Source organism: Rhododendron vialii, chromosome 10a (assembly GCF_030253575.1).
Source record: "Rhododendron vialii isolate Sample 1 chromosome 10a, ASM3025357v1".
NCBI classification, from domain to species: domain Eukaryota; kingdom Viridiplantae; phylum Streptophyta; class Magnoliopsida; order Ericales; family Ericaceae; genus Rhododendron; species Rhododendron vialii.
Window position 1 is genome coordinate 22,158,957 of NC_080566.1, and position 72,089 is coordinate 22,231,045.

The following is a 72,089-nucleotide window of genomic DNA, read 5'->3' on the forward strand; positions in this document are numbered from 1 at the left end:
CAATTCCTTACGAGTCCTTCGTTACGGTACCAAACCACACCAAAACGGTGCATTACCGTACGAGTACATCCATTCGGTACGAAACCACACCAAAACGGTACAATACCTTACGAGTCCATCGTTACGGTACCAAACCACACCAAAACGGTGCAATACCGTACGAGTACATCCATACGGTACAAAACCACACCAAAACGGTGCAATACCGTACGAGTACATCCATACGGTACAAAACCACACCAAAACGGTACAATACCTTACGAGTCAATCGTTACGGTACCAAACCACACCAAAACGGTGCAATACGGTACGAGTACATCCATATGGTACAAAACCACACCAAAACGGTTCAATACCGTACGAGTACATCCATACGGTACCAAACAACACCAAAATGGTACAATTCCTTACGAGTCCTTCGTTACGGTACCAAACCACACCAAAATGGTGCAATACCGTACGAGTACATCCATACGGTACAAAACCACACCAAAACGGTGCAATACCGTACGAGTACATCCATACGGTACCAAACCACACCAAAACGGTACAATACCTTACGAGTCCATCGTTACGGTACCAAACCACACCAAAACGGTGCAATACCGTACGAGTACATCCATACGGAACAAAACCACACCAAAACGGTGCGATACCGTACGAGTACATCCATACGGTACGAAACCACACAAAAACGGTACAATGCCTTACGAGTCCTTCGTTACGGTACCAAACCACACCAAAACGGTACAATACCTTACGTCTCCTTCGTTACGGTACCACACCATAACAAAATGGTGCAATACCGTTCTTGTACATCCATACAGTACCAAACCACACCAAAACGGTACAATTCCTTACGAGTCCTTCGTTACGGTACCAAACCACACCAAAACGGTGCAATACCGTACGAGTACATCCATTCGGTACGAAACCACACCAAAACGGTACAATACCTTACGAGTCCATCGTTACGGTACCAAACGACACCAAAACGGTGCAATACCGTACGAGTACATCCATACGGTACAAAACCACTCCAAAACGGTACAATACCTTACGAGTCCATCGTTACGGTACCTAACCACACCAAAACGGTGCAATACCGTACGAGTACATCCATACGGTACAAAACCACACCAAAACCACACCAAAACGGTGCAATACCGTATGTGTACATCCATACGGTACCAAACAACACCAAAACGGTACAATTCCTTACGAGTCCTTCGTTACGGTACCAAACCACACCAAAACGGTGCAATACCGTACGAGTACATCCATTCGGTACGAAACCACACCAAAACGGTACAATACCTTACGAGTCCATCGTTACGGTACCAAACCACACCAAAACGGTGCAATACGGTACGAGTACATCCATATGGTACAAAACCACACCAAAACGGTGCAATACCGTACGAGTACATCCATACGGTACCAAACCACACCAAAATGTTACAATTCCTTACGAGTCCTTCGTTACGGTACCAAACCACACCAAAATGGTGCAATACCGTACGAGTACATCCATACGGTACAAAACCACACCAAAATGGTGCAATACCGTACGACTACATCCATACGGTACCAAACCACACCAAAACGGTACAATACCTTACGAGTCCATCGTTACGGTACCAAACCACACCAAAACGGTGCAATACCGTACGAGTACATCCATACGAAACAAAACCACACCAAAACGGTGCGATACCGTACGAGTACATCCATATGGTACAAAACCACACCAAAACGGTGCAATACCGTACGAGTACATCCATACGGTACAAAACCACACCAAAACGGTGCAATACCGTACGAGTTCATCCATACGGTACCAAACCACACCAAAATGGTACAATTCCTTACAAGTCCTTCGTTACGGTGCCAAACCACACCAAAACGGTGCAATACCGTACGAGTACATCCATACGGTACCAAACCACACCAAAATGGTACAATACCTTACGAGTCCATCGTTACGGTACCAAACCACACCAAAACAGTGCAATACCGTACGAGTACATCCATACGGTACAAAACCACACCAAAACGGTACAATACCTTACGAGTCCATCGCTACGGTACCAAACCACACCAAAACGGTGCAATACCGTACGAGTACATCCATACGGTACAAAACCACACCAAAACCACACCAAAACGGTGCAATACCGTACGTGTACATCCATACGGTACCAAACCACACCAAAACGGTACAATACCTTACGTCTCCTTCGTTACAGTAGCACACCACAACAAAACGGTGCAACACCGTACGTGTACATCCATACGGTACCAAACCACACCAAAACGGTACAATTCCTTACGAGTCCTTCGTTACGGTACCAAACCACACCAAAACGGTGCAATACCGTACGTGTACATCCATACAGTACCAAACCACACCAAAATGGTACAATACCTTACGTCTCCTTCGTTACGGTACCACACCACAACAAAACGGTGCAATACCGTACGAGTACATCCATACGGTACAAAACCACACAAAAACGGTGCAATACCGTACGAGTACATCCATACGGTATGAAACCACACCAAAACGATCCAATACCATACAAGTCCATCCGTACGATACCAAACCACACCAAGACGGTACAATACCGCACGAGTTCATCCATACGGTACCAAACCACACAAAAATAGTACAATACCATACGAGTACATCCATACGGTACAAAACCACACCAAAACGGTACGATATCGTACGAGTACTTTGTTACGGTACCAAACCATACCAAAACGGTCCAATACCATACAAGTACATCCATACGGTACCAAACCACACCAAAACGGTTCAATACCGTACGAGTACATCCATACGGTACCAAACCACACCAAAACGGTCCAATACTGTACGAGTACATTCATACGGTACCAAACCACAGCAAAACGGTGCAATACCGTACGAGTACATCCATACGGTACCAAACCACACCAAAACGGTTCAATACTGTACGAGTACATCCATACGGTACCAAACCACAGCAAAACGGTGCAATACCGTACGAGTACATCCATACGGTACCAAACAAAATAAAAACGGTGCAATACCGTTCGATTACATCCATACGGTAGCAAACGAAACAAAAACAGTGCAATACTGTACGAGTACATCCAAACGACACCAAAACGATGCAATACCGTACGAGTACATCCATACGGTACCAAACCACACCAAAATGGTAGAATACCGTACGAGTACATCCATACGGTACCTAACCACACCAAAACGGTACAATATCATAAGAGTACTTCGTTACGGTTCCAAACCAAAAAAAAATGGTACAATACCGTACGAGCACATCCATACGGTACCAAACCACTCCAAAACGGTACAATACCGCACGAGTACATCCATACGGTACCAAACCACACAAAAACGGTCAAATAACGTACCAGTACATCCATACGGTACCAAACCACACCAAAATGGTCCAATACTGTACGAGAACACCCTTACGGTTCCAAACCATACCAAAACGGTGCAATACCGTACGAGTACATCCATACGGTATGAAACCACACCAAAACGATCCAATACCATACAAGTCCATCCGTACGATACCAAACCACACCAAGACGGTACAATACCGCACGAGTTCATCCATACGGTACCAAACCACACAAAAATAGTACAATACCATACGAGTACATCCATACGGTACAAAACCACACCAAAACGGTACGATATCGTACGAGTACTTTGTTACGGTACCAAACCATACCAAAACGGTCCAATACCATACAAGTACATCCATACGGTACCAAACCACACCAAAACGGTTCAATACCGTACGAGTACATCCATACGGTACCAAACCACACCAAAACGGTCCAATACTGTACGAGTACATTCATACGGTACCAAACCACAGCAAAACGGTGCAATACCGTACGAGTACATCCATACGGTACCAAACCACACCAAAACGGTTCAATACTGTACGAGTACATCCATACGGTACCAAACCACAGCAAAACGGTGCAATACCGTACGAGTACATCCATACGGTACCAAACAAAATAAAAACGGTGCAATACCGTTCGATTACATCCATACGGTACCAAACGAAACAAAAACAGTGCAATACTGTACGAGTACATCCAAACGACACCAAAACGATGCAATACCGTACGAGTACATCCATACGGTACCAAACCACACCAAAATGGTAGAATACCGTACGAGTACATCCATACGGTACCTAACCACACCAAAACGGTACAATATCATAAGAGTACTTCGTTACGGTTCCAAACCAAAAAAAAATGGTACAATACCGTACGAGCACATCCATACGGTACCAAACCACTCCAAAACGGTACAATACCGCACGAGTACATCCATACGGTACCAAACCACACAAAAACGGTCCAATAACGTACCAGTACATCCATACGGTACCAAACCACACCAAAATGGTCCAATACTGTACGAGTACACCCTTACGGTTCCAAACCATACCAAAACGGTGCAATACCGTACGAGTACATCCATACGGTATGAAACCACACCAAAACGATCCAATACCATACAAGTCCATCCGTACGATACCAAACCACACCAAGACGGTACAATACCGTACGAGTACATTCATACGGTACCAAACCACACCAAAATGGTCCAATACTGTACGAGTACACCCTTACGGTTCCAAACCATACCAAAACGGTGCAATACCGTACGAGTACATCCATACGGTACCAACCAACACCAAAACGGTGCAATACCGTACATGCACATCCATACGGTACCAAATCACACCAAAACGGTCCAATACCGTACGAGTACATTCATACGGTACCAAACCACACCAAAACGGTGCAATACCGTACGAGTACATCCATACGGTACCAAACCACACCAAAACGGTACAAAACCGCACGAGTACATCCATACGGTTCCAAACCACACCTAAACAGTACAATACCGTACGAGTACATCCATACGGTACCAAACCACACCAAAACGGTACAATATCGTACGAGTACTTTGTTACGGTACCAACCCGTACCAAAACGGTACAATACCGTACGACTACATCCATACGGTACTAAACTACACCAAAACGGTCCAATACCGTATGAGTACATTCATACGGTAACAAACCACACCAAAACGGTGCAATACCGTACGAGTACATCCATACGGTACTAAACCACACCGAAACGGTCCAATACCGTACGAGTACATTCATACGGTACCAAACCACACCAAAACGGTGCAATACCGTACGAGTACATCCATACGGTACCAAACAACAACAAAACGGTGCAATACCGTACTAGTACATCCATACGGTACCAAACCAAACAAAAATGTTCCAATACCGTAGAAGTACATCCATATGGTACCAAACCACACCAAAACGGTGCAATACCATATGAGTACATCCATACGGAACTTAACCACACCAAAACGGTACAATATCATAAGAGTACTTCATTAAGGTACCAAACCAAACCAAAACGGTACAATACCGTACGAGTATATCCATACGGTACCAAACCACACCAAAATGGTAGAATACCGTACGAGTAGATCCATACGGTACCAAACCACACCAAAACGGTACAATATCGTTCGAGTACTTCGTTACGGTACCAAACCACACCAAAATGGTGCAATACTGTACGAGTACATCCATACGGTACTAAACCACACCAAAACGGTCCAATACGGTACGAGTACAATCATACGGTACCAAACCACACCAAAACGGTGCAATACCGTACGAGTACATCCATACGGTACCAAACCACACCAAAATGGTGCAACATCGTAAGAGTACTTCGTTACGGTACCAAACAAAACCAAAACGGTACAATACCGTACGAGTACATCCGTCTGGTACCAAACCACAACAAAATGGTACAATACCGCAAAAGTACATCCACACAGTACCAAACAACACAAAAACGGTACAATACCGTACGAGTACATCCATACGGTACAAAACCACACCAAAATGGTACAATATCGTACGAGTACTTCGTTACGGTACCAAACCATACCAAAACGGTCCAATACCGTACGAGTACAATCATACGGTACCAAACCACACCAAAACGGTGCAATACCCTACGAGTACATCCATACGGTACCAAATCACACCAAAATGGTGCAACATCGTAAGAGTACTTCGTTACGGTACCAAACCAAACCAAAACGGTACAATACCGTACGAGTACAATCCATACGGTACCAAACCACACAAAAACGGTGCAATATCGTACGAGTAAAACCATACGGTACAAACCACACCAAAACGGTACAATACCGTACGAGTACTTTGTTACGGTACCAAACCACACCAAAACGGTCCAAAACCGTACGAGTACCTCCATACGATACCAAACGACACCAAAACGATGCAATACCGTACGAGTACATCCATACGGTATCAAACCACATTAAAACGTTAGAATACCGTACTAGTACATCCATACGGTACCAAACCACACCAAAACGGTACAATATTGTTCGAGTACTTCGTTACGGTACCAAACCAAACCAAAACGGTACAATACCGTACGAGTACATCCATCCGGTACCAAACCACACCAAAATGGTACGATACCGCAAGAGTACATCCATACGGTACCAAACCACACCAAAACGGTCCAATTCCGTACGAGTACATTCATAAGGTACCAAACCACACAAAACGGTGCAATACCGTACGAGTACATCCATACGGTACCAAACCACACCAAAATGGTACAATATCGTAAGAGTACTTCGTTACGGTACCAAAACAAACCAAAACGGTACAATTCCGTACGGGTACATCCATACGGTACCAAACCACACCAAAATGGAATTATACCGTACGAGTACTTCGTTATGGTACCAAACCACACCAAAACGGTGCAATACCGTACGTGTACATCCATACGGTACCAAACCACACCAAAACGGTAGAATACCATACGAGTACATCCATACGGTACCAAACCATACCAAAACGGTGCAATACCGTACGAGTACATCCATACGGTTCCAAACCACACCAAAACGGTCCAATACCGTACGAGTACATTCATACAGTACCAAACCACACCAAAACGGTGCAATACTGTACGAGTACATCCCTACGGTAGCAAACCACACCAAAACGGTCCAATACCGTACGAGTACAACCATACGGTACCAAACCACGCCAAAACGGTGCAATACCGTACGAGTACATCCATACGGTACCAAACCACACCAAAACGGTGCAACATCGTAAGAGTACTTCGTTACGTTACCAAACAAAACCAAAACGGTACAATACCGTACGAGTACATCCATACGGAACCAAACCACACAAAAACGGTGCAATACCGTAGGAGTACAACCATACGGTACCAAACCACACCAAAACGGTACAATACCGTACGAGTATTTTGTTATGGTACCAAACCACACCAAAACGGTCCAAAACCGTACGAGTACCTCCATATGATACCAAACGTCACCAAAACGTCGCAATACCGTACGAGTACATCCATACGGCACCAAACCCAACCAAAACGGCACAATACTGTACGTGTAAATCCATACGGTACCAAACCACACCAAAACGGTTCAATACTGTACGAGTACATCCATACGGTACCAAACCACACCAAAACGGTAGAATACCGTACGAGTACATCCATACGGTACCAAACCACACCAAAACGGTGCAATACCGTACGAGTACATCCATACCACACCAAACTGGTTCAATACTGTACGAGTACATCCATACGGTACCAAACCACATTAAAACGGTTCAATACCTTACGAGTACTTCCTTACGGTACCAAACCACACGAAAACGGTCCAAAACCATACGAGTACATCCATACGGTACCAAACCACACAAAAACGGTCCAACACCGTGCGAGTACATTCATACGGTACCAAACCACACCAAAACGGTGCAATACCGTACGAGTACATCAATACTGTACCAAACCACACCAAAACGGTGCAATACCATACGAGTACATCCATATGATACCAAACCACATAAAAATGGTCCAATACCGTACGAGTACATCCATACGGAACCAAACCACACAAAAAACGGTGCAATACCGTATGAGTACTTTATTACGGTACCAAACCACACCAAAACGGTGCAATACCTTACGAGTACATCCATACGGTACTAAACTACACACAAACGGTCCAATACCGTACGAGTATATTCATACGGTACCAAACCACACCAAAACGGTGCAATACCGTACGAGTACATCCATACGGTACCAAACCACACCAAAACGGTGCAATACCGTACGAGTACATCCATACCGTACCAAACCAAACTAAAACGTTCCAATACAGTACCAGTACGTCCATACGGTACCAAACCACACCAAAACGGTGTAATACCGTATGAGTACATCCATATGGTACCTAACCACACCAAAACAGTACAATGTCGTAAGAGTACTTCGTTACGGTACCAAACCGAAGCAAAATGATACAATACCGTACGAGTACATCCATACAGTACCAAACAACACCAAAACGGTGCAATACCGTACCAGTACATCCATACGGTACCAAACCACCCCAAAACGGAACAATACTGTACGAGTACTTCTTTAGGGTACCAAACCACACCAAAACGGTCCAAAACCGTACGAGTACCTCCGTACGATACCGAACGACACCAAAACGATGCAATACCGTACGACTACAGCCATACGGTACCAAACCACATTAAAACGTTAGAATACCGTACTAGTACATCCATACGGTACCAAACCACACCAAAACGGTACAATATTGTTCGAGTACTTCGTTACGGTACCAAACCAAACCAAAACGGTACAATACCGTACGAGTACATCCATCCGGTACCAAACCACACCAAAATGGTACAATACCGCAAGAGTACATCCATATGGTACCAAACCACACCAAAACGGTCCAATACCGTACGAGTACATTCATAAGGTACCAAACCACACCAAAACGGTGCAATACCGTACGAGTACATCCATACGGTACCAAACCACACGAAAACGGTTCAATAATATACGAGTACATCCATACGGTACCAAACCACACCAAAACGGTCCAATACCAAACGAGTACTTCGTTACGGAACCAAACCACAGCAAAACGGTCCAAAACCGTACGAGTACCTCAATATGATACCAAACGACACCAAAACGATGCAATACCGTACGAGTACATCCATACGGTACCAAACCACACCAAAATGGTACAATATCGTAAGAGTACTTCGTTACGGTACCAAAACAAACCAAAACGGTACAATTCCGTACGGGTACATCCATACGGTACCAAACCACACCAAAACGGAATAATACCGTACGTGTACTTCGTTACGGTACCAAACCACACCAAAACGGTGCAATACCGTACGTGTACATCCATACGGTACCAAACCACACCAAAACGGTAGAATACCATACGAGTACATCCATACGGTACCAAACCAAACCAAAACGGTGCAATACCGTACGAGTACATCCATACGGTTCCAAACCACACCAAAACGGTCCAATACCGTACGAGTACATTCATACAGTACCAAACCACACCAAAACGGTGCAATACTGTACGAGTACATCCCTACGGTAGCAAACCACACCAAAACGGTCCAATACCGTACAAGTACAACCATACGGTACCAAACCACGCCAAAACGGTGCAATACCGTACGAGTACATCCATACGGTACCAAACCACACCAAAACGGTGCGACATCGTAGGAGTACTTCGTTACGTTACCAAACCAAACCAAAACGGTACAATACCATACGAGTACATCCATACGGAACCAAACCACACAAAAACGGTGCAATACCGTAGGAGTACAACCATACGGTACCAAACCACACCAAAACGGTACAATACCGTACGAGTATTTTGTTATGGTAACAAACCACACCAAAACGGTCCAAAACCGTACGAGTACCTCCATATGATACCAAACGTCACCAAAACGACGCAATACCGTACGAGTACATCCATACGGCACCAAACCCCACCAAAACGGCACAATACTGTACGTGTAAATCCATACGGTACCAAACCACACAAAAACGGTTCAATACTGTACGAGTACATCCATACGGTACCAAACCACACCAAAACGGTAGAATACCGTACGAGTACATCCATACGGTACCAAACCACACCAAAACGGTGCAATACCGTACGAGTACATCCATACCACACCAAACTGGTTCAATACTGTACGAGTACATTCATACGGTACCAAACCACATTAAAACGGTTCAATACCGTACGAGTACTTCCTTACGGTACCAAACCACACGAAAACGGTCCAAAACCATACGAGTACATCCATACGGTACCAAACCACACAAAAACGGTCCAACACCGTACGAGTACATTCATACGGTACAAAACCACACCAAAACGGTGCAATACCGTACGAGTACATCAATACTGTACCAAACCACACCAAAACGGTGCAATACCATACGAGTACATCCATACGATACCAAACCACACAAAAATGGTCCAATACCGTACGAGTACATCCATACGGAACCAAACCACACAAAAAACGGTGCAATACCCTATGAGTACTTTATTACGGTACCACACCACACCAAAACGGTGCAATACCTTACGAGTATATCCATACGGTACTAAACTACACACAAACGGTCCAATACCGTACGATTACATTCATACGGTACCAAACCACACCAAAACGGTGCAATACCGTACGAGTACATCCATACGGTACCAAACCACACCAAAACGGTGCAATACCGTACGAGTACATCCATACCGTACCAAACCAAACTAAAACGTTCCAATACAGTACCAGTACATCCATACGGTACCAAACCACACCAAAACGGTGCAATACCGTATGAGTACATCCATACGGTACCTAACCACACCAAAACAGTACAATGTCGTAAGAGTACTTCGTTACGGTACCAAACCGAACCAAAATGGTACAATACCGTACGAGTACATCTATACAGTACCAAACAACACCAAAACGGTGCAATACCGTACCAGTACATCCATACGGTACCAAACAACCCAAAAACGGAACAATACTGTACGAGTACTTCTTTAGGGTACCAAACCACACCAAAACGGTCCAAAACCATACGATACCAAACGACACCAAAACGATGCAATACCGTACGAGTACAACCATACGGTACCAAGCCACACCAAAAGGGTTGAATACCGTACGTGTACATCCATACGGTGCCAAACCACACCAAAACGGTGTAATACCGTACGAGTACATTCATACGGTACCAAACCACACCAAAACGGTGCAATACCGTACGAGTACATCCATACGGTACCAAACCACACCAAAACGGTGCAATACCGTACGAGTACATCCATACGGTAACTAACAACACCAAAACGGTACAATATCGTAAGAGTACTTCGTTACGGTACCAAACCAAACCAAACCGGTACAATACCGTACGAGTACATCCATACGATACCAAACCACACCAAAACGGTGCAACACCGTACGAGAACATCCATACGGTACCAAACCAAACCAAAACGATACAATACTGTACGAGTACATCCATACGGTACCAAACCACACCAAAATGGTACAATATCATACGAGTACATTGTTACGGTACCACACCATACAAAAATTTTACAATACGGTACGAATACATCCATACAGTACCAAACCACACCCAAACGGTCCAATACCGTACAAGTACATCCATACGGTACCAAACCACACCATAATGGTATAATACCATACGAGTACATTCATACGGTACCAAACCACACCAAAACGGTGCAATACCGTACGAGTACATCAATACGGTACCAAACCACACCAAAACGGTGCAATACCATACGAGTACATCCATACGGTAATACACCACACAAAAATGGTCCAATACCGTACGAGTACATCCATACGGTACCAAACCACACCAAAACGGTGCAATACCATACGAGTACTTTATTACGGCACCAAACCACACCAAAACGGTGCAATACCCTACGAGTACATCCATACGGTACTAAACTACACACAAACGGTCCAATACCGTACGAGTACATTCATACGGTACCAAACCACACCAAAACGGTGCAATACCGTACGAGTACATCCATACGGTACCAAACCACACCAAAACGGTGCAATACCGTACGAGTACATCCATACGGTACCATACCAAACAAAAACATTCCAATACCATACAAGTACATCCATACGGTACCAAACAACACCAAAACGGTGCAATACCGTATGAGTACATCCATACGGTACCTAACCACACCAAAATGGTACAATATCGTTCGAGTACTTCGTTACGGTACCAAACCACACCAAAACGGTGCAATACCGTACGAGTACATCCATACGGTACTAAACCACACCAAACGGTCCAATACCGTACGAGTATAATCATACGGTACCAAACCACACCAAAACGGTGCAATACCGTACGAGTACATCCATACGGTACAAAACCACACCAAAACGGTGCAACATCGTAAGAGTACTTCGTTACAGTACCAAACCAAACCAAAACGGTACAATACCGTACGAGTACATCCATACGGTACCAAACCACACAAAAACAGTGCAATACCGTACGAGTACAACCTTACGGTACCAAACCACACCAAAACGGTACTTTATTACGGTACCAAACCACACCAAAACGGTGCAATACCGTACGTGTACATCCATACGGTACTAAACTTCACCAAAACGGTCCAATACTGTACGAGTACATTCATACGGTAACAAACCACACCAAAACGGTGCAATACCGTACGAGTACTTTATTACGGTACCAAACCACACCAAAACGGTGCAATACCGTACGAGTACATCCATACAGTACTAAACTACACCAAAACGGTTCAATACCGCACGAGTACATTCATACGGTACCAAACCACACCAAAACGGTGCAATACCGTACGAGTACATCCATACGGTACCAAACAACATTAAAATGGTGCAATACCGTACGAGTACATCCATACGGTACCAAACCAAACAAAAACGTTCCAATACCGTACAAGTACATCCATACGGTACCAAACCACACCAAAACAGTGCAATACCATATGAGTACAGCCATACGGTACCTACCCACACCAAAACGGTAAAATATTGTAAGAGTACTTCATCACGGTACCAAACCAAACCAAAACGGTACAATATCGTACGAGTACATCCATACGGTACCAAACCACACCAAAACGGTAGAATACCGTACGAGTACATCCATACGGTACCAAACCACACCAAAACGGTACAATATCGTTCGAGTACTTCGTTACGGTACCAAACCACACCAAAACGGTGCAATACCGTACGAGTACATCCATACGGTACTAAACCACACCAAAACGGTCCAATACTGTACGAGTACAACCATACGGTACCAAACCACACCAAAACGGTGCAATACCGTACGAGTACATCCATACGGTACCAAACCACACCAAAATGGTGCAACATCGTAAGAGTACTTCGTTACGGTACCAAACCAAACCAAAACGGTACAATACCGTACGAGTACAATTCATACGGTACCAAACCACACAAAAATGGTACAATACCGAACGAGTACAACCATACGGTACCAAACCACTCCAAAACGGTACAATACCGTACAAGTACTTTGTTACGGTACCAAACCACACCAAAATGGTCCAAAACCGTACGAGTACCTCCATACGATACCAAACGACACCAAAACGATGCAATACCGTACGAGTACATCCATACGGTACCAAACCACATTAAAACGTTAGAATACCGTACTAGTACATCCATACGGTACCAAAGCACACCAAAATGGTATAATATCGTTCGAGTACTTCGTTACGGTACCAAACCAAACCAAAACGGTATAATACCGTACGAGTACATCCATCCGGTACCAAACCACACCAAAATGGTACAATACCGCAAGAGTACATCCATACGGTACCAAACCACACAAAAACGGTACAATACCTGTAATGCCCCGAATTTTGGGTACGTTAAAAAGACAATTTCATTAAAAACCTCAAAATAGAGTCACAATTTATTGATAACCTCAAAATAGAGTCTGGCTCTTCTTACAACAAATACTCTCACAAGAGTTCAATATTTACACAAATGAAGGGGGTTCTAAGGTTCCTAACTACAGCTCCTCCTTCTTCTCCATCCTAGCCAGCTCCTCAGCTCCAAAAGTCTCCACGGTGATCTTCTTACCCTGATCATCTACGAAATCTGACACATTATACCGGCGTCGCCACCCATATAATATGTCAGGGTCACCAAAAAGGCAACACCGTGAGCTACAAAGCTCAGCAGAGTAATCCCATACCCGCTAACCCATACTTATAAACAAAGGAATAACACATCGATTTCCACATGATACATATATACGCAGTTAACAATGACACATCCACATTCGTTAATCAACTATCGTTGGTGTCCAAGAGTTTCGTGTTTCTCCTACGCGACTCATCGTAGACCGTGTCAACAATTTCATTTACAAAACAATCTTTCAAAAACCATTTGTTTAACACACACACAATTTACAAAATCATTTGCATTGGCTCCGTACCGCGGATAACCAAGCTACACACCCAACCTCGGTTCCGCCGTTCCGGACTCCCGAGTATCCTCACAATGGTTCCGCCGTCCCGGGATCCCATTGGCACACAAAAATATTTGCATTGGCTCCGTACCGCGGATAACCAAGCCATACCTCACCATGGTTCCGCCGCTCCGGGTTCCCATGGGAACACACACAATTCAAAACCCTCGGTTCCGCCGCTTCGGGTTCCCGAGTCTCCCACAATGGTTCCGCCGCTCCGGGTTCCCAATTGGGGGTTTTCGAAATCTAAAAACCTCGGTTCCGCCGCTCCGGGTTCCCGAGTATCCACAATGATTCCGCCGCTCCGGGTTCTCATTGGGTTTTTCAACACACACAAAACCTCGATTCCGCCGCTTCGGGTTCCCGAGTATCCACAATGATTCCGCCGCTTCGGGTTCTCATTGGGTTTTTCAACACACACCACACAATGGGCTACCACGTCCGGCCACATTGCGGTTTTCACAATCCACGAAATGGGCTACCAAGTCTGGCCACATTAAGAGTTTTCATACACACAACGGGCTACCAAGTCCGGCCACGTTGCGGTTTTCACAATCCACACGATGGGCTACCACGTCCGGCCACATCGCGGGTTTCCATACACACAATGGGCTACCAAGTCCGGCCACATTGCGGTTTCAAAACACATCACCCTTTTCAAATGTTTCTTTTACACACGCACACAACTCACATAATGCCACCCAAAAATCGGTCATTATGTACTTTCAAAATATTTTCTTCCTCAAAAAATATTTCCTTGCATTAACCACACCCTAGGTGTCATGTTTCTACTTTCTCGGTTCTCGTGTCTCGTTACATGTATAGACTCCGCGGTAAGCATGAAACATACTAACAAGATCATCCAATTCTATACTACTTATAATGCTAAATCATCACTTATAGCATAACACCACATGTACGGACGCCCTTGGAGTGTATCACTTATGCTTTATTCAAAGCACAACGCCACATGTACGGACGTCTTTGGAGTGAAATCACTTATGCTTTATCACATACCACAAGTAATACAAGCAATTCATATATGCATACTCATAATCATCTTTAAAGATTAAAATACGAATATTTCTAAACAAACGATAAGTACGTAAATAAAGATAACCTACTTTATACTTGGGTTGTAAGACAAAGAGATCCTACTTATACTTAGGGAAGTGAGTAGAGGTATTCTACCTTACTTCTCGGTGGTAGGTCGGCTACGGAAAGTACGTCGGTGGTCGGGCGGAATAACTTCCTACGGTGGTCTCCGGCAGCTTCGAAAGAGAAAGGTTTCTCTCGAAACTTCTACTTGACTATTACTACTACTACTTTTGGATCGAGAGGGTGGTCGAGTGGTGGTCTAGTGGCGGCCTAGGTTGAGTTTCTTGAAGAACTCAAGAACACTCAAGAACAAAGAAGAACAAAAGCAAGAACAAAGAAAGAACACTAATTTTCTAGAGTGAGAAGTTGCTAGGTGAAGGTGTGAGTTAAAGGAGAAGCATGGGGTGCTATTTATAGGCAAAACTTTGGCTCCCTCTCCCTCTCTAATGGCCGGCCCTCTCTCTCTCTAAATCTCCCATGGATTTGCTCCATAACTCAATCTTTCACTTGTCAAACTTTGATTGAAAGCTTGATGGGCTAGGGTATTAGGCTTGCATGGCTAGGATTTGTACCAAGGATGGGATTTAAGGAAGATTTGTTTGGAAAGGAGGAGACAATGGGTACAAGATTTTGTGCTAAACAAATATAGAAGTACAATGGAGGAAGTTTCTTAGCTAGGAAGGAAGATATCACCAAGGATTTGAAAAGATGAGAAAGATCAAGGAAGGTACAAACAAAATCTCTCCCTCTCTCTCTCCTATCTCTCTCTCTCGGCCCATCTCTCTCTCTCTCTCTCTCTCTCTCTCCCTCTCTCTCTTTCGGCCCTCTCTCTCCTCTCTCTCTCTCGGGTCTCTCTCCCTCTCTCTCCCTAGTACTACATATATATATATATATATATACACATAAGTAAGAAAGAATAAGAAAGTACAAGATTTTCCAAATCAAAAATTCTATTAAAGAAATCCTAATAAGGCACATGATAAATAAATAAACTAGGGTACTTTGTAATCTAGGTAGATCACACCTCCCTTTAAACAAATCCAATTGGGTACAAAATCCCAATACAAAATAATAACAAGGTACTTAGGAGAATATTAGGCTTTAAAGGCTACAAGGCTACTAAGTACTTTCAAAATAAAATTTTGGTACTTCATCACATGGGCAATTAGGAAAAATGACTAGTTTAATAAGCCCATGTACTTGGTGAAAGAATAACTCTATTACCCAATGGATAATAAATACCCTAACGGTTATCGTCCAATGGATAATAAGGTACGAGTACTTTAAATCATAATTTAAGTCTTTTAAAAGACTACATGTCCTTTTTGAATTTTACCCATGTGTTTATATATATGTACTTAGCCAAATATAATAAAGGAAAAGCTTTTGTCCAATGGGTAAAGATTACCCTAACAATCATTGTCCAATGGACAATAGTTACTAGGGTACTTTTTATAGTAAAATATTCAAAAAGTACTTTTAAAGTAATTATAAAAGTCTATTCAAGTACTTTTGCTCAAATCTTTTATTAAACCCTTTTAATATAAAGAATTGGGTTTCTATTATCCAATGGATAATAGTTCCCCTAACTTTTATTGTCCAAAGGACAAAGAATAAAACCAATTTAATAAAAGGAAATAAATAAGTGATTTCTAGGGGTGAAAAGATTGACTAGTCAAATCAACTTTATTGGAAGATTCCCTACTCACATCGGTACTTTATTTGGTCAAAAGACTTTATTACCCAATGGTTACTAACTTTCCTAGCGGTTATTACCCAATGGATAATAATTTCCCTTGCGGTTAATAACCATTGGACAAAAGAGTACAAGTACCATTTATTTTAAAATAAGATTTTGAATGACTACATGTACTTTTATAATAAAAAGTTTATTATCCAATGGACAAAAATTACCCTAACCATTATGGACCAATGGGTAAAGACAAAGGTTCAAAAGGTCCAAAAGGTTCATCTAGTAACTAGGTAAGTCGGTTGCTCGGTTCCTCCAAGTAGTCGGTTGGAAACTAACTAAATTGGTCACGTAGGTTTCTAGTCGAGACCAAAATCTAACTACGACGAATATTAACAAGAAATCATATAACACTCAAGAGAAAATAAGTAATTTAAATAAAATTCGAATATTTAACGAAATTTTTACTGACCAAAATTCGGGGTCGTTACAATAACGTACGAGTACATCCATATGGTACAAAACCACACCAAACCGGTACAATATCGTACGAGTACTTCGTTACGGTACCAAACCATACCAAAATGGTACAATACTGTATGAGTACATCCATACGGTACCAAACCACACCAAAATGGTGCAATACCGTTCGAGTACATCCATACGGTACCAAACCACACCAAAACGGTCCAATACCGTACGAGTACATTCATAAGGTACCAAACCACACCAAAACGGTGCAATACCGTACGAGTACATCCATACGGTACCAAACCACACCAAAACGGTTCAATACTATACGAGTACATCCATACGGTACCAAACCACACCAAAACGGTCCAATACCAGACGAGTATTTCGTTACGGAACCAAACCATACCAAAACGGTCAAAAACCGTACGAGTACCTCCATATGATACCAAACGACACCAAAACGATGCAATACCGTACGAGTACATCCATACGGTACCAAACCACACCAACATGGTACAATATCGTAAGAGTACTTCGTTACGGTACCAAAACAAACCAAAACGGTACAATACCGTACGAGTACATCCATACGGTACCAAACCACACCAAAACGAAACAATACTGTACGAGTACTTCGTTATGGTACCAAACCACACAAAAACAGTACAATATCGTACGAGTACTTTGTTACGGTACCAAACCATACCAAAACTGTACAATACCCTACGAGTACATACATACGGTACCAAACCACACCAAAACGGTACAATACCGTACGAGTACTTTATTACGGTACCAAACCACACCAAAACGGTGCAATACTGCACGAGTACTTCCATACGGTTTAAACTACGCCAAAACGGTCCAATACAGTACGAGTACATTCATACGGTACCAAACCACACCAAAACAGTGCAATACCGTACGAGTACATCCATACGGTACCAAACCACACCAAAACGGTGCAATACTGCACGAGTACATCCATACGGTACCTAACCACTCCAAAATGGTACAATATCGTAAGAGTACTTCGTTATGGTACCAAACCAAAAAAAAATGGTATAATACCGTACGAGTACATCAATACGGTACCAAACCACATCGAAACGGTGCAATACCGTTCGAGTACATCCATACGGTACCAAACCACACCAAAACGGTACAATACTGTACGAGTACATCCATACGGTACCAAACCACACCAAAACGGTACAATATCGTATGAGTACTTCGTTACAGTACCAAAACACACCAAAACGGTACAATACCGTACGAGTACATCCATATGGTACCTAAACACACCAAAACGGTACAATACTACACGAGCACATCCATACGGTACCAAACCACACCCAAACGGTCCAATGCCGTACAAGTACATCCATACGGTACCAAACAACACCAAAATGGTGCAATACCGTACGAGTACATCCATACGGTACCAAACCAAACAAAAATGTTCCAATACCATACAAGTATATCCATACGGTACCAAACCACACCAAAACGGTGCAATACCGTATCAGTACATCCATACGGTACCTAACCACACCAAAACGGTACAATATCGTTCGAGTACTTCGTTACGGTACCAAACCACACCAAAACGGTGCAATACCGTACGAGTACATCCATACGGTACTAAACCAAACAAAAACAGTGCAATACCGTACGAGTACATCCATACGGTACAAAATCATACAAAAACGGTGCAACATCGTAAGAGTACTTCGTTACGGTACCAAACCAAACCAAAACGGTACAATACCGTACGAGTACATCCATACGGTACCAAACCACACAAAAAAGGTGCAATACCCTACGAGTACATCCATACGGTACTAAACTACACACAAACGGTCCAATACCGTACGAGTACATTCATACGGTAACAAACCACACCAAAACGGTGCAATACCCTACGAGTACTTTATTACGGTACCAAACCAAACCAAAACGGTGCAATACCATACTAGTACATCCATACGGTACTAAACTACACCAAAACGGTCCAATACCGTACGAGTACATTCATACGGTACCAAACCACACCAAAACGTTGCAATACCGTACGAGTACATCCATACGGTACCAAACAACACCAAAATGGTGCAATACCGTACGAGTACATCCATACGGTACCAAACCGAACAAAAACGTTCCAATACCATACAAGTACGTCCATACGGTACCAAACCACACCAAAACGGTGCAATACCATATGAGTACATCCATACGGTACCTAAGCACACCAAAACGGTACAATATTGTAAGAGTACTTCATTACGGTACCAAACCAAACCAAAACGGTACAATACCGTACGAGTACATCCATACCTTACCAAACCACACCAAAATGGTAGAATACCGTACGAGTACATCCATACGGTACCAAACCACACCAAAACGGTACAATATCGTTCGAGTACTTCGTTACGGTACCAAACCACACCAAAACGGTGCAATACCGTACGAGTGCATCCATACGGTACAAAACCACACCAAAACGGTCCAATACTGTACGAGTACAATCATACGGTACCAAACCACACCAAAACGGTGCAATACCGTACGAGTACATCCATACGGTACCAAACCACACCAAAATGGTGCAACATCGTTAGAGTACTTCGTTATGGTACCAAACCAAACCAAAACGGTACAATACCGTACGAGTACAATCCACACGGTACCAAACCACACAAAAACTGTACAATACCGTACGAGTACTTTGTTACGGTACCAAACCACACCAAAACGGTCCAAAACCGTACGAGTACCTCCATACGATTCCAAACGACACCAAAACGATGCAATACCGTACGAGTACATCCATACGGTACCAAACCACATTAAAACGTTAGAATACCGTACTAGTACATCCATACGGTACCAAACCACACAAAAACAGTACAATATCGTTCGAGTACTTCGTTACGGTACTAAACCAAACCAAAACGATACAATACCGTACGAGTACATCCATCCGGTACCAAACCACACCAAAATGGTACAATACCGCAAGTGTACATCCATACGGTTCCAAACCACACAAAAACGGTGCAATACCGTTTGAGTACATCCATACGGTACCAAACCACATTAAAACGTTAGAATACCGTACGAGTACATTCATAAGGTACCAAACCACACCAAAACGGTGCAATACCATACGAGTACATCCATACGGTACCAAACCACACCAAAATGATTCAATACTATAAGAGTACATCCATACGGTACCAAACCACACCAAAATGGTCCAATACCAGACGAGTACTTCGTTACGGAACTAAACCACACCAAAACGGTCCAAAACCGTACGAGTACCTCCATATGATACCAAACGACACCAAAACGATGCAATACCGTACGAGTACATCCATACGGTACCAAACCACACCAAAATGGTACAATATCGTAAGAGTACTTCGTTACGGTGCCAAAACAAACCAAAACGGTACAATACCGTACGTGTACATCCATACGGTACAAAACCTCACCAAAACAGAACAATACCGTACGAGTACCTCCATACAATACCAAACGACTCCAAAACGATGCAATACCGTACGAGTACAGCCATACGGTACCAAACCACACCAAAACGGTAGAATACCATACGAGTACATCCATACGGTACCAAACATACAAAACCGGTGCAATACCGTACGAGTACATGCATACGGTACCAAACGACACCAAAACGGTCCAATACCATACGAGTACATTCATACAGTACCAAACCACACCAAAACGGTGCAATACCGTACGAGTACATCCATACGGTACCAAACCACACCAAAACGGTCAAATACCGTACGAGTACATCCATACAGTACCAAACCACACCAAAACGGTGCAATACTGTACGAGTACATCCATACGGTAGCAAACCACACCAAAACGGTCCAATACCATACGAGTACAACCATACGGTACCAAACCACACCAAAACGGTGCAATACCATACGAGTACATCTATACGGTACCAAACCACACCAAAACAGTGCAACATCGTAAGAGTATTTCGTTACGGTACCAAACCAAACCAAAACGGTACAATACCGTACGAGTACATCCATACGGTACCAAACCACACAAAAACGGTGCAATACCGTACGAGTACAACCATACGGTACCAAACCACACCAAAACGGTGCAATACCGTACGAGTACATCCATACGGTACCAAACCACACCAAAACAGTGCAACATCGTACGAGTACTTCGTTACGGTACCAAACCAAACCAAAACGGTACAATACCGTACGAGTACATCCATACGGTACCAAACCACACAAAAACGGTGCAATACCGTACGAGTACATCCATACGGTACCAAACCACACCAAAACGGCACAATACCGTACGAGTACTTTGTTATGGTACGAAACCACATCAAAACGGTCCAAAACCGTACGAGTACCTCCATATGATACCAAACGTCACCAAAACGATGCAATACCGTACGAGTTCATCCATACGGTACCAAACCCCACCAAAACGGTGCAATACCGTACGTGTACATCCATACGGTACCAAACCACACCAAAATGCCGCAATACTGTTCGAGTACATCCATACGGTACCAAACCACACCAAAACGGTAGAATACCGTACGAGTACATCCATACGGTACCAAACCACACCAAAACGGTGCAATACTGTACGAGTACATCCATACAGCACCAAACCACACCAAAATGGTGCAATGCCGTACGAGTACATCTATACGGTACCAAACCACACCAAAACGGTTCAATACCTTACGAGTACATCCATACAGCACCAAACCACACCAAAACGGTGCAATGCCGTACGAGTACATCCATATGGTACCAAACCACACCAATACGGTGCAATACCGTACGAGTACATCCATACGGTAAGAAACCACTCCAAAATGGTACAATACCGCACGAGTACATCCATACGGTACCAAACAACACCAAAACGGTACAATATCGTACAAGTACAACCATACAGTACCAAACCACAGACAAACGGTAGAATACCGTACGAGTACTTCGTTACGGTACCATACCACACCAAAAAGGTCCAAAACCGTACGAGTACCTCCATACGATACCAAATGACACCAAAACGATGCAATACCGTACGAGTACATCCATACGGTACCAAACCACTCCAAAATGGTAGAATACCATACGAGTATATACGTATGGTACCAAACCACACTACAACGGTACAATATCAAACGAGTACTTCGTTACGGTACCAAACCATACCAAAATAGTACAATACCGTACGAGTAGTTCGTTACGGTACCAAACCACACCAAAACGGTCAAACACCGTACGAGTACATCCATACGTTACGACACCACACCAAAATGGTGCAATACCGTACGAGTACATCCATATGGTACCAAACCACACCAAAAAGGTCCAAAACCGTACGAGTACATCCATACGGTACCAAACCACACCAAAATGGTACAATATCGTTCGAGTACTGCGTTACGGTTCCAAACCAAACCAAAACGGTACAATACCATACGAGTACATCAATACGGTACCAAACCACACCAAAATTGTGCAATACCATACTAGTACATCCATAGAGTACCAAACCACACCAAAACGGTACAATACCGCACAAAAACATCCATACGGTATCAAACCACACCAAAACGGTACAATACCGTACGAGTACATCCATAAGGTACCAAACCACACCAAAACGGTACAATACCGTACGAGTACATCCATACGGTACCAAACCACACCAAAAGGTTAGAATACCGTACGAGTACATCCATACGGTACCAAACCACACCAAAACGGTAGAATACCGTACGAGTACATCCATAGGGTACCAAATCACACCAAAACGGTGCAATACCGTACGAGTACATCCATACGGTACGAAACCACACAAAAACAGTTCAATACCATACAAGTACATTCATACGGTACCAAACCACACCCAAAATGGTGCAATACCGTACGAGTACATCCATACGGCACCAAACCACACCAAAACGGTGCAATACCGTACGAGTACATCCATACGGTACCAAACCACACAAAAATAGTCCAATACCATACGAGTATATTCATACGGTGCCAAACAACACCAAAATGGTGCAATACCGTACGAGTACATCCATACTGTACCAAACCACACCAAAACGGTTCAATACTGTACGAGTACTTCGTTACGGTACCAAACCACACCAAAACGGCCCAAAACCGTACGAGTACCTCCATATGATACCAAACGACACCAAAACGATGCAATACCGTCCGAGTACATCCATACAGTACCAAACCACACCAAAACGATAGAATACCGTATGAGTACATCTATACAGTACCAAACCACTCCAAAACGGTAGAATACCGTACGAGTACATCCTTACGGTACCAAACCACACCGAAACGTTGCAATACCGTACATGTACATCCATACGGAACCAAACCACACCAAAATGGTCCAATACCGTACGAGTACATTCATACGGTACCAAACCACACCAAAACGGTTCAATACCGTAGGAGTCCATCCATACGGTACCAAACCACACAAAAATAGTCCAATACCATACGAGTACATTCATACGGTACCAAACCACACCAAAATGGTGCAATACCGTACGAGTACATCCAAACGGTACCAAACCACACCAAAATGGTTCAATACTGTACGAGTACTTCGTTACGGTACAAAACCACACCAAAACGGTCCAAAACCGTACGAGTACCCCCATATGATACCAAACGACACCAAAACGATGCAATACTGTACGAGTACATCCATACGGTACTAAACCACACCAAAATGGTAGAATACCGTACGAGTACATCCATATGGTACCAAACCACTCCAAAACGGTACAATATCGTTCGAGTATTTCGTTACGGTTCCAAACCAAACCAAAATGGAACAATACCGTACGAGTACATCCATATGGTACCAAACCACACCAAAACGGTGCAATACCGTACGAGTACATCCATACGGTATGAAACCACTCCAAAACGGTACAATACCGCATGAGTACATCCATACGGTACCAAACAACACCAAAACGGTACAATACCGTACGAGTACAACCATACAGTACCAAACCACACACAAACGGTAGAATACCGTACGAGTACATCCATACGGTACCAAACCACTCCAACATGGTAGACTACCGTACGAGTATATCCATATGGTTCCAAACCACACTAAAATGGTACAATATCAAACGAGTACTTCGTTATGGTACCAAACCATACCAAAATAGTACAATACCGTACGAGTAGTTTGTTACGGTACCAAACCACACCAAAATGGTCCAACACCGTACGAGTACATCCATACGGTACGACACCACACCAAAATGGTGCAATACCGTACGAATACATCCATATGGTACCAAACCACACCAAAAAGGTCCAAAACCGTACGAGTACATCCTTACGGTACCAAACCACACAAAAATAGTCCAATACCAAACGAGTACATTCATACGGTACCAAACCACACCAAAATGGTGCAATACCGTACGAGTACATCCATACGGCACCAAACCAGACCAAAATGGTGCAATACCGTACGAGTACAACCATAGAGTACCAAACCACACCAAAACGGTACAATACCGCACAAGTACATCATACGGTACCAAACCACACCAAAATGGTACAATACCGTACGAGTACATCCATACGATACCAAACCAAAACAAAACGGTACAATACCGTACGAGTACATCCATACGGTACCAAACCACACCAAAAGGGTAGAATACCGTACGAGTACATCCATACGGTACCAAACCACACCAAAACGGTAGAATACCGTACGAGCAAATCCATAGGGTACCAAATCACACCAAAACGGTGCAATACCGTACGAGTACATCCATACGGTACCAAACCACACAAAAATAGTCCAATACCAAACGAGTACATTCATACGGTACCAAACCACACCAAAATGGTGCAATACCGTACGAGTACATCCATACGGCACCAAACCACACCAAAACGGTGCAATACCGTTCGAGTACATCCACACGGTACCAAACCACACAAAAATAGTCCAATACCATACGAGTACATTCATACGGTACCAAACCACACCAAAATGGTGCAATACCGTACGAGTACATCCATACGGTACCAAACCACACCAAAACGGTTCAATACTGTACGAGTACTTCGTTACGGTACCAAACCACAGCAAAACGGCCGAAAACCGTACGAGTACCCCCATATGATACCAAACGACACCAAAACGATGCAATACCATACGAGTACATCCATACGGTACCAAACCACTCCAAAACGGTAGAATACCGTATGAGTACATCCGTACGGTACCAAACCACACCAAAACGGTGCAATACCGTACATGTACGTCCTTACGGAACCAAACAACACCAAAACGGTCCAATACCGTACGAGTACATTCATACGGTACCAAACCACACCAAAACGGTCCAATACCGTACGAGTACATCCATACCGTACCAAACCACACCAAAACGGTGCAATACCGTACGAGTAAATCCGTACGGTACTAAACCACACCAAAACGGTTCAATACTTTACGAGTACATCCATACGGTACCAAACCACACCAAAACGGTAGAATACCCTACGAGTACATCCATACGGTACCAAACCACACCAAAACGGAAGAATACCGTACGAGTACATCCATACGCTACCAAACCACACCAAAACGGTGCAATACCGTACATGTACATCCATACGGTACCAAACCACACCAAAACGATCCAATACCGTACGAGTACATTCATACGGTACCAAACCACACCAAAACGGTGCAATACCGTATGAGTACATCCATACGGTACCAAACCACACCAAAACGGTCCAATACCGTACCAGTACATCCTTACGGTACCAAACCACACCAAACGGTCCAATACCGTACGAGTACATTCATACGGTTCCAAACCACACCAAAACGGTGTAATACCGTACGAGTACATCCATACGGTACCAAATCAACCCAAAAGGTACAATACCGTACGAGAACATCCATACGGTACCCGACCACATCAAAACGGTAGAATACCGTACGATTACATCCATACGATACCAAACCACAGCAAAATGGTGCAATACCGTACATGTACATCCATACGGTACCAAACCAAACCAAAACGGTACAATACTGTACGAGTACCTCCATACGGTACCACACCACACCAAAACGGTAGAATACCGTACGAGTACATCCATACGGTACCAAACCACAGCAAAACGGTACAATACCGTATAAGTACATACATACAGTACCAAACCACACCAAAACGGTGCAATACCGTACGAGTACATCCATACGGTACCAAACCATACCAAAATGGTCCAATACCGTACCAGTACATCCATACGGTACCAAACCACAGCAAACGGTCCAATACCGTACGAGTACATTCATACGGTTCCAAACCACACCAAAACGGTGTAATATCGTACGAGTACTTCCATACGGTACAAAACCACACCAAAACGATAGAATACCGTACGAGTACATCCATACGGTACCAAACCACACCAAAACGGTAGAATACCGTACCAGTACATACATACAGTACCAAACCACACCAAAACGGTAGAATACCGTACGAGTACTTCGTTACGGTACCATACCACACCAAAACGGTCCAAAACCGTACGACTACCTCCATACGATACCAAACAACACCAAAATGATGCTATACCGTACGAGTACATCCATACGGTACCAAACCACTACAAAATGGTAGATTACCGTACGAGTACATCCATATGGTACCAAACCATACTGAAATGGTAAAATATCAAACAAGTACTTCGTTACGGTACCAAACCACACCAAAACAGTTCCACACCGTACGAGTACATCCATACCGTACCAAACCACACAAGAATGGTAGAGTACCGTACGAGTACATCCATACGGTACCAAACCACACGAAGACGGTACAATATCGTTCGAGTACTTCGTTACGGTACCTAACCAAACCAAAATGGTACAATACCGTACGAGTACATCCATACGGTACCAAACCACACCAAAACGGTGCAATACCGTACGAGTACATCAATAGAGTACCAAACCACACCAAAACGGTACAAAACCGCACGAGTACATCCATACGGTACCAAACCACACCAAAACGGTACAATACCGTACGACTACATCCATACGGTACCAAACCACACCAAAATGGTAGAATACCGTATGAGTACATCCATACGGTACCAAACCACACCAAAACGGTAGAATACCGTACGAGTACATCCATACGGTACCAAACCACACCAAAACGGTGCAATACTGTACATGTACATCCATACAGTACCAAACCACACCAAAATGGTCCAATACCGTACGAGTACATTCATACGGTACCAAACCACACCAAAACGGTGCAATACCGTACGAGTACATCCATACGGTACCAAACCACACCAAAACGGTGCAATACCGTACGAGTACATCCATACGGTACCAAACACAACAAAAATGGTCCAATACCGTACGAGTACATCCATACGGTACCAAACCACCCCAAAACGGTGCAATACCGTACGAGTACATCCATACGGTACCTAACCACACCAAAATGGTACAATATCGTAAGAGTACTTCGTTACGGTACCAAACCAAACGAAACCAAAATGGTACAATACCGTACGAGTACATCCATACGGTACCAAACCACACCAAAACGGTAGAATACCGTACGAGTACATACATACGGTACCAAACCACACCAAAACGGAAGAATACCGTACGAGTACATCCATACGATACCAAACCACACCAAAACGGTGCAATACCGTACATGTACATCCATACGGTACCAAACCACACCAAAATGGTCCAATACCGTACGAGTACATTCATACGGTACCAAACCACACCAAAACGGTGCAATACCGTACGAGTACATCCATACGGCACCAAACCACACCAAAACGGTTCAATACCGTACCAATACATCCATACGGTACCAAACCACAGCAAACGGTCCAATACCGTACGAGTACATTCATACGGTTCCAAACCACACCAAAACGGTGCAATATCGTACGAGTACATCCTTACGGTACCAAACCACACCAAAACGGTAGAATACCGTACGAGTACATCCATACGGTACCAAACCAAACCAAAATGGTACAATACCGTACCAGTACATACATACAGTACCAAACCACACCAAAACGGTAGAATACCGTACGAGTACGTCGTTACGGTACCATACCACACAAAAACGGTCCAAAACCGTACGACTACCTCCATACGATACCAAACAACACCAAAATGATGCAATACCGTACGAGTACATCGATACGGTACCAAACCACTACAAAATGGTAGAATACCGTACGAGTACATCCATATGGTACCAAACCATACTGAAATGGTAAAATATCAAACGAGTACTTCGTTACGGTACCAAACCACACCAAAACAGTTCCACACCGTACGAGTACATCGATACGGTACGAAACCACTCCAAAATGGTGCAATACCGTACAAGTACATCCATATAGTAGCAAACCACACCAAAAAGGTCCAATACCGTACGAGTACATCCATACCGTACCAAACCACACAAAAATGGTAGAGTACCGTACGAGTACATCCATACGGTACCAAACCACACGAAAACGATACAATATCGTTCGAGTACTTCGTTACGGTACCTAACAAAACAAAAATGGTACAATACCGTACGAGTACATCTATACGGTACCAAACCACACCAAAACGGTGCAATACCGTACGAGTACATCAATAGAGTACCAAACCACACCAAAACGGTACAAAACCGCACGAGTACATCCATATGGTACCAAACCACAGCAAAACGGTACAATACCGTATGAGTACATCCATGCGGTACCAAACACAACAAAAATGGTCCAATACCGTACGAGTACATCCATACGGTACCAAACCACCCCAAAACGGTGCAATACCGTACGAGTACATCCATACGGTACCTAACCACACCAAAACGGTACAATATCGTAAGAGTACTTCGTAACGGTACGAAACCAAACCAAACCAAAATGGTACAATACCGTACAAGTATATCCATACGGTACCAAACCACACCAAAACGGTAGAATACCGTACGAGTACATACATACGGTACCAAACCACACCAAAACGGAATAATACCGTACGAGTACATCCATACGATACCAAACCACACCAAAACGGTGCAATACCATACATGTACATCCATACGGTACCAAACCACACCAAAATGGTCCAATACCGTACGAGTACATTCATACGGTACGGAACCACAACAAAACGGTGCAATACCATACGAGTACATCCATACGGTACGAAACCACACCAAAACGGTCCAATACCGTACCAGTACATCCATACGGTACCAAACCGCACCAAACGGTCCAATACCGTACGAGTACATTCATACGGTTCCAAACCACACCAAAACGGTGTAATATCATACGAGTACATCCATACGGTTCCAAACCACACCAAAACGGTAGAATACCGTACGAGTACATCCATACGGTACCAAACCACACCAAAACGGTACAATACCGTACAAGTACATACATACAGTACCAAACCACACAAAAACGGTAGAATACCGTACGAGTACTTCGTTACGGTACCATACCACACCAAAACGGTCCAAAACCGTACGACTACCTCCATACGATACCAAACAACACAAAAATGATGCAATACCGTACGAGTACATCCATACGGTACCAAACCACTACAAAATGGTAGAATACCGTACGAGTACATCCATATGGTACCAAACCATACTGAAATGGTAAAATATCAAACGAGTACTTCGTTACGGTACCAAACCACACCAAAATAGTTCCACACCGTACGAGTACATCCATACCGTACCAAACCACACAAAAATGGTAGAGTACCGTACGAGTACATCCATACGGTACCAAACCACACCAAAACGGTACAATATCGTTCGAGTACTTCGTTACGGTACCTAACCAAACCAAAATGGTACAATACCGTACGAGTACATCCATACGGTACCAAACCACACCAAAACGGTGCAATACCGTACGAGTACATCAATAGAGTACCAAACCACACCAAAACGGTACAAAACCGCACGAGTACATCCATACGGTACCAAACCACACCAAAACGGTACAATACCGTACGAGTACATCCATACGGTACCAAACCACACCAAAACGGTAGAATACCGTACGAGTACATCCATACGGTACCAAACCACACCAAAACGGTAGAATACCGTACGAGTACATCCATACGGTACCAAACCACACCAAAACGGTGCAATACCGTACATGTACATCCATACGGTACCAAACCACACCAAAACGGTCCAATACCGTACGAGTACATTCATACGGTACCAAACCACACCAAAACGGTGCAATACCGTACGAGTACATCCATACGGTACCAAACCACACCAAAACGGTGCAATACCGTACGAGTACATCCATACGGTACCAAACACAACAAAAATGGTCCAATACCGTACGAGTACATCCATACGGTACCAAACCACCCCAAAACGGTGCAATCCCGTACGATTACATCCATACGGTACCTAACCACACCAAAACGGTACAATATCGTAAGAGTACTTCGTTGCGGTACCAAACCAAACCAAACCAAAATGGTACAATACCGTACGAGTACATCCATACGGTACCAAACCACACCAAAACGGTAGAATACCGTACGAGTACATACATACGGTACCAAACCACACCAAAACGGAAGAATACCGTACGAGTACATCCATACGATACCAAACCACACCAAAACGGTGCAATACCGTACATGTACATCCATACGGTACCAAACCACACCAAAATGGTCCAATACCGTACGAGTACATTCATACGGTACCAAACCACACCAAAACGGTGCAATACCGTACGAGTACATCCATACGGTACCAAACCACACCAAAACGGTCCAATACCGTACCAGTACATCCATACGGTACCAAACCATAGCAAACGGTCCAATACCGTACGAGCTCATTCATACGGTTCCAAACCACACCAAAACGGTGTAATATCGTACGAGTACATCCTTACGGTACCAAACCACACCAAAACGGTAGAATACCGTACGAGTACATCCATACGGTACCAAACCACACCAAAATGGTACAATACCGTACCAGTACATACATACAGTACCATACCACACCAAAACGATAGAATACCGTACGAGTACTTCATTACGGTACCATACCACACCAAAACGGTCCAAAACCGTACGACTACCTCTATACGATACCAAACAACACCAAAATGATGCAATACCGTACGATTACATACATACGGTACCAAACCACTACAAAATGGAAGAATACCGTACGAGTACATCCATATGGTACCAAACCATACTGAAATGGTAAAATATCAAACGAGTACTTCGTTACGGTACCAAACCACACCAAAACAGTTCCACACCGTACGAGTACATCCATACGGTACGAAACCACACCAAAATGGTGCAATACCGTACAAGTACATCCATATGGTAGCAAACCACAGCAAAAAGGTCCAATACCGTACGAGTACATCCATACCGTACCAAACCACACAAAAATGGTAGAGTACCGTACGAGTACATCCATACGGTACCAAAGCACACGAAAATGGTACAATATCGTTCGAGTACTTCGTTACGGTGCCTAACCAAACCAAAATGGTACAATACCGTACGATTACATCCATACGTTACCAAACCACACCAAAACGGTGCAATACCGTATGAGTACATCAATAGAGTACCAAACCACACCAAAACGGTTCAAAACCGCACGAGCACATCCATACGGTACCAAACCACACCAAAACGGTACAATACCGTACGAGTACATCCATACGGTACCAAACCACACCAAAACGGTGCAATACCGTACGAGTACATCCATACGGTACCAAACCACACCAAAACGGTGCAATACCGTACATGTACATCCATCGGTACCAAACCACACCAAAACGGTCCAATACCGTACATGTACATCCATACAGTACCAAACCACACCAAAACGGTGCAATACCGTACGAGTACATCCATACGGTACCAAACCACACCAAAACGGTGCAATACCGTACGAGTACATCCATACGGTACCAAACCACACCAAAACGGTCCAATACCGTACATGTACATCCATACAGTACCAAACCACACCAAAACGGTGCAATACCGTACGAGTACATCCATACGGTACCAAACCACACCAAAACGGTGCAATACCGCACGAGTACATCCATACGGTACCAAACCACACCAAAACGGTACAATACCGTACGAGTACATCCACACGGTACCAAACCACACCAAAACGGTAGAATACTGTACGAGTACATCCATACGGTACCAAACCACACCAAAACGGTGCAATACCGTACATGTACATCCATACGGTACCAAACCACACCAAAACGGTCCAATATCGTACGAGTACATTCTTACAGTACCAAACCACACCAAAACGGTGCAATACCGTACGAGTACATCCATACGGTACCAAACCACACCAAAACGGTGCAATACCGTACGAGTACATCCATACGGTACCAAACCACACCAAAACGGTGCAATACCGTACGAGTACATCCATACGGTACCAAACACAACAAAAATTGTCCAATACCGTACGAGTACATCCATACTGTACCAAACCATCCCAAAACGGTGCAATACCGTACGAGTACATCCATACGGTACCAAACCACGCGAAAACGGTACAATATCGTTCGAGTACTTCGTTACGGTACCTAACCAAACCAAAATGGTACAATACCGTACGAGTACATCAATAGAGTACCAAACCACACCAAAACGGTACAAAACCGCACGAGTACATCCATACGGTACCAAACCACACCAAAACGGTACAATACCGTACGAGTACATCCATACGGTACCAAACCACACCAAAAGGGTAAAATACCGTACGAGTACATCCATACGGTACCAAACCACACCAAAACGGTAGAATACCGTACGAGTACATCCATACGGTACCAAACCACACCAAAACGGTGCAATACCGTACATGTACATCCATACGGTACCAAACCACACCAAAACGGTCCAATACCGTACGAGTACATTCATACAGTACCAAACCACACCAAAACGGTGCAATACCGTACGAGTACATCCATACGGTACCAAACCACACCAAAACGGTGCAATACCGTACGAGTACATCCATACAGTACCAAACACAACAAAAATGGTCCAATACCGTACGAGTACATCCATATGGTACCAAACCATTCCAAAACGGTGCAATACCGTACGAGTACATCCATACGGTACCTAACCACACCAAAACGGTACAATATCGTAAGAGTACTTCGTTACGGTACCAAACCAAACCAAACCAAAATGGTACAATACCGTACGATTACATCCATACGGTACCAAACCACACCAAAACGGTAGAATACCGTACGAGTACATACATACGGTACCAAACCACACCAAAACGGAAGAATACCGTACGAGTACATCCATACGATACCAAACCACACCAAAACGGTGCAATACCGTACGAGTACATTCATACGGTTCCAAACCACACAAAAACGGTGTAATATCGTACGAGTACATCCATACGGTACCAAACCACACCAAAACGGTAGAATACCGTATGAGTACATCCGTACGGTTCCAAACCACACCAAAACGGTACAATACCGTACAAGTACATACATACAGTACAAAACCACACCAAAACGGTAGAATACCGTACGAGTACTTCGTTACGGTACCATACCACACCGCACCAAAACGGTCCAAAACCGTACGACTACCTCCATACGATACCAAAAAACACCAAAATGATGCAATACCGTACGAGTACATCCATACGGTACAAAACACAACAAAAATGGTCCAATACCGTACGAGTACATCCATACGGTACCAAACCACCCCAAAACGGTGCAATACCGTACGAGTACATCCATACGGTACCAAACCAAACCAAACCAAAATGGTACAATACCGTAAGAGTACTTCGTTACGGTACCAAACCAAACCAAACCAAAATGGTACAATACCGTAAGAGTACATCCATACGGTACGAAACCACACCAAAACGGTCCAATACCGTACCAGTACATCCATACGGTACCAAACCACACCAAACGGTCCAATACCGTACGAGTACATTCATACGGTTCCAAACCACACCAAAACGGTGTAATATCGTACGAGTACATCCATACGGCACCAAACTACACCAAAACGTTTGAATACCGTACGAGTACATCCATACGGTACCAAACCACACCAAAACGGTAGAATACCGTACGAGTACTTCGTTACGGTACCATACCACACGCCACCAAAACGGTCCAAAACCGTACGACTACCTCCATACGATACCAAAAAACACCAAAATGATGCAATACCGTACGAGTACATCCATACGGTACCAAACCACTACAAAATGGTAGAATACCGTACGAGTACATCCATATGGTACCAAACCATACTGAAATGGTAAAATATCAAACGAGTACTTCGTTACGGTACCAAACCATACCAAAACAGTACAATACTGTACGAGGAATTCGTTACGGTACCAAACCACACCAAAACAGTTCCACACCGTACGAGTACATCCATACGGTACGAAACCACACCAAAATGGTGCAATACCGTACAAGTACATCCATATGGTAGCAAACCACACCAAAAAGGTCCATACCGTACGAGTACATCCATACGGTACCAAACCACACAAAAATGGTAGAGTACCGTATGAGTACATCCGTACGGTACCAAACCACACCAAAACGGTGCAATACCGTACATGAACATCCATACGGTACCAAACCACACCAAAACGGTGCAATACCGTACGAGTACATCCATACGGTACCAAACACAACAAAAATGGTCCAATACCGTAGGAGTACATCCATACGGTACCAAACCACCCCAAAACGGTGCAATACCGTACGAGTACATCCATACGGTACCTAACCACACCAAAACGGTACAATATCGTAAGAGTACTTCGTTACGGTACCAAACCAAACCAAACCAAAATGGTACAATACGGTACGAGTACATCCATACGGTACCAAACCACACCAAAACGGTAGAATACCGTACGGGCACATACATACGGTACCAAACCACACAAAAACGGAAGAATACCGTACGAGTACATCCATACGATTCCAAACCACACCAAAACGGTGCAATACCGTACACGTACATCCATACAGTACCAAACCACACCAAAACGGTCCAATACCGTACGAGTACATTCATACGGTACCAAACCACACCAAAACAGTGCAATACCGTATGAGTACATCCATACGGCACCAAACGACACCAAAACGGTAGAATACCGTACGAGTACATCCATACGGTACCAAACCACACCAAAACGGTGCAATACCGTAAGAGTACTCCCATACGGTACCAAACACAACAAAAATGGTCCAATACCGTACGAGTACATCAATACGGTACCAAACCACCCATAAACGGTGCAATACCGTACGAGTACATCCATACGGTACCTAACCACACCAAAACGGTACAATATCGTAAGAGTACTTCGTTACGGTACCAAACCAAACCAAACCAAAATGGTACAATACCGTACGAGTACATCCATACGGTACCAAACCACACCAAAACGGTAGAATACCGTACGAGTACATACATACGGTACCAAACCACACCAAAACGGAAGAATACCGTACGAGTACATCCATACGATACCAAACCACACCAAAACGGTGCAATAACGTACATGTACATCCACACGGTACCAAACCACACCAATACGGTCCAATACCGTACGAGTACATTAATACGGTACCAAACCACACCAAAACAGTGCAATACCGTACGAGTACATCCATACGGCACCAAACCACACCAAAACGGTCCAATACCGTACCAGTACATCCATACCGTACCAAACCACACCAAACGGTCCAATACCGTACGAGTACATTCATACAGTTCCAAACCACACCAAAACGGTGTAATATCGTACGAGTACATCCATACGGTACCAAACCACACCAAAACGGTCCAATACCGTACCAGTACATCCATACGGTACCAAACCACACCAAACGGTCCAATACCGTACGAGTACATTCATACGGTTCCAAACCACACCAAAACGGTGTAATATCGTACGAGTACATCCATACGGTACCAAACTACACCAAAACGTTTGAATACCGTACGAGTACATCCATACGGTACCAAACCACACCAAAACGGTAGAATACCGTACGAGTACTTCGTTACGGTACCATACCACACGCCACCAAAACGGTCCAAAACCGTACGACTACCTCCATACGATACCAAAAAACACCAAAATGATGCAATACCGTACGAGTACATTCATACGGTACCAGACCACTACAAAATGGTAGAATACCGTACGAGTACATCCATATGGTACCAAACCATACTGAAATGGTAAAATATCAAACGAGTACTTCGTTACGGTACCAAACCCTACCAAAACAGTACAATACTGTACGAGGAATTCGTTACGGTACCAAACCACACCAAAACAGTTCCACACCGTACGAGTACATCCATACGGTACGAAACCACACCAAAATGGTGCAATACCGTACAAGTACATCCATATGGTAGCAAACCACACCAAAAAGGTCCATACCGTACGAGTACATCCATACGGTACCAAACCACACAAAAATGGTAGAGTACCGTATGAGTACATCCGTACGGTACCAAACCACACCAAAACGGTGCAATACCGTACATGTACATCCATACGGTACCAAACCACACCAAAACGGTCCAATACCGTACGAGTACATTCATACGGTACCAAACCACACCAAAACGGTGCAATACCGTACGAGTACATCCATACGGTACCAAACCACACCAAAACGGTGCAATACCGTACGAGTACATCCATACGGTACCAAACACAACAAAAATGGTCCAATACCGTAAGAGTACATCCATACGGTACCAAACCACCCCAAAACGGTGCAATACCGTACGAGTACATCCATACGGTACCTAACCACACCAAAACGGTACAATATCGTAAGAGTACTTCGTTACGGTACCAAACCAAACCAAACCAAAATGGTACAATACCGTACGAGTACATCCATACGGTACCAAACCACACCAAAACGGTAGAATACCGTACGGGCACATACATACGGTACCAAACCACACCAAAACGGAAGAATACCGTACGAGTACATCCATACGATACCAAACCACACCAAAACGGTGCAATACCGTACATGTACATCCACACGGTACCAAACCACACCAATACGGTCCAATACCGTACGAGTACATTAATACGGTACCAAACCACACCAAAACAGTGCAATACCGTACGAGTACATCCATACGGCACCAAACCACACCAAAACGGTCCAATACCGTACCAGTACATCCATACGGTACCAAACCACACCAAACGGTCCAATACCGTACGAGTACATTCATACAGTTCCAAACCACACCAAAACGGTGTAATATCGTACGAGTACATCCATACGGTACCAAACCACACCAAAACGGTAGAATACCGTACGAGTACATCCATACGGTACCAAACCACACCAAAACGGTACAATACCGTACAAGTACATACATACAGTACAAAACCACACCAAAACGGTAGAATACCGTACGAGTACTTCGTTACGGTACCATACCACACCACACCAAAACGGTCCAAAACCGTACGACTACCTCCATACGATACCAAAAAACACCAAAATGATGCAATACCGTACGAGTACATCCATACGGTACCAAACCACTACAAAATGGTAGAATACCGTACGAGTACATCCATATGGTACCAAACCATACTGAAATGGTAAAATATCAAACGAGTACTTCGTTACGGTACCAAACCATACCAAAACAGTACAATACTGTACGAGTAGTTTGTTACGGTACCAAACCACACCAAAACAGTTCCACACCGTACGATACATCCATACGGAACGAAACCACACCAAAATGGTGCAATACCGTACAAGTACATCCATATGGTAGCAAACCACACCAAAAAGGTCCATACCGTACGAGTACATCCATTCGGTACCAAACCACACAAAAATGGTAGAGTACCGTATGAGTACATCCATACGGTACCAAACCACACCAAAACGGTGCAATACCGTACATGTACATCCATACGGTACCAAACCACACCAAAACGGTCCAATACCGTACGAGTACATTCATACAGTACCAAACCACACCAAAACGGTGCAATACCGTACGAGTACATCCATACGGTACCAAACCACACCAAAACGGTGCAATACCGTACGAGTACATCCATACAGTACCAAACACAACAAAAATGGTCCAATTCCGTACGAGTACATCCATACGGTACCAAACCATTCCAAAACGGTGCAATACCGTACGATTACATCCATACGGTACCTAACCACACCAAAACGGTACAATATCGTAAGAGTACTTCGTTACGGTACCAAACCAAACCAAACCAAAATGGTACAATACCGTACGATTACATCCATACGGTACCAAACCACACCAAAACGGTAGAATACCGTACGAGTACATACATACGGTACCAAACCACACCAAAACGGAAGAATACCGTACGAGTACATCCATACGATACCAAACCACACCAAAACGGTTCAATACCGTACATGTACATCCATACGGTACCAAACCACACCAAAACGGTCCAATACCGTACGAGTACATTCATACGGTACCAAACCACACCAAAACAGTGCAATACTGTACGAGTACATCCATACGGTACCAAATCACACAAAAACGGTCCAATACCGTACCAGTACATCCATACGGTACCAAACCACACCAAACGGTCCAATACCGTACGAGTACATTCATACGGTTCCAAACCACACAAAAACGGTGTAATATCGTACGAGTACATCCATACGGTACCAAACCACACCAAAACGGTAGAATACCGTATGAGTACATCCGTACGGTTCCAAACCACACCAAAACGGTACAATACCGTACAAGTACATACATACAGTACAAAACCACACCAAAACGGTAGAATACCGTACGAGTACTTCGTTACGGTACCATACCACACCGCACCAAAACGGTCCAAAACCGTACGACTACCTCCATACGATACCAAAAAACACCAAAATGATGCAATACCGTACGAGTACATCCATACGGTACCAAACACAACAAAAATGGTCCAATACCGTACGAGTATATCCATACGGTACCAAACCACCCAAAAACGGTGCAATACCGTACGAGTACATCCATACGGTACCAAACCAAACCAAACCAAAATGGTACAATACCGTAAGAGTACTTCGTTACGGTACCAAACCAAACCAAACCAAAATGGTACAATACCATAAGAGTACATCCATACGGTACGAAACCACACCAAAACGGTCCAATACCGTACCAGTACATCCATACGGTACCAAACCACACCAAACGGTCCAATACCGTACGAGTACATTCATACGGTTCCAAACCACACCAAAACGGTGTAATATCGTACGAGTACATCCATACGGTACCAAACTACACCAAAACGTTTGAATACCGTACGAGTACATCCATACGGTACCAAACCACACCAAAACGGTAGAATACCGTACGAGTACTTCGTTACGGTACCATACCACACGCCACCAAAACGGTCCAAAACCGTACGACTACCTCCATACGATACCAAAAAACACCAAAATGATGCAATACCGTACGAGTACATCCATACGGTACCAAACCACTACAAAATGGTAGAATACCGTACGAGTACATCCATATGGTACCAAACCATACTGAAATGGTAAAATATCAAACGAGTACTTCGTTACGGTACCAAACCATACCAAAACAGTACAATACTGTACGAGGAATTCGTTACGGTACCAAACCACACCAAAACAGTTCCACACCGTACGAGTACATCCATACGGTACGAAACCACACCAAAATGGTGCAATACCGTACAAGTACATCCATATGGTAGCAAACCACACCAAAATGGTCCATACCGTACGAGTACATCCATACGGTACCAAACCACACAAAAATGGTAGAGTACCGTATGAGTACATCCGTACGGTACCAAACCACACCAAAACGGTGCAATACCGTACATGTACATCTATACGGTACCAAACCACACCAAAACGGTCCAATACCGTACGAGTACATTCATACGGTACCAAACCACACCAAAACGGTGCAATACCGTACGAGTACATCCATACGGTACCAAACCACACCAAAACGGTGCAATACCGTACGAGTACATCCATACGGTACCAAACACAACAAAAATGGTCCAATACCGTAGGAGTACATCCATACGGTACCAAACCACCCCAAAACGGTGCAATACCGTACGAGTACATCCATACGGTACCTAACCACACCAAAACGGTACAATATCGTAAGAGTACTTCGTTACGGTACCAAACCAAACCAAACCAAAATGGTACAATACCGTACGAGTACATCCATACGGTACCAAACCACACCAAAACGGTAGAATACCGTATGGGCACATACATACGGTACCAAACCACACCAAAACGGAAGAATACCGTACGAGTACATCCATACGATACCAAACCACACCAAAACGGTGCAATACCGTACATGTACATCCATACGGTACCAAACCACACCAAAACGGTCCAATACCGTACGAGTACATTCATACGGTACCAAACCACACCAAAACAGTGCAATACCGTATGAGTACATCCATACGGCACCAAACGACACCAAAACGGTAGAATACCGTACGAGTACATCCATACGGTACCAAACCACACCAAAACGGTGCAATACCGTAAGAGTACTCCCATACGGTACCAAACACAACAAAAATGGTCCAATACCGTACGAGTACATCAATACGGTACCAAACCACCCATAAACGGTGCAATACCGTACGAGTACATCCATACGGTACCAAACCACACCAAAACGGAAGAATACCGTACGAGTACATCCATACGATACGAAACCACACCAAAACGGTGCAATACCGTACATGTACATCCACACGGTACCAAACCACACCAATACGGTCCAATACCGTACGAGTACATTAAGACGGTACCAAACCACACCAAAACAGTGCAATACCGTACGAGTACATCCATACGGCACCAAACCACACCAAAACGGTCCAATACCGTACCAGTACATCCATACGGTACCAAACCACACCAAACGGTCCAATACCGTACGAGTACATTCATACAGTTCCAAACCACACCAAAACGGTGTAATATCGTACGAGTACATCCATACGGTACCAAACCACACCAAAACGGTAGAATAGCGTACGAGTACATCCATACGGTACCAAACCACACCAAAATGGTACAATACCGGACAAGTACATACATACAGTACAAAACCACACCAAAACGGTAGAATACCGTACGAGTACTTCGTTACGGTACCATACCACACCACACCAAAACGGTCCAAAACCGTACGACTACCTCCATACGATACCAAAAAACACCAAAATGATGCAATACCGTACGAGTACATCCATACGGTACCAAACCACTACAAAATGGTAGAATACCGTACGAGTACATCCATATGGTACCAAACCATACTGAAATGGTAAAATATCAAACAAGTACTTCGTTACGGTACCAAACCATACCAAAACAGTACAATACTGTACGAGTAGTTTGTTACGGTACCAAACCACACCAAAACAGTTCCACACCGTACGATACATCCATACGGAACGAAACCACACCAAAATGGTGCAATACCGTACAAGTACATCCATATGGTAGCAAACCACACCAAAAAGGTCCATACCGTACGAGTACATCCATACGGTACCAAACCACACAAAAATGGTAGAGTACCGTATGAGTACATCCATACGGTACCAAACCACACCAAAACGGTGCAATACCGTACATGTACATCCATACGGTACCAAACCACACCAAAACGGTCCAATACCGTACGAGTACATTGATACGGTACCAAACCACACCAAAACAGTGCAATACCGTACGAGTAAGTCCATACGGTACAAAACACAACAAAAATGGTCCAATACCGTACGAGTACATCCATACGGTACCAAACCACCCCAAAACGGTGCAATACCGTACGAGTACATCCATACGGTACCAAACACAACAAAAATGGTCCAATACCGTACGAGTACATCCATACGGTACCAAACCACCCCAAAACGGTGCAATACCGTACGAGTACATCCATACGGTACCTAACCACACCAAAACGGTACAATATCGTAAGAGTACTTCGTTACGGTACCGTACCAAACCAAACCAAACCAAAATGGTACAATACCGTACGAGTACATCCATACGGTACGAAACCACACCAAAACGGTCCAATACCGTACCAGTACATCGATACGGTACCAAACCACACCAAACGGTCCAATACCGTACGAGTACATTCATACGGTTCCAAACTACACCAAAACGGTGTAATATCGTACGAGTACATCCATACGGTACCAAACTACACCAAAACGGTAGAATACCGTACGAGTACATCCATACGGTACCAAACCACACCAAAACGGTACAATACCGTACAAGTACATACATACAGTACAAAACCACACCAAAACGGTAGAATACCGTACGAGTACTTCGTTACGGTACCATACCACACCGCACCAAAACGGTCCAAAACCGTACGACTACCTCCATACGCTACCAAAAAACACCAAAATGATGCAATACCGTACGAGTACATCCATACGGTACCAAACCACACCAAAACGGTAGAATACCGTACGAGTACATCCATACGGTACCAAACCACACCAAAACGGTACAATACCGTACAAGTACATACATACAGTACAAAACCACACCAAAACGGTAGAATACCGTACGAGTACTTCGTTACGGTACCATACCACACCACACCAAAACGGTCCAAAACCGTACGACTACCTCCATACGATACCAAAAAACACCAAAATGATGCAATACCGTACGAGTACATCCATACGGTACCAAACCACTACAAAATGGTAGAATACCGTACGAGTACATCCATATGGTACCAAACCATACTGAAATGGTAAAATATCAAACGAGTACTTCGTTACGGTACCAAACCATACCAAAACAGTACAATACTGTACGAGTAGTTTGTTACGGTACCAAACCACACCAAAACAGTTCCACACCGTACGATACATCCATACGGAACGAAACCACACCAAAATGGTGCAATACCGTACAAGTACATCCATATGGTAGCAAACCACACCAAAAAGGTCCATACCGTACGAGTACATCCATTCGGTACCAAACCACACAAAAATGGTAGAGTACCGTATGAGTACATCCATACGGTACCAAACCACACCAAAACGGTGCAATACCGTACATGTACATCCATACGGTACCAAACCACACCAAAACGGTCCAATACCGTACGAGTACATTCATACAGTACCAAACCACACCAAAACGGTGCAATACCGTACGAGTACATCCATACGGTACCAAACCACACCAAAACGGTGCAATACCGTACGAGTACATCCATACAGTACCAAACACAACAAAAATGGTCCAATTCCGTACGAGTACATCCATACGGTACCAAACCATTCCAAAACGGTGCAATACCGTACGATTACATCCATACGGTACCTAACCACACCAAAACGGTACAATATCGTAAGAGTACTTCGTTACGGTACCAAACCAAACCAAACCAAAATGGTACAATACCGTACGATTACATCCATACGGTACCAAACCACACCAAAACGGTAGAATACCGTACGAGTACATACATACGGTACCAAACCACACCAAAACGGAAGAATACCGTACGAGTACATCCATACGATACCAAACCACACCAAAACGGTTCAATACCGTACATGTACATCCATACGGTACCAAACCACACCAAAACGGTCCAATACCGTACGAGTACATTCATACGGTACCAAACCACACCAAAACAGTGCAATACTGTACGAGTACATCCATACGGTACCAAATCACACAAAAACGGTCCAATACCGTACCAGTACATCCATACGGTACCAAACCACACCAAACGGTCCAATACCGTACGAGTACATTCATACGGTTCCAAACCACACAAAAACGGTGTAATATCGTACGAGTACATCCATACGGTACCAAACCACACCAAAACGGTAGAATACCGTATGAGTACATCCGTACGGTTCCAAACCACACCAAAACGGTACAATACCGTACAAGTACATACATACAGTACAAAACCACACCAAAACGGTAGAATACCGTACGAGTACTTCGTTACGGTACCATACCACACCGCACCAAAACGGTCCAAAACCGTACGACTACCTCCATACGATACCAAAAAACACCAAAATGATGCAATACCGTACGAGTACATCCATACGGTACCAAACACAACAAAAATGGTCCAATACCGTACGAGTATATCCATACGGTACCAAACCACCCAAAAACGGTGCAATACCGTACGAGTACATCCATACGGTACCAAACCAAACCAAACCAAAATGGTACAATACCGTAAGAGTACTTCGTTACGGTACCAAACCAAACCAAACCAAAATGGTACAATACCATAAGAGTACATCCATACGGTACGAAACCACACCAAAACGGTCCAATACCGTACCAGTACATCCATACGGTACCAAACCACACCAAACGGTCCAATACCGTACGAGTACATTCATACGGTTCCAAACCACACCAAAACGGTGTAATATCGTACGAGTACATCCATACGGTACCAAACTACACCAAAACGTTTGAATACCGTACGAGTACATCCATACGGTACCAAACCACACCAAAACGGTAGAATACCGTACGAGTACTTCGTTACGGTACCATACCACACGCCACCAAAACGGTCCAAAACCGTACGACTACCTCCATACGATACCAAAAAACACCAAAATGATGCAATACCGTACGAGTACATCCATACGGTACCAAACCACTACAAAATGGTAGAATACCGTACGAGTACATCCATATGGTACCAAACCATACTGAAATGGTAAAATATCAAACGAGTACTTCGTTACGGTACCAAACCATACCAAAACAGTACAATACTGTACGAGGAATTCGTTACGGTACCAAACCACACCAAAACAGTTCCACACCGTACGAGTACATCCATACGGTACGAAACCACACCAAAATGGTGCAATACCGTACAAGTACATCCATATGGTAGCAAACCACACCAAAATGGTCCATACCGTACGAGTACATCCATACGGTACCAAACCACACAAAAATGGTAGAGTACCGTATGAGTACATCCGTACGGTACCAAACCACACCAAAACGGTGCAATACCGTACATGTACATCTATACGGTACCAAACCACACCAAAACGGTCCAATACCGTACGAGTACATTCATACGGTACCAAACCACACCAAAACGGTGCAATACCGTACGAGTACATCCATACGGTACCAAACCACACCAAAACGGTGCAATACCGTACGAGTACATCCATACGGTACCAAACACAACAAAAATGGTCCAATACCGTAGGAGTACATCCATACGGTACCAAACCACCCCAAAACGGTGCAATACCGTACGAGTACATCCATACGGTACCTAACCACACCAAAACGGTACAATATCGTAAGAGTACTTCGTTACGGTACCAAACCAAACCAAACCAAAATGGTACAATACCGTACGAGTACATCCATACGGTACCAAACCACACCAAAACGGTAGAATACCGTATGGGCACATACATACGGTACCAAACCACACCAAAACGGAAGAATACCGTACGAGTACATCCATACGATACCAAACCACACCAAAACGGTGCAATACCGTACATGTACATCCATACGGTACCAAACCACACCAAAACGGTCCAATACCGTACGAGTACATTCATACGGTACCAAACCACACCAAAACAGTGCAATACCGTATGAGTACATCCATACGGCACCAAACGACACCAAAACGGTAGAATACCGTACGAGTACATCCATACGGTACCAAACCACACCAAAACGGTGCAATACCGTAAGAGTACTCCCATACGGTACCAAACACAACAAAAATGGTCCAATACCGTACGAGTACATCAATACGGTACCAAACCACCCATAAACGGTGCAATACCGTACGAGTACATCCATACGGTACCTAACCACACCAAAACGGTACAATATCGTAAGAGTACTTCGTTACGGTACCAAACCAAACCAAACCAAAATGGTACAATACCGTACGAGTACATCCATACGGTACCAAACCACACCAAAACGGTAGAATACCGTACGAGTACATACATACGGTACCAAACCACACCAAAACGGAAGAATACCGTACGAGTACATCCATACGATACGAAACCACACCAAAACGGTGCAATACCGTACATGTACATCCACACGGTACCAAACCACACCAATACGGTCCAATACCGTACGAGTACATTAAGACGGTACCAAACCACACCAAAACAGTGCAATACCGTACGAGTACATCCATACGGCACCAAACCACACCAAAACGGTCCAATACCGTACCAGTACATCCATACGGTACCAAACCACACCAAACGGTCCAATACCGTACGAGTACATTCATACAGTTCCAAACCACACCAAAACGGTGTAATATCGTACGAGTACATCCATACGGTACCAAACCACACCAAAACGGTAGAATAGCGTACGAGTACATCCATACGGTACCAAACCACACCAAAATGGTACAATACCGGACAAGTACATACATACAGTACAAAACCACACCAAAACGGTAGAATACCGTACGAGTACTTCGTTACGGTACCATACCACACCACACCAAAACGGTCCAAAACCGTACGACTACCTCCATACGATACCAAAAAACACCAAAATGATGCAATACCGTACGAGTACATCCATACGGTACCAAACCACTACAAAATGGTAGAATACCGTACGAGTACATCCATATGGTACCAAACCATACTGAAATGGTAAAATATCAAACAAGTACTTCGTTACGGTACCAAACCATACCAAAACAGTACAATACTGTACGAGTAGTTTGTTACGGTACCAAACCACACCAAAACAGTTCCACACCGTACGATACATCCATACGGAACGAAACCACACCAAAATGGTGCAATACCGTACAAGTACATCCATATGGTAGCAAACCACACCAAAAAGGTCCATACCGTACGAGTACATCCATACGGTACCAAACCACACAAAAATGGTAGAGTACCGTATGAGTACATCCATACGGTACCAAACCACACCAAAACGGTGCAATACCGTACATGTACATCCATACGGTACCAAACCACACCAAAACGGTCCAATACCGTACGAGTACATTGATACGGTACCAAACCACACCAAAACAGTGCAATACCGTACGAGTAAGTCCATACGGTACAAAACACAACAAAAATGGTCCAATACCGTACGAGTACATCCATACGGTACCAAACCACCCCAAAACGGTGCAATACCGTACGAGTACATCCATACGGTACCAAACACAACAAAAATGGTCCAATACCGTACGAGTACATCCATACGGTACCAAACCACCCCAAAACGGTGCAATACCGTACGAGTACATCCATACGGTACCTAACCACACCAAAACGGTACAATATCGTAAGAGTACTTCGTTACGGTACCGTACCAAACCAAACCAAACCAAAATGGTACAATACCGTACGAGTACATCCATACGGTACGAAACCACACCAAAACGGTCCAATACCGTACCAGTACATCGATACGGTACCAAACCACACCAAACGGTCCAATACCGTACGAGTACATTCATACGGTTCCAAACTACACCAAAACGGTGTAATATCGTACGAGTACATCCATACGGTACCAAACTACACCAAAACGGTAGAATACCGTACGAGTACATCCATACGGTACCAAACCACACCAAAACGGTACAATACCGTACAAGTACATACATACAGTACAAAACCACACCAAAACGGTAGAATACCGTACGAGTACTTCGTTACGGTACCATACCACACCGCACCAAAACGGTCCAAAACCGTACGACTACCTCCATACGCTACCAAAAAACACCAAAATGATGCAATACCGTACGAGTACATCCATACGGTACCAAACCACACCAAAATGGTAGAATACCGTACGAGTACATCCATATGGTACCAAACCATACTGAAATGGTAAAATATCAAACGAGTACTTCGTTACGGTACCAAACCATACCAAAACAGTACAATACTGTACGAGTAGTTCGTTACGGTACCAAAGCACACCAAAACAGTTCCACACCATACGAGTACATCCATACGGTAGGAAACCACACCAAAATGGTGCATACCGTACGAGTACATCCATACGGTACCAAACCACACAAAAATGGTAGAGTACCGTATGAGTACATCCATACGGTACCAAACCACACGAAAACGGTGCAATACCGTACATGTACATCCATACGGTACCAAACCACACCAAAACGGTCCAATACCGTACGAGTACATTCATACGGTACCAAACCACACCAAAACGGTGCAATACCGTTCGAGTACATCCATACGGTACCAAACCACACCAAAACGATGCAATACCGTACGAGTACATCCATACGGTACCAAACACAACAAAAATGGTCCAATACCGTACGAGTACATCCATACGGTACCAAACCACCCCAAAACGGTGCAATACCGTACGAGTACATCCATACGGTACCTAACCACACCAAAACGGTACAATATTGTAAGAGTACTTCGTTACGGAACCAAACCAAACCAAACCAAAATGGTACAATACCGTACGAGTACATCCATACGGTACCAAACCACACGAAAACGGTAGAATACCGTACGAGTACATACATACGGTACCAAACCACACCAACACGGAACAATACCGTACGAGTACATCCATACGATACCAAACCACACCAAAACGGTGCAATACCGTACATGTATTTCCATACGGTACCAAACCACATCAAAACGGTCCAATACCGTACGAGTACATTCATACGGTACCAAACCACACCAAAACAGTGCAATACCGTACGAGGACATCCATACGGTACCAAACTACACCAAAACGGTAGAATACCGTACGAGTACATCCATACGGTACCAAACCACACCAAAACGGTACAATGTCGTACAAGTACATACATACAGTACCAAACCACACCAAAACGGTAGAATACCGTACGAGTACTTCGTTACGGTACCATACCACACCAAAACGGTCCAAAACCGTACGACTACCTCCATACGATACCAAAAAACACCAAAATGATGCAATACCGTTCGAGTACATCCATACGGTACCAAACCACTACAAAATGGTAGAATACCGTACAAGTACATCCATATGGTACCAAACCATACTGAAATGGTAAAATATCAAACGAGTACTTCGTTACGGAACCAAACCACACCAAAACAGTTCCACACCGTACGAGTACATCCATACGGTACGAAACCTCACCAAAATGGTGCAATACCGTACAAGTACATCCATATGGTAGCAAACCACACCAAAAAGGTCCAATACCGTACGAGTACATCCATACGGTACCAGACCACACAAAAATGGTAGAGTACCGTACGAGTACATCCATACAGTACCAAACCACACGAAAACGGTACAATATCGTTCGAGTATTTCGTTACGGTACCAAACCAAACCAAACCAAAATGGTACAATTCCGTACGAGTACATCCATACGGTACGAAACCACACCAAAACGGTCCAATACCGTACCAGTACATCCATACGGTACCAAACCACACCAAACGGTCCAATACCGTACGAGTACATTCATACGGTTCCAAACCACACCAAAACGGTGTAATATCGTACGAGTACATCCATACGGTACCAAACCACACCAAAACGGTAGAATACCGTACAAGTACATCCATACGGTACCAAACCACACCAAAACGGTACAATACCGTACAAGTACATACATATAGTACCAAACCACACCAAAACAATAGAATACCGTACGAGTACTTCGTTACGGTACCATACCACACAAAAATCGTCCAAAACCGTACCAGTACCTACATACGATACCAAACAACACCTAAATGATGCAATACCGTACGAGTACATCCTTACGGTACCAAACCACTACAAAATGGAAGAATACCGTACGAGTACATCCATATGGTACCAAACCATACTGAAATGGTAAAATATCAAACGAGTACTTCGTTACGGTACCAAACCATACCAAAACAGTACAATACTGTACGAGTAGTTCGTTACGGTACCAAACCACACCAAAACAGTTCCACACCGTACGAGTACATCCATACGGTACGAAACCACATCAAATTGGTGCAATACCATACGAGTACATCCATATGGTAGCAAACCACACCAAAAAGGTCCAATACCGTACGAGTACATCCATACGGTACCAAGCCACACAAAAATGGTAGAGTACCGTACGAGTACATCAATACGGTACCAAACCACACGAAAATGGTACAATATCGTACGAGTACTTCGTTACGGTACCTAACCAAACCAAAATGGTACAATACCGTACGAGTACATCCATACGGTACCAAACCACCCCAAAACGGTGCAATACCGTACGAGTACATCCATACGGTACCTAACCAACCCAAAAGGTACAATACCGTACGAGAACATCCATACGGTACCCGACCACACCAAAACGGTAGAATACCGTACGATTACATCCACACGGTACCAAACCACAGCAAAACGGTGCATCCATATGGTAGCAAACCACACCAAAAAGGTCCATACCGTACGAGTACATCCATACGGTACCGAACCACACAAAAATGGTAGAGTACCGTATGAGTACATCCATACGGTACCAAACCACACCAAAACGGTGCATTACCGTACATGTACATCCATACGGTACCAAACCACACCAAAACGGTCCAATACCGTACGAGTACATTCATACGATACCAAACCACACCAAAACGGTGCAATACCGTACGAGTACATCCATACGGTACCAAACCACACCAAAACGGTGCAATACCGTACCAGTACATCCATACGGTACCAAACCACACCAAACGGTCCAATACCGTACGAGTACATTCATACGGTTCCAAACCACACCAAAACGGTGTAATATCGTACGAGTACATCCATACGGTACCAAACCACACCAAAACGGTAGAATACCGTACGAGTACATCCATACACTACCAAACCACACGAAAATGGTACAATATCGTTCGAGTACTTCGTTACGGTACCTAACCAAACCAAAATGGTACAATACCGTACGAGTACATCCATACGGTACCAAACCACCCCAAAACGGTGCAATACCGTACGAGTACATCCATACGGTACCTAACCAACCCAAAAGGTACAATACCGTACGAGAACATCCATACGGTACCCAACCACACCAAAACGGTAGAATACCGTACGATTACATCCACACGGTACCAAACCACAGCACAACGGTGCAATACCGTACATGTACATCCATACGGTACCAAACCAAAGCAAAACGGTACAATACCGTACGAGTACCTCCATACGGTACCAAAACGGTAGAATACCGTACGAGTACATCCATACGGTACCAAACCACACCAAAACAGTACAATACCGTACAAGTACATACATACAGTACCAAACCACACCAAAACGGTGCAAATTCAGAAATGTACATCCATACGGTACCAAACCACACCAAAACGGTCCAATACCGTACGAGTACATTCATACGGTACCAAACCACACCAAAACGGTGCAATACCGTACGAGTACATCCATACGGTACCAAACCACACAAAAACGGTGCAATACCATACGAGTACATCCATACGGTACCAACCACAACAAAAATGGTCCAATACCGTACGAGTACATCCATACGGTACCAAACAACCCCAAAACGGTAGAATACCGTACAAGTACATACATATAGTACCAAACCACACCAAAACGGTAGAATACCGTATGAGTACTTCGTTACGGTACCATACCACACCAAAACGGTCCAATACCGTACAAGTACATACATATAGTACTAAACCACACCAAAATGGTAGAATACCGTACGAGTACTTCGTTACGGTACCATACCACACCAAAACGGTCCAAAACCGTACAAGTACCTACATACGATACCAAACACCTAAATAATGCAATACCGTACGAGTACATCCATACAGACCAAACCACACCAAAACGGTGCAATACCGTACGAGTACATCCATACGGTACCAAACACAATAAAAATGGTCCAATAGCGTACGAGTACATCCATACGGTACCAAACCACCCCAAAACGGTGCAATACCGTACGAGTACATCCATACGGTACCTAACCAACCCAAAAGGTACAATACCGTACGAGAACATCCATACGGTACCCAACCACACCAAAACGGTAGAATACCGTACGATTACATCCACACGGTACCAAACCACAGCACAACGGTGCAATACCGTACATGTACATCCATACGGTACCAAACCAAAGCAAAACGGTACAATACCGTACGAGTACCTCCATACGGTACCAAAACGGTAGAATACCGTACGAGTACATCCATACGGTACCAAACCACACCAAAACAGTACAATACCGTACAAGTACATACATACAGTACCAAACCACACAAAAACGGTGCAAATTCAGAAATGTACATCCATACGGTACCAAACCACACCAAAACGGTCCAATACCGTACGAGTACATTCATACGGTACCAAACCACACCAAAACGGTGCAATACCGTACGAGTACATCCATACGGTACCAACCACAACAAAAATGGTCCAATACCGTACGAGTACATCCATACGGTACCAAACCACCCCAAAACGGTAGAATACCGTACAAGTACATACATATAGTACCAAACCACACCAAAACGGTAGAATACCGTACGAGTACTTCGTTACGGTACCATACCACACCAAAACGGTCCAATACCGTACAAGTACATACATATAGTACTAAACCACACCAAAACGGTAGAATACCGTACGAGTACTTCGTTACGGTACCATACCACACCAAAACGGTCCAAAACCGTACAAGTACCTACATACGATACCAGACACCTAAATAATGCAATACCGTACGAGTACATCCATACAGACCAAACCACACCAAAACGGTGCAATACCGTACGAGTACATCCATACGGTACCAAACACAATAAAAATGGTCCAATAGCGTACGAGTACATCCATACGGTACCAAACCACCCCAAAACGGTGCAATACCGTACGAGTACATCAATACGGTACCTAACCACACCAAAATGGTACAATATCATAAGAGTACTTCGTTACGGTACCAAAACAAACCAAACCAAAATGATACAATACCGTACGAGTACATCCATACGGTACCAAACCACACCAAAACGGTAGAATACCGTACGAGTACATCCATACGGTACCAAACCACACCAAAACGGAAGAATACCGTACGAGTACATCCATACGATACCAAACCACATCAAAATGGTGCAATACCGTACATGTACATCCATACGGTACCAAACCACACCAAAACGGTCCAATACCGTACGAGTACATTCATACGGTACCAAACCACACCAAAACGGTCCAATACCGTACGAGTACATCCATACGGTACCAAACCACACCAAAACGGTGCAATACCGTACGAGTACATCCATACGGTACCAAACACAACAAAAATGGTCCAATACCGTACGAGTACATCCATACGGAACCAAACCACCCCAAAATGGTGCAATACCGTACGAGTACATCCATACGGTACCTAACCACACCAAAATGGTACAATATCATAAGAGTACTTCGTTACGGTACAAAAACAAACCAAACCAAAATGATACAATACCGTACGAGTACATCCATACGGTACCAAACCACACCAAAACGGTAGAATACCGTACGAGTACATCCATACGGTACCAAACCACACCAAAACGGTAGAATACCGTACGAGTACATCCATACGGTACCAAACCACACCAAAACGGAAGAATACCGTACGAGTACATCCATACGATACCAAACCACATCAAAATGGTGCAATGCCGTACATGTACATCCATACGGTACCAAACCACACCAAAACGGTCCAATACCGTACGAGTACATTCATACGATACCAAACCACACCAAAACGGTGCAATACCGTACGAGTACATCCATACGGTACCAAACCACACCAAAACGGTAGAATACCGTACGAGTACATCCATACGGTACCAAACCACACCAAAACAGTACAATACCGTACAAGTACATACATACAGTACCAAACCACACCAAAATGGTGCAAATTCAGAAATGTACATCCATACGGTACCAAACCACACCAAAACGGTCCAATACCGTACGAGTACATTCATACGGTACCAAACCACACCAAAACGGTGCAATACCGTACGAGTACATCCATACAGACCAAACCACTCCAAAACGGTGCAATACCGTACGAGTACATCCATACGGTACCAAACACAACAAAAATGGTCCAATACCGTACGAGTACATCCATACGGTACCAAACCACACCAAAACGGTGCAATACCGTACGAGTACATCCATACGGTACCTAACCACACCAAAATGGTACAATATCATAAGAGTACTTCGTTACGGTACCAAAACAAACCAAACCAAAATGATACAATACCGTACGAGTACATCCATACGGTACCAAACCGCACCAAAACGGTAGAATACCGTACGAGTACATCCATACGGTACCAAACCACTCCAAAACGGAAGAATACCGTACGAGTACATCCATACGATACCAAACCACATCAAAATGGTGCAATACCGTACATGTACATCCATACGGTACCAAACCACACCAAAACGGTCCAATACCGTACGAGTACATTCATACGGTACCAAACCACACCAAAACGGTGCAATACCGTAAGAGTACATCCATACGGTACAAAACCACACCAAAACGGTGCAATACCGTACGAGTACATCCATACGATACCAAACCACACCAAACGGTCCAATACCGTACGAGTACATTCATACGGTTCCAAACCACACCAAAACGGTGTAATATCGTACGAGTACATCCATACGGTACAAAACCACACCAAAACGGTAGAATACCGTACGAGTACATCCATACGGTACCAAACCACACCAAAATGGTACAATACCGTACAAGTACATACATATAGTACCAAACCACACCAAAACGGTAGAATACCGTACGAGTACTTCGTTACGGTACCATACCACACCAAAACGGTCCAAAACCGTACAAGTACCTACATACGATACCAAATAAAACCTAAATGATGCAATACCGTACGAGTACATCCATACGGTACCAAACCACTACAAAATGGTAGAATACCGTACGAGAACATCCATATGGTACCAAACCATACTGAAATGGTAAAATATAAAACGAGTACTTCGTTACGGTACCAAACCATACCAAAACAGTACAATACTGTACGAGTAGTTCGTTACGGTACCAAACCACACCAAAACAGTTCCACACCGTACGAGTACATCCATACGGTACGAAACCACATCAAATTGGTGCAATACCGTACGAGTACATTCATATGGTAGCAAACCACACCAAAAAGGTCCAATACCGTACGAGTACATCCATACGGTACCAAGCCACACAAAAATGGTAGAGTACCGTACGAGTACATCCATACGGTACCAAACCACACGAAAATGGTACAATATTGTACGAGTACTTAGTTACGGTACCTAACCAAACCAAAATGGTACAATACCGTACGAGTACATCCATACGGTACCAAACAACCCCAAAACGGTGCAATACCGTACGAGTACATCCTTACGGTACCTAACCAACCCAAAAGGTACAATACCGTACGAGAACATCCATACGGTACCCGACCACACCAAAACGGTAGAATACCGTACGATTACATCCACACGGTACCAAACCACAGCAAAACGGTGCAATACCATACATGTACATCCATACGGTACCAAACCAAAGCAAAACGGTACAATACCGTACGAGTACCTCCATACGGTACCAAACCACACCAAAACGGTAGAATACCATACGAGTACATCCATACGGTACCAAACCACACCAAAACAATACAATACCGTACAAGTACATACATACAGTACCAAACCACACCAAAACGGTGCAAATTCAGAAATGTACATCCATACGGTACCAAACCACACCTAAACGGTCCAATACCGTACGAGTACATTCATACGGTACCAAACCACACCAAAACGGTGCAATACCGTACGAGTACATCCATACAGACCAAACCACACCAAAACGGTGCAATACCGTACGAGTACATCCATACGGTACCAAACACAATAAAAATGGTCCAATACCGTACGAGTACATCCATACGGTACCAAACCACCCCAAAACGGTGCAATACCGTACGAGTACATCCATACGGTACCTAACCACACCAAAATGGTACAATATCATAAGAGTACTTCGTTACGGTACCAAAACAAACCAAACCAAAATGATACAATACCGTACGAGTACATCCATACGGTACCAAACCACACCAAAACGGTAGAATACCGTACGAGTACATCCATACGGTACCAAACCACACCAAAACGGAAGAATACCGTACGAGTACATCCATACGATACCAAACCACATCAAAATGGTGCAATACCGTACATGTACATCCATGCGGTACCAAACCTCACCAAAACGGTCCAATACCGTACGAGTACATTCATACGGTACCAAACCACACCAAAACGGTGCAATACCGTACGAGTACATCCATATGGTACCAAACCACACCAAAACGGTAGAATACCGTACGAGTACATCCATACGGTACCAAACACAACAAAAATGGTCCAATACCGTACGAGTACATCCATACGGAACCGAACCACCCCAAAATGGTGCAATACCGTACGAGTACATCCATACGGTACCTAACCACACCAAAATGGTACAATATCATAAGAGTACTTCGTTATGGTACCAAAACAAAACAAACAAAAATGATACAATACCGTACGAGTACATCCATACGGTACCAAACCACACCAAAACGGTAGAATACCGTACGAGTACATCCATACGGTACCAAACCACACCAAAACGGAAGAATACCGTACGAGTACATCCATACGATACCAAACCACATCAAAATGGTGCAATACCGTACATGTACATCCATACGGTACCAAACCACACCAAAACGGTCCAATACCGTACGAGTACATTCATACGATACCAAACCACACCAAAACGGTGCAATACCGTACGAGTACATCCATACGGTACCAAACCACACCAAAACGGTAGAATACCGTACGAGTACATCCATACGGTACCAAACCACACCAAAACAGTACAATACCGTACAAGTACATACATACAGTACCAAACCACACCAAACCGGTGCAAATTCAGAAATGTACATCCATACGGTACCAAACCACACCAAAACGGTCCAATACCGTACGAGTACATTCATACGGTACAAAACCACACCAAAACGGTGCAATACCGTACGAGTACATCCATACAGACCAAACCACACCAAAACGGTGCAATACCGTACGAGTACATCCATACGGTACCAAACACAATAAAAATGGTCCAATACCGTACGAGTACATCCATACGGTACCAAACCACCCCAAAACGGTGCAATACCGTACGAGTACATCCATACGGTACCTAACCACACCAAAATGGTACAATATCATAAGAGTACTTCGTTACGGTACCAAAACAAACCAAACCAAAATGATACAATACCGTACGAGTACATCCATACGGTACCAAACCACACCAAAACGGTAGAATACCGTACGAGTACATCCATACGGTACCAAACCACTCCAAAACGGAAGAATACCGTATGAGTACATCCATACGATACCAAACCACATCAAAATGGTGCAATACCGTACATGTACATCCATACGGTACCAAACCACACCAAAACGGTCCAATACCGTACGAGTACATTCATACGGTACCAAACCACACCAAAACGGTGCAATACCGTAAGAGTACATCCATACGGTACCAAACCACACCAAAACGGTGCAATACCGTACGAGTACATCCATACGGTACCAAACACAACAAAAATGGTCCAATACCGTACGAGTACATCCATACGGAACCAAACCACCCCAAAATGGTGCAATACCGTACGAGTACATCCATACGGTACCTAACCACACCAAAATGGTACAATATCATAAGAGTACTTCGTTACGGTACCAAAACAAACCAAACCAAAATGATACAATACCGTACGAGTACATCCATACAGTATCAAACCACACCAAAACGGTAGAATACCGTACGAGTACATCCATACGGTACCAAACCACACCAAAACGGAAGAATACCGTACGAGTACATCCATACGATACCAAACCACATCAAAATGGTGCAATACCGTACATGTACATCCATACGGTACCAAACCACACCAAAACGGTCCAATACCGTACGAGTACATTCATACGATACCAAACCACACCAAAACGGGGCAATACCGTACGAGTACATCCATACGGTACCAAACCACCCCAAAACGGTCCAATACCGTACCAGTACATCCATACGGTACCAAACCACACCAAACGGTCCAATACCGTACGAGTACATTCATACGGTTCCAAACCACACCAAAACGGTGTAATATCGTACGAGTACATCCATACGGTACCAAACCACACCAAAACGGTAGAATACCGTACGAGTACATCCATACGGTACCAAACCACACCAAAATGGTACAATACCGTACAAGTACATACATATAGTACCAAACCACACCAAAACGGTAGAATACCGTACGAGTACTTCGTTACGGTACCATACCACACCAAAACGGTCCAAAACCGTACAAGTACCTACATACGATACCAAACAACACCTAAATGATGCAATACCGTACGAGTACATCCATACGGTACCAAACCACTACAAAATGGTAGAATACCGTACGAGAACATCCATATGGTACCAAACCATACTGAAATGGTAAAATATCAAACGAGTACTTCGTTACGGTACCAAACCATACCAAAACAGTACAATACTGTACGAGTAGTTCGTTACGGTACCAAACCACACCAAAACAGTTCCACACCGTACGAGTACATCCATACGGTACGAAACCACATCAAAATGGTGCAATACCGTACGAGTACATCCATATGGTAGCAAACCACACCAAAAAGGTCCAATACCGTACGAGTACATCCATACGGTACCAAGCAACACAAAAATGGTAGAGTACCGTACGAGTACATCCATACGCTACCAAACCACACGAAAATGGTACAATATCGTACGAGTACTTCGTTACGGTACCTAACCAAACCAAAATGGTACAATACCGTACGAGTATATCCATACGGTACCAAACCACCCCAAAACGGTGCAATACCGTACGAGTACATCCATACGGTACCTAACCAACCCAAAAGGTACAATACCGTACGAGAACATCCAAACGGTACCCGACCACACCAAAACGGTAGAATACCGTACGATTACATCCACACGGTACCAAACCACAGCAAAACGGTGCAATACCGTACATGTACATCCATACGGTACCAAACCAAAGCAAAACGGTACAATACCGTACGAGTACCTCCATACGGTACCAAACCACACCAAAACGGTAGAATACCGTACGAGTACATCCATACGGAACCAAACCACACCAAAATAGTACAATACCGTACAAGTACATACATACAGTACCAAACCACACCAAAACGGTGCAAATTCAGAAATGTACATCCATACGGTACCAAACCACACCAAAACGGTCCAATACCGTACGAGTACATTCATACGGTACCAAACCACACCAAAACGGTGCAATACCGCACGAGTACATCCATGCAGACCAAACCACACCAAAACAGTGCAATACCGTACGAGTACATCCATACGGTACCAAACACAACAAAAATGGTCCAATACCGTACGAGTACATCCATACGGTACCAAACCACCCCAAAACGGTGCAATACCGTACGAGTACATCCATACGGTACCTAACCACACCAAAATTGTACAATATCATAAGAGTACTTCGTTACGGTACCAAAACAAACCAAACCAAAATGATACAATACCGTACGAGTACATCCATACGGTACCAAACCACACCAAAACGGTAGAATACCGTACGAGTATATCCATACGGTACCAAACCACACCAAAACGGAAGAATACCGTACGAGTACATCCATACGATACCAAACCACATCAAAATGGTGCAATACCGTACATGTACATCCATACGGTACCAAACCACACCAAAACGGTCCAATACCGTACGAGTACATTCATACGATACCAAACCACGCCAAAATGGTGCAATACCGTACGAGTACATCCATACGGTACCAAACCACACCAAAACGGTCCAATACCGTACCAGTACATCCATACGGTACCAAACCACACCAAACGGTCCAATACCGTACGAGTACATTCATACGGTTCCAAACCACACCAAAACGGTGTAATATCGTACGAGTACATCCATACGGTACCAAACCACACCAAAACGGTAGAATACCGTACTAGTACATCCATACGGTACCAAACCACACCAAAATGGTACAATACCGTACAAGTACATACATATAGTACCAAACCACACCAAAACGGTAGAATACCGTACGAGTACTTCGTTACGGTACCATACCACACCAAAACGGTCCAAAACCGTACAAGTACCTACATACGATACCAAACAACACCTAAATGATGCAATACCGTACGAGTACATCCATACGGTACCAAACCACTACAAAATGGTAGAATACCGTACGAGAACATCCATATGGTACCAAACCATACTGAAATGGTAAAATATCAAACGAGTACTTCGTTACGGTACCAAACCATACCAAAACAGTACAATACTGTACGAGTAGTTCGTTACGGTACCAAACCACACCAAAACAGTTCCACACCGTACGAGTACATCCATACGGTACGAAACCACATCAAAATGGTGCAATACCGTACGAGTACATCCATATGGTAGCAAACCACACCAAAAAGGTCCAATACCGTACGAGTACATCCATACGGTACCAAGCCACACAAAAATGGTAGACTACCGTACGAGTACATCCATACGCTACCAAACCACACGAAAATGGTACAATATCGTACGAGTACTTCGTTACGGTACCTAACCAAACCAAAATGGTACAATACCGTACGAGTACATCCATACGGTACCAAACCACCCCAAAACGGTGCAATACCGTACGAGTACATCCATACGGTACCTAACCAACCCAAAAGGTACAATACCGTACGAGAACATCCATACGGTACCCGACCACACCAAAACGGTAGAATACCGTACGATTACATCCACACGGTACCAAACCACAGCAAAACGGTGCAATACCGTACATGTACATCCATACGGTACCAAACCAAAGCAAAACGGTACAATACCGTACGAGTACCTCCATACGGTACCAAACCACACCAAAACGGTAGAATACCGTACGAGTACATCCATACGGAACCAAACCACACCAAAACAGTACAATACCGTACAAGTACATACATACAGTACCAAACCACACCAAAACGGTGCAAATTCAGAAATGTACATCCATACGGTACCAAACCACACCAAAACGGTCCAATACCGTACGAGTACATTCATACGGTACCAAACCACACCAAAACGGTGCAATACCGCACGAGTACATCCATACAGACCAAACCACACCAAAACGGTGCAATACCGTACGAGTACATCCATACGGTACCAAACACAACAAAAATGGTCCAATACCGTACGAGTACATCCATACGGTACCAAACCACCCCAAAACGGTGCAATACCGTACGAGTACATCCATACGGTACCTAACCACACCAAAATGGTACAATATCATAAGAGTACTTCGTTACGGTACCAAAACAAACCAAACCAAAATGATACAATACCGTACGAGTACATCCATACGGTACCAAACCACACCAAAACGGTAGAATACCGTACGAGTATATCCATACGGTACCAAACCACACCAAAACGGAAAAATACCGTACGAGTACATCCATACGATACCAAACCACATCAAAATGGTGCAATACCGTACATGTACATCCATACGGTACCAAACCACACCAAAACGGTCCAATACCGTACGAGTACATTCATACGATACCAAACCACGCCAAAATGGTGCAATACCGTACGAGTACATCCATACGGTACCAAACCACACCAAAACGGTCCAATACCGTACCAGTACATCCATACGGTACCAAACCACACCAAACGGTCCAATACCGTACGAGTACATTCATACGGTTCCAAACCACACCAAAACGGTGTAATATCGTACGAGTACATCCATACGGTACCAAACCACACCAAAACGGTAGAATACCGTACGAGTACATCCATACGGTACCAAACCACACCAAAATGGTACAATACCGTACAAGTACATACATATAGTACCAAACCACACCAAAACGGTAGAATACCGTACGAGTACTTCGTTACGGTACCATACCACACCAAAACGGTCCAAAACCGTACAAGTACCTACATACGATACCAAACAACACCTAAATGATGCAATACCGTACGAGTACATCCATACGGTACCAAACCACTACAAAATGGTAGAATACCGTACGAGAACATCCATATGGTACCAAACCATACTGTAATGGTAAAATATCAAACGAGTACTTCGTTACGGTACCAAACCATACCAAAACAGTACAATACTGTACGAGTAGTTCGTTACGGTACCAAACCACACCAAAACAGTTCCACACCGTACGAGTACATCCATACGGTACGAAACCACATCAAAATGGTGCAATACCGTACGAGTACATCCATATGGTAGTAAACCACACCAAAAAGGTCCAATACCGTACGAGTACATCCATACGGTACCAAGCCACACAAAAATGGTAGAGTACCGTACGAGTACATCCATACGGTACCAAACCACACGAAAATGGTACAATATCGTTCGAGTACTTCGTTACGGTACCTAACCAAACCAAAATGGTACAATACCGTACGAGTACATCCATACGGTACCAAACCACCCCAAAACGGTGCAATACCGTACGAGTACATCCATACGGTACCTAACCAACCCAAAAGGTACAATACCGTACGAGAACATCCATACGGTACCCGACCACACCAAAACGGTAGAATACCGTACGATTACATCCACACGGTACCAAACCACAGCAAAACGGTGCAATACCGTACATGTACATCCATACGGTACCAAACCAAAGCAAAACGGTACAATACCGTACGAGTACCTCCATACGGTACCAAACCACACCAAAACGGTAGAATACCGTACGAGTACATCCATACGGTACCAAACCACACCAAAACAGTACAATACCGTACAAGTACATACATACAGTACCAAACCACACCAAAACGGTGCAAATTCAGAAATGTACATCCATACGGTACCAAACCACACCAAAACGGTCCAATACCGTACGAGTACATTCATACGGTACCAAACCACACCAAAACGGTGCAATACCGCACGAGTACATCCATACAGACCAAACCACACCAAAACGGTGCAATACCGTACGAGTACATCCATACGGTACCAAACACAACAAAAATGGTCCAATACCGTACGAGTACATCCATACGGTACCAAACCACCCCAAAACGGTGCAATACCGTACGAGTACATCCATACGGTACCTAACCACACCAAAATGGTACAATATCATAAGAGTACTTCGTTACGGTACCAAAACAAAGCAAACCAAAATGATACAATACCGTACGAGTACATCCATACGGTACCAAACCACACCAAAACGGTAGAATACCGTACGAGTACATCCATACGGTACCAAACCACACCAAAACGGAAGAATACCGTACGAGTACATCCATACGATACCAAACCACATCAAAATGGTGCAATACCGTACATGTACATCCATACGGTACCAAACCACACCAAAACGGTCCAATACCGTACGAGTACATTCATACGATACCAAACCACGCCAAAACGGTGCAATACCGTACGAGTACATCCATACGGTACCAAACCACACCAAAACGGTCCAATACCGTACCAGTACATCCATACGGTACCAAACCACACCAAACGGTCCAATACCGTACGAGTACATTCATACGGTTCCAAACCACACCAAAACGGTGTAATATCGTACGAGTACATCCATACGGTACCAAACCACACCAAAACGGTAGAATACCATACGAGTACATCCATACGGCACCAAACCACACCAAAATGGTACAATACCGTACAAGTACATACATATAGTACCAAACCACACCAAAACGGTAGAATACCGTACGAGTACTTCGTTACGGTACCATACCACACCAAAACGGTCCAAAACCGTACAAGTACCTACATACGATACCAAACAACACCTAAATGATGCAATACCGTACGAGTACATCCATACGGTACCAAACCACTACAAAATGGTAGAATACCGTACGAGAACATCCATATGGTACCAAACCATACTGAAATGGTAAAATATCAAACGAGTACTTCGTTACGGTACCAAACCATACCAAAACAGTACAATACTGTACGAGTAGTTCGTTACGGTACCAAACCACACCAAAACAGTTCCACACCGTACGAGTACATCCATACGGTACGAAACCACATCAAAATGGTGCAATACCGTACGAGTACATCCATATGGTAGCAAACCACACCAAAAAGGTCCAATACCGTACGAGTACATCCATACGGTACCAAGCCACACAAAAATGGTAGAGTACCGTACGAGTACATCCATACGCTACCAAACCACACGAAAATGGTACAATATCGTACGAGTACTTCGTTACGGTACCTAACCAAACCAAAATGGTACAATACCGTACGAGTACATCCATACGGTACCAAACCACCCCAAAACGGTGCAATACCGTACGAGTACATCCATACGGTACCTAACCAACCCAAAAGGTACAATACCGTACGAGAACATCCATACGGTACCCGACCACACCAAAACGGTAGAATACCGTACGATTACATCCACACGGTACCAAATGTAGGGGGATGAAAACAATTGGTACTTCGAATCAACTGGATCGCAACGGCTTATTCGTGCCTCTTCACCGGAACCCTAGCTCGACGTCTGAACCCTAATCTGCAAAATAGACAGGGGGTGAGTTCACCTTTGCCTCTCGTGGCAAAGGCCCTCCGATGCTTTTGTTAGTATCACGTACTAGAAAACTCAGCCCTAATTATCAGTAGGAAAGCAATAATAATGCAATATTGCGTACCTTTCACCTCTAGGTTTTCCTCATATTTATAGATTTATGGATGCTTGCTGTCCAAGCATCCTTATTGCCATAGGATTCCTAACTCGTATAGGAAACCCAGGATATCAAGGAGTCTCGTTTCCTTTATCAGTTTATGGAAAAGAGTCCTTTTAGGATTCTTTTCCATTAAGAGCCGAACATCCCATACTTGTTGGGTATCTTTCTCAGATCCTATATTCTTGGGATCTTTATCCCTATATGGGACATGACTATTCTGGAATCTTCCAGAGTATTCCCTCTGCTCCTACTCTCGATTGGAGCTCTACCTTTGTTCGGCCGTCTCATGGCCGAACAGACGGCTTGGACCAACTACCTCATATGTAACTGGTCCTTGAGCCCGTACAACCTTTCTGGACCATTGACTTCTCATGTCACTGGTCCATATTGCCGAACACTTGTTTAACATGATGACTGTCCTGTCTATATTCAAACTATGGTCCCACGTACCATTTATTTGGATATTGATTGCATTGCTTTCAACCCGTGATCACTCGTATCACGTGCTAGGTTCTTTACATCATCTGTTCGGCTGTATCATAACCGAACAGTCTATTTATAGCCATGACTTCTCATATCACTGTTCACCGAACTGCTCGGCGATAAGTCTGGTCGTATTTACCACGTGTTCCTAAACATCACGTGTTTGGCAACTAAATGTATCTGCTCGGGAATACCTCCCTACAATTGCTCCCCAGCTTCATGTATTTACCACTGTTCGGGGGTAATATATGACGCTTAGAAACAGAATTCTATCAAGACCAAACTCTTTTGATCCCGTGCAGTCATAATTTCAATACTTCATTGATGCCTTTTGGCGCCTATGTCATTATACCATTTCGGGGTAAACGACTCCACGTGGCACGTTTTCGTATGCCTAGCATTAACTTCGAACTGACGTTCTATGAAACGGCGTCAGAACGGTTTCTGCTTTCCGTTACTTTTTCCTGTAACGGTGTGAGAGGAGACGTTTCGTCTCCGTCTCTTACCCTTAAACCCCTGAAAGGGCTCTCTTTGGTTTTTCATCCAAAACATTCAAACTTCCAGTTTTTCTTTTTAAAGCTTTCCGCCATTGCCGCCACCTGCAAACTCGATTGCACTCCAGGGAATCGTCACAATATTCTCGTAAGATTCTTGCTCTCATTCCCCTTCTTCTTCTTAGGTTTCTATCTGAGATCTCATTCTCAGATTTGGTGGGTCATTTCTTAGGGTTTCAATTCGTACCCATTTCCATCTTTTCTTCTTTTCTGAATATACTCATGGCGGACGACAACCCTCCTAGACCCAGTAAGTTTAGGAAACTTTGTGATACCCCTGCTGCCATGGCGGCATTTAGAGAGAAATACAATATCCCTGAAAACGTAGGGCTTGAACTCGCTCCATTAGGAGCGGATAGGGATGCTGGATCGTGGGATAGAATGTGTATCCCAATCGTGTCCATTGTCGAAGGCGGGGTCCGTTTCCCCCTTCATCCACTCCTCCGCCAGATTTTAAGCTGGTACCGTCTTACACCCATGCAAGTTTCTACGAACGTTTTTAGACTGATAATGGGGACTATAGCCCTAAATGGGATTCTAGAAACCAATTTAGGAATCTGGGACATCCAGTGGTGGTATAGTATAGTACTAAACCCTGAGTACAATACTTACTACTTCAAAGTTAGGAGGGCAGAGAAGCGCTTCGTGCTCAATCTGCCAGATTCTGCTCGTGACCATGAGATCGACTTCCTCTATGTAACTGGTGCATTCGAGCCTTTAGGGGAAGATGGCCAAGTGCTGGGGCTCCATTGCCCCCACATATGGGGCTATCCACGTATGCTCTTGATTTTCCTCTTTTACAATTCTTCATTTACTGCTTTCTCGTAGCTTTTCGCATGGACTAAATTTGGTTTTTCAATTTGAATTTTGCAGCTGAAAACGTTAATCATCGTCCCAGACGTATACCAAGCAACATCCGAACAGAGGACATTAACAAAGTTCTGAAATATAAAGGCGTGCCTGGTACCCGAACAGCTGGTCGGGGTCGTGACGCTGACGTACTTCTGGGATACGATCCTGCATACAGAGGTGTCATCGACAGGAGGCTCGCTCATCCTAGCACCAGCGCTGCCTCTACATCGACTGCTCCTCAGCTTAGGAGCACAAGAGCTAACGCAGGAGTAACTGTAGCTGGTCAATTGGGTGAAATCCCTATTTCCGAAGGTGTTCCATTACCTCGAGTTAGAGTTCGAAGATCCAGACAGGTCATTCCTCTTCAACCCGAACAGCCAGTATTGAATCTTGACACCAGTCAATCATCCTCTTCAGGTTATTCTCAATTTTCTCCTAACTCAAGCACCATGACACGTCAGCCTTTAAACCTCAGCTCCCTCCTCACCGTCTCTTCTCGGGGACGGGGATCTGGTCGGGTAGCTTCCACAGGGAACGCCCCCCCTGCACCCCGTCGCAACAGAGGAGGTTCGAACCGCTCCACTTCATCTCGTGAAGTGGAGACTACCATAGAGGCCAGTGATGCTCACAGAGACAAACGGCCTAGATCAGAAGACCCTACTGGTACTGCGTCTCAAGCAGATACCGAAACACATCACCCCGTTTCACCAACTACCCAAGTACTTCCTCAAACATGGACTCCTCTATTCACTAGAGGAGACCGTCCCGTTCACGTCGGGGACAGTGCTAGTTCGTCTGAAACAGCACTTGCTCTGGCCCAAGGATTGTTACTCCCTGTTGACTTACAGAAAGAGTCTTCGTCTCCCCCTGATCGGCTTGTGTCCACTGGTCTCGTCAGTGGAATCAAGGTAATAGAAACTTCTCTTCTTTAAAGCTTCATCTTTATAAGTTTTAAGAAAAAAGTTACTCACGTTCTGGTATTTGCTATAGTTTATCCAAAAAATGGTCGTACTGGGCCAAAAATTCCAGGAAGCTGAAGCCGAGAGGATCAGGCTTTTAAATGACAACACCAGGTTGATCCGAACAGTCACGAGATTAGAGAGAGAGAGAGATAAAGCTAAAGCTGATTTGTCTGAGACAAAGGGCAAGCTTGTGACCACGGAGGAGAGTCTGCATCAAGTTTTGGCCGAGATGGACAGTACCAAAAAGGCATCCTTTGAAGATGGTTATCAGAAGGGCTTCGACGCCACAACATCAAGTTACGTCGAGCAGATGCCTGATATTCAAGATCAAATCTGGGTTGCCTGCTGGGAGGCGTGCCTTACAAAGGCAGGAGTTGCTGAGGACTCTCCCCTATGGGTTGAGAATGATCTACCAAGTCGCCAAGTTGCAGCTCAAGCAGATGATGTTGATCAACAGATTGACAATTTTGCAGATGTTGATGAAGAAATACAAGTTGAATCACAAAATGACGTGCAACCATCTGTTCAGGAAATGACCACTGAGATAGTTATCCCAGAGGTACAAACTGCTGCTGCTGTTGCTGAGGCTGCCGTCCCTCCTGAGGTTCAGAACCTAGATTAAGATAAATCATCCGGCTGGTCTTGCATGACCATAGCTTTCTTTACCCTGCGTGGTACCAGTACTATCAATACTTTATTTTAAAACAGGTATTCGGCCCTTCGTGGCATAACTTTTTTTTTGCTCGGCTTCCATGTTTGCTGCATCTGTTCGTATGCAATTGCAATCTAAATATTTCGTACTGTTTAAGCATCGTTTATGTGCATAAGTATTCGTACTTTAAGCAAATCCTACAAACATGATTATTGTGTACTGAGTCTAAGTTTCACGTACTTAAAAACATTTGTTTCCCAGTGTCTCGTACTGTTTTAAGTTCAGTACTTTACAAGTGTATTCATACTTGTTAAGTATCACGTACTCACACAAAATTGCCTAAGTATCACGTATTTAGAACATCACACAAGTGTTTCGTACTTGTGTTTAAGTTTCGCGTACTTAACGTTTTGAAAATCTTACAAGTGCTTCATACTTGAAAATTTTACAAGTATACTTGTGTTTCAGTTTCACGTACTGAACTAAATGTGGCTTACATTTAAGTCAAGCCAATATAGGTTCTCAAGTATCACGTACTTAAAACACCATATAAGTATCTCGTACTTTGAACGTCCATACAAGTATTTCGTACTTGTATTTGTTAAAAGAAAACACACAAGTATTTTCATACTTGCTAAGTATCATGTACTTTAAGAAAATACATACAAGTGTGTTCATACTTGCATTCAAATGTATACCCAGGTTTCACATACTTGGGATTCTATACAAGTGTTTCGTACTTTAAGTGCCACGTACTTAAAAATGTATAAAACTTTTAAGTTTCACATACTCAAAAGGTATACCCTGCTCCCCAATACGAATAAGGAGAACCAAACTCGTAGTTCGTATTTAAATACCACAACAGTTATTCGAAAGAAGTGATTTTATTCATAATCTGCAAAACGCGAGAGGGCGTTACTCGTACTCTTTGCAAAAATAATCAAAACTAGAACAAAGGAATTATATTCGTAATTCCCACACAATCACGTAGTGTAAATCCAAAACAGATTTTAATACTTCTAAACAAAGAACTTGCGTAAATTATGAACATTCCAAGGCCTGGGAATTGGACCACCATCCAGATCTGCCAATCTATAGGCTCCTATGCCCACAATCTCAGTTACTCTATACGGGCCTTCCCAGTTGGCCCCCAGCTTGCCTTCATTTGCTACTTTGGTGTTGCCGAGCACTTTTCGTAGCACAAGGTCCCCAACACCAAATTCTCTAGGATGAACATGTTTGTTGTAGCTTTTCATCAGCTGTTCTTGGTAAGAAGCAAGATGTACCAAGGCCTTTTCTCGCTTCTCCTCGGCAAGATCAAGCTCGATTTCAAGGGCCCTATCATTGCCTCCACTTTCAACCAAAGCTGTCCTGTTGGTCGGCAGACCCACTTCCAGAGGTATGACAGCCTCTGTTCCAAATGCCAACGAATAGGGGGTCTCTCCCGTAGACCTCCTGGGCGTTGTTCGGTGAGCCCACAAAACTAACGGTAACTCATCAGGCCATTTTCCCTTTGCTTTGTCCAACCTCTTCTTTATCCCATCTAGGATAGTTTTATTGGATGCCTCTGCTTGCCCATTACTCTGCGGGTAGGCTGGGGTGGAATAATAATTTCTTATTCCATACTGGGCACAAAAAGTCTTGAATTTCTTCTGAAATTGGGATCCATTGTCCGTAATCAATGAATAAGGGACCCCAAAACGAGTGATGATGTTTTTCCACACGAACCTTTCTATCATAGGTTTAGTGATTTTGGCTAATGGTTCTGCCTCAATCCACTTCGTAAAATAATCAGTTGCTACAAGCAGGAATTTTCGGTTCCCAGTTGCTTTGTGCAATGGACCTACGATATCCATTCCCCATTGGGCAAAAGGCCAGGGACTCGTCAAAGGCACCAGATCCTCAGCAGGTGTTCGAATCATTGGTGAGAATTTCTGACACTTCTCACAAATCTTTACATAAACTTTTGCATCTTCTTGCATGTGTGGCCACCAGTAGCCTTGAGTAATTGCTCGGTGAGCAATGGATCTCCCTCCAGCATGGCTCCCACATGTTCCCTCGTGGATCTCATGAAGGAACTTCTGTACCATCTCAGGATGTACGCATAGCAAATAAGGACCTGTGAAGGATTTCCTGTACAACTTACCCTCTGGGGACATCCAAAACCTAGCAGATT